General features: G+C 51.5%; 6 protein-coding genes across 7 annotated transcripts; 1 reads left to right on the forward strand and 5 right to left on the reverse strand.

Annotated features, from left to right (window-relative positions):
- Positions 1 to 7,749: 7,749 nt before the first annotated feature.
- Positions 7,750 to 8,876, forward strand: LOC311606730 (protein B-Myc-like). The gene has a single exon (XM_084798102.1). The coding sequence runs from the start codon at positions 8,040 to 8,042 to the stop codon at positions 8,634 to 8,636; it is 597 nt and encodes a 198-aa protein (XP_084654228.1). The 5' UTR covers positions 7,750 to 8,039; the 3' UTR covers positions 8,637 to 8,876.
- A 4,307-nt stretch (positions 8,877 to 13,183) lies between these two features.
- On the reverse strand, positions 13,184 to 15,364 carry LOC311606654 (odorant-binding protein 2a-like). Its single transcript, XM_084798019.1, has 5 exons — positions 15,318 to 15,364; positions 14,803 to 14,913; positions 14,163 to 14,264; positions 13,709 to 13,735; positions 13,184 to 13,305 (listed from the first exon to the last, which is right to left on the reverse strand). The coding sequence occupies exons 1-4, from the start codon at positions 15,352 to 15,354 to the stop codon at positions 13,710 to 13,712; spliced, it is 276 nt and encodes a 91-aa protein (XP_084654145.1). The 5' UTR covers positions 15,355 to 15,364; the 3' UTR covers positions 13,184 to 13,305; position 13,709.
- A 15,308-nt stretch (positions 15,365 to 30,672) lies between these two features.
- Positions 30,673 to 33,773, reverse strand: LCN10 (lipocalin 10; the record flags this gene model as incomplete). Its single annotated transcript, XM_084798962.1, has 6 exons — positions 30,673 to 31,003; positions 31,405 to 31,503; positions 32,154 to 32,261; positions 32,487 to 32,557; positions 32,931 to 33,070; positions 33,690 to 33,773. 6 exons carry the CDS (start codon positions 33,771 to 33,773, stop codon positions 30,975 to 30,977), a joined length of 531 nt encoding a protein of 176 aa, XP_084655088.1. The 3' UTR covers positions 30,673 to 30,974.
- A 3,629-nt stretch (positions 33,774 to 37,402) lies between these two features.
- On the reverse strand, positions 37,403 to 42,386 carry LCN6 (lipocalin 6). Its single transcript, XM_084798940.1, has 7 exons — positions 41,845 to 42,386; positions 41,533 to 41,672; positions 38,817 to 38,887; positions 38,150 to 38,260; positions 37,921 to 38,022; positions 37,663 to 37,688; positions 37,403 to 37,489 (listed from the first exon to the last, which is right to left on the reverse strand). The coding sequence occupies exons 1-7, from the start codon at positions 41,935 to 41,937 to the stop codon at positions 37,487 to 37,489; spliced, it is 546 nt and encodes a 181-aa protein (XP_084655066.1). The 5' UTR covers positions 41,938 to 42,386; the 3' UTR covers positions 37,403 to 37,486.
- Positions 42,387 to 50,202: 7,816 nt separating this feature from the next.
- Positions 50,203 to 52,306, reverse strand: LOC311607288 (epididymal-specific lipocalin-5-like; the record flags this gene model as incomplete). Its single annotated transcript, XM_084798963.1, has 6 exons — positions 50,203 to 50,301; positions 50,947 to 50,975; positions 51,360 to 51,385; positions 51,486 to 51,587; positions 51,739 to 51,843; positions 52,303 to 52,306. The coding sequence occupies 5 exons, from the start codon at positions 52,304 to 52,306 to the stop codon at positions 50,952 to 50,954; spliced, it is 261 nt and encodes an 86-aa protein (XP_084655089.1). The 3' UTR covers positions 50,203 to 50,301; positions 50,947 to 50,951.
- Positions 52,307 to 52,878: 572 nt separating this feature from the next.
- LCN8 (lipocalin 8) lies at positions 52,879 to 59,802 on the reverse strand. Of its 2 annotated transcripts, XM_084798020.1 has the most exons (8): positions 59,675 to 59,802; positions 58,714 to 58,844; positions 58,202 to 58,272; positions 57,790 to 57,894; positions 57,611 to 57,700; positions 57,492 to 57,517; positions 53,207 to 53,343; positions 52,879 to 53,133 (listed from the first exon to the last, which is right to left on the reverse strand). In XM_084798020.1, the coding sequence occupies exons 1-8, from the start codon at positions 59,765 to 59,767 to the stop codon at positions 53,007 to 53,009; spliced, it is 780 nt and encodes a 259-aa protein (XP_084654146.1). In that variant the 5' UTR covers positions 59,768 to 59,802; the 3' UTR covers positions 52,879 to 53,006. The 2 variants fall into 2 exon arrangements, with proteins under 2 accessions (XP_084654146.1, XP_084654147.1); XM_084798021.1 differs by lacking the exons at positions 52,879 to 53,133; positions 53,207 to 53,343 and adding an exon at positions 56,816 to 56,930.
- Positions 59,803 to 60,948: the final 1,146 nt, after the last annotated feature.

A 60,948-nucleotide genomic window follows, 5' to 3' on the forward strand; every position in this document is an offset into this window, starting at 1 on the left:
TCTTTCCACATTACACCCTTCACTATCACTGTTGAGCGGCCCCTCCAAGTCTCCTAAGGAGGACCACCCATCCTAGTCATGTGATCTGTCATCTGTGTCCCTAATTCTCCCTCAGCCTCTTGGGACTCCAAACAGCGGCTGCCACTTTGGAATGGCCTATGGCCTCCTGATGTCTTGCAGTCTTTTTTGGTTTGGGGGTTTTTCCTGATTTTTTGAGACAGGGTTTCTCTGTGTAGCCCTGGCTGTCCTGGATCTCACTCTGTAGAGCAGGCTGGCTCAGAGACCTGCCTGCCTCTCCCTCCCGAGTGCTGGATCTCTTGAAGTCTTTTTTGAGGGTGGGGCGGGGGGGAGGTTTCTGAGATAGGGTCTCTCTATGTAGCTAGCCTTGGCTGTCCTGGAGTCACTTTGTAGACCAGGCTGGCCTCGAACTTACAGCGATCAGCCTGCCTCTGCCTCCCAAGTGCTGGGATTAAAGGCGTGCGTCACCACCACTGCCCAGCGGAACTCTTGAAGTCTTAACAAGCCTTTTTGCAAAACCTGACATTGCCCTTGCCGGCTGGCTACGGACATAACTCAGAAGGACCTGATCCTCTTTTGCCAAGTTCCTGCAGACTCTGCAAGGGGCTGTATAAAAGGCAGCTGAGCACTGAGACAGTGTGGCCTCCCCAGCCCCAGGAGGGCCTGATGGGAAGGAAGAGTAGGCCCGGAAGGAGCTGGAACGTGTGAGGTTCCAGCAGGGAGACCAGGGTTGTGGGTTGAGGGGACATCTCAGGTTGGCACACACTGTGCACCTTCTGCACACACACACACACACACACACACACACACACACACACACACACACAAGCAGAAAGATTTGGCATCAAAGGACTCTCCATCACACACTCTCACCCCTCCTCGGGCACAGGGGTGGAGGCTGAGGGAATGGCTCTGGTACCCTGGGGAGTGAGCAGGTTCCTAGCATGTGAGGCCCCTACATGGTGGGATGGGATGGTCAGGACTGAGTGGCCGTTAGTGTGTCAAGTACACCACAGGGAGGGCAGAGAGGCATCGGGGAGGGAGCAGATTCCTCTTTCGGTTTTCAGGGCACCGTTCTTGATGGCCATGGAAGGAAATGGTGAGTTCCCCAGAGGGTGATTTCCCCCCCCCCTGTAACTGTCTTGGTGCTGAGCAGTGGTGACATTCACGCTCAGGGGTCAAGGTCACTGTCTGGAAGGAACTTTGCATGTTTTAAGCTCCTCTGAGGACAGCAATGTGTAAAACATCCGCCTGTCAATGTCATCAGGGAAAATGGAGGTGTGGCCCCATGGTCACAGCCACCTCCATCCCGTGTTGCTCAGTATTGGATGCTTGGGCAGGAGGATGAGTCGGTACCGGTGGATAGGATAGGTGATGGGTGAGAGAGAGAGAGAGAGAGAGAGAGAGAGAGAGAGAGAGAGAGAGAGAGACAGAGACAGAGAGAGAGACAGAGACAGAGAGAGAGAGAGAGAGAGAGAGAGAGAGAGAGAGAGAGAAGAGAGAGAAGAGAGAGACCAGTAGATGAAAGGTAGAGAGCGAATGAGTCAGTAATGAATGGATGGATAAAAACAGTGAGGGGATGGGAGCGAAGATGAGTGGACGCATATTGGATGAATAGCAGGGCAGACAGATGCCGGGTGTCAGTCACCTCTCCTGCGACTTCCAGGCTCTTCTGCTGATGAAGCAGATGAGGAGGAGAGGACCCTTGTCACTCAGACTCTTGCCACTCAAAGTCTCACACAGAGACAGCCTCAAATCTGCCGCTTTGCATCCTGAGTAATTTTTTTTTTTCGAGATAGGGTTTCTCTGTGTAGCCCTGGCTGTCCTAGACTCACTTTGTAGACCAGGCTGGCCTCGAACTCACAGCGATCCGCCTGCCTCTGCCTCCCGAGTGCTCGGATTAAAGGCATGTGCCGCCACGCCCGGCTAGTAATTTTTTTTTTTATCAGTGGGATTATATACACAAAAACCAGATGGAGCTAGAGTCTGCCCAGCTTCACAGCAGAAACTCACTAAGGGATGAAGACTAGATGGTAGCTTTACACTATCCCAAACCAGGGTTTGCACACGACCCCCACGGTGAGGCCAGGAACAATGGGGACAGCCCACTCTGCAATGATGTCGGAGGAGGTAGTTGACTCATCCTATGGGATCTCAGTGGCTGGAGCCTCTGAAGCTGGGCTGCCCCCTCCACGGGGCACAGTAACCCTCTCTCTGCGAGATGCACCATGAAATTGGAGGGTGCCTTCTTTTTCTCCAGAGACCTGTGATGCAACAGAAGACCGCCAACTTAGCGTCACAGGAGAGCCTGCACCCTATGGACATGGCTGACAGCCCAGGAAGTGCGTGAGCAGTTCCCTAGTGAGGAAGAGGGGTCCAGGAGGAAGAGTGCGTGGCAGAGAGCAGGAGAGCATCTGGCAGTTTGAAGTCTCCCTTGACTGAGCTGCTGGGATTGTCCTGGATGCTTCTAGGCTGTTCTACATGTCAGTTAGAATAAAGCTACTTCTTCCACACACCTCTCCCACTTCCACACACCTCTTCGGGAACTTCCCCTATCATCCCACACCCTGGCCACGCTGTGCTGGGAATGTGGTGTGAGGGTGACTAAAGCTTCCCAGAAGCCCTCTTGTTAAAATGGGGGAGGGGCCAGCACCCCCTGAAAGGAGTCTCATGAGGATGCTCTTCCATCCACAACTGCTCAGCTGACTTTGAGCTCCAGCAGCTTGCGTCCTTTGCTCGTTCTGTCTAATTTTCCAGATTCTTCTGGGAAGCCATTCATAACATCACCCTTTCCTGCCTCCAGGGAGAACCTGTGGCAACAGCAGGGTCATTCCTCTCCTGTGGCAGCGTGCGCTCTCTTCCCTGCCACCCCTGCTCCTCCTCATGGCCTCCCTGTGCCCACTCCCACCTCCTCCCTCCTCTTCCTTTCTTCCTCCCTCTCCCAGCCTTCCCCATCAAGGGAAACCTTTTTGGGTGCAGCATCTCTGCTGGGAGAGCTTCAGGAACCTTCCTACTGTTGAGGGGTTCCAAGATGCTGGCTAGTACCTGGCACCAAGAACTGAAGGACAGTGGGGCAGTCTTGGTTGTCAACACTCAGACAGGACCGGAAACTCAGAGGGCCTCACAATGGCCCAGATGTGTGTGTCCATCCACCACCCACGTGTTGAGACCTGAGCTCAAGGGGCAGGGAAGATCAGGCCTCGAGTGGAGCTGGAGGTTTTAGGGAGCAGAGGGGACCAGGGTTCTTTCCTGCCACCGTGTAAGGCCGCAGTGGTCAAAGCCACCTGAGACCCAGGAAGTAGGCCCTCAGCAAACACCAAGTGTGCCAGCTCCTTGACCTTGGGCTCTCCGGGCTCTGAAACTGAGAAATCAATTTCTGTTTATAAGCCACGTGGCCTATGTTATTTTGTTCTCAGAGCCAAGTCAAACTCTGAGGAGGCCCTCCCAGAATGCCAGGCTGACTGCCCTTAGCCAGAAGCTCACAGGCCACAAGACCAGGGACAAAGCAGACAGGAGCTAGTTACTGACAGACAAGATGGAAAATGTCACAAATGGCTGGATAGCACCTACTGTGAATCTGCACCGTGGTCAGAAGCTGAAGCAGAGACCGGCAGAGAAATAAAGGTGGACAAGCCGCCTTCATGGGCCTGGTGAAGGAGAGGAGCCAGGGTAGGAAAAACAGAGAGAGATGCTATCACAGAGAAAGGAGGCTGGGCGGTGGCGGCGCGCACCTTTAATCCAAACACTTGGGGAGGCAGAGGCAAGCAGAGCTCTGTGAGTTCAAGGCCAGCCTGGTCTACAGAGTGAGTTCCAAGACAGCCAAGGTTACACAGAGAAACCCTGTCTAGAAAAAACAAAACAAAACAAAACAAAAAAAGGAAAAGAAAGAAAGAAAGGAAGGAAGGAAGGAAGGAAGGAAGGAAAGGAGGGAGGACTAGTTTAGAAACCCATGACAATGGTGACAGGACAACTGGGAATTGTTTTGCTTGTTTTGTTTTTCCAGACAGGGTCTCTCTGTGTAGCCTTGGCTGTGCTGGACTCGCTTTGTGGACCAGGCTGGCCTTGGCTGGAAACTATGTAGAAACAGAAAGATAAAATACAACAAAAGGACGAAAGCTGAAGGGTGCTAGCCCAACCGAGCACGGCAAACATGGCTCCCGCAGGCCTCGCCCTGCTCCCCCATTCCCTCTGCTTGCTAAAAAACAAACAAACAGACAGACACAAAACAAGAACCGTTAGATTACATTCCTAAAGCTAGCCACCAAGGTCCATTCCTTTTTTTTTTTTGGCCACTTCCTCCTCCTGAGGAAACTGCCAAGGTCCAGCTATCACAGTACAGAAGCCCAGCACTCAAAGCTCCCTTTGGCTGCCTTCATTAACACACCCAACAAAGATAAAACGCCTCATCCTAACAGGGGGTTTAAGCCGGGTTTGGTAGCACACACCTGTAATCCTAGCACTCGGGAGGCAGAGGCAGGAGGATCACTGTGAGTTCGAGGCCAGCCTAGTCTACAAAGTGAGTCCAGGACAGTCAAGGCGACACAGAGAAACCCTGTCTCAAAAAACCGAAATAACAAAAACAAACAAATGTACTAATGGGAGGTTTTCCCACTTTACCTTCATAACTTACCATTTGCCCATGCACCCCGCCCCTCACAGAGCCCCCCCCCATCCCTCAGACAAAGCTCCCTCCCCCTCTCCCAGGTTTCTTTCTCCTTCCTTCCTAGTCCTAGGCCTCCTCTTGTGTCCTTTTCTCTTATTCCCGCCCTTTGTCTCTCAGGGGAAAATAAATCTCCTTTGAGCTGAGAACATGGTCTTGGGGTGTCAGTGCCAGTCACCTTCAAAAGCCAAGTCAAGCTGGAGCTCCAGAACTGTGGTAGGAACCCCAGCCGAAGATAAGCCGGGTGGTCTACAGAGTGAGTCCAGAGTAGTCAGGGCTACACAGAGAAACCCTGTCTCAAAAAAACAAAAACAAAAACAAAAACAAAAAACAAAAACAAAACCCAAAATCAAACAACAACAACAAAACCAATGTACATAAAATATAAATAAACAAATCATTAAAGATTATTAACCCCTCCCACATACGCATATGTGCAGATCTGCAGCTTGGTCTTCATGTAGGACCCGTAACAACTGGAGCGGGAGCTGTCTCTGACTGTTGCCTGCCTTTGATCCCTTTCCCCTAGCTGGGCTGCCCTGTCTGGCCTCAGTTGGAGAGGATGCACTTGGTCCTGCTGCGACTTAATGTGCCAGGGTGGGTTGGTACCTACCTAAGGGGGAGGGGGCTCCCATTCTCTGAGGAGGGGAGGGGGGAAGGAGGGAGAGGTGTGATTGTGGGATGGGGCGGGGGGAAGAAGGGGAGTGTGATCAGGATGTAAAGTGAATAAATAAATAAGTGAAAAAATATCTTAAACATTACTGTTACACAGAGAAACCCTGTTTCAAACCTCCCCCCACCACCAAAAAAAAAAAATTTTTTTTTAAATTAAAACCTTGAGCAGGGCACAGTGGCACACGCCTTTAATCCCCAGCTCTTGAGAGGCAGAGGCAAGTAGATCTCTGTGAGTTCACGGCCAGCCTGATTTACAAATGGAGGCCAGGACAGCCAAGGCTACACAGAGAAACTCTGTCTCTAAAATCTTAAAAAATAAAAAAATTTAAAAAATTAAATTAAATTAAAACCCTGAAGAATTAATAGCAAATATAAAATATTAAGCTACTGTCGTTTTTTTTTCCAGACAAGGTTTCTCTGTGTAGCCTTGTCTATCCTAGACTTTTTGTAGACTAGGCTAGCCTAGAACTCACAAAGATTTGCATGCTTCTGCCTCCTGTGTGCTGTGATTGTAGGCGTGCACCACTACCGCCTGCCGAAGTGTTGTCTTTTAAGGTTGGTCTTTCTGAACATGTGGGTGCTGGGAACTGAAAGCAGGCCCTCTGGAAGGGTAGACAGTGTTTTCCACCACTGAACCGTCACTGCAGCCCCACTCATTCGCAACTTTAATGTAGACTTCAGATAGCTATAAGAAGATACCATCTGGCTAGAGAGATGATGGCTCAGAGGTTAAGAGCACTGACCTCTCTTCCAGAGGTCCTGAGTTCAATTCCCAGCAGCCATGTGGTTGCTCACAGCCATCTATAATGTGATCTGATGCCCTCTTTTGGCCTGCAGGTGTACTGCATGGCAGAGCACTATGTATATAATAATAAATAAATCTTAGGGGGGAAAAAAAAGATACTATCCTGAAACCAGAAATTATATATGCTTTATCAGTGTTCTTTAAATCATTTCTTTTTCGGGGTGGTGGTGGCGTACGCATTTAATCCCAGCACTTGGGAGGCAGAGGCAAGTGGGTTGCTGTGAGTTCGAAGCTAGCCTGGTCTACAAAGTGAGTCCAGGATAGCCAAGGCTACACAGAGAAAAACTCTGTCTCAAAAAACCAAAATAAATAAATAAATTACTTATTTATTTATTTTTTCCTTTCTAAAAATTTGGTATAGGATAAGGAAAGAAAAAGGAAAAGAAAACTAGATCTTTTGATTTTTAAAAAAATACTTATTTATTATGTATAGAGTTCTGCTTGCATATACGTCTGCATGCATGCCACAAGAGGGCACCAGATCTCATTGTAGATGGTTGTAAGCCACCATGTGGTTGCTGGGAATTGAACTCAGGACCTTTGAAAGAGAAGCCAGCACTCTTAACCTTTGAGCCATCTCTCCAGCCTCAGATCTTTTGATTTTTAAGAATCATGCATTATGTACTTTCTTGTTTGTTTGAGACGAGTTCTCACTATGCAGACCAGGATATCCTAGAACTCACTATGTAGCCCAGTCATGGTAATCCTCCTGCCTTAGCCATCCAATGCATGAGCTGCCCTGACTGCCTGACACTATATAACATTTCATCACAAAGTGTTTTAGAATTTTACTTTACGCCTAAATGTAACATGCAGCACACACATATTTGTATCTGCACAGGTACCATTTTCAGATGCACGTGTCATATACTCATTACGAGTGTGTGAGATGGCGCTGAGGAATTGTCTCTGCAGCGAAGGCCTCCTGCAGAGGTCCTGCGTTTGGTTCCTAGCACTCAAACAGAGGTTCACAGTGTCACGACTCCACCAGTTCCAGGGGATCACTCGTCCTCTTTGGTCTCTGTGGGCACTGGGCAGGCAAATCGCTCATACACATAAAAATAATACAAATAAAGCTGGACGTGGTGGCGCATGCCTTTAATCCCAGCACTTGGGAGGCAGAAGCAGGTGGATCTCTGTGAGTTCAAGGCCAGCCTGGTCTACAAAGCAAGGACAGCCAAGGCTACACAGAGAAATCCTGTATAATAATAATAATAATAATAATAATAATAATAATAACAACAACAACAACAACAACAGCGAGGAGGAGGAGGAGAAGAAGAAGAAGAAGTTGTCAAAAAAAGAGCATAGCTTTAAGAAAACCCTAAGGAGGACATGAAGCAAGTACACCACAGAGACACACACACACACCCCGCACATGTACCTATTGCAGAAGTTTTCACAAATGCTGTTATGGAAAGAAAGTGTCCATCACCAGAGAGAGTGGACAGAGAAGGTGTGGTTCAAATGCAGAAACGGAATATTTTCAGTCATAAATAAGAGCAAAGTATGCCATTTCCAGGAAACGGATGGAATTGGAGATTATCGTATTAAATGAGCTACGTCAGTCTCAGACAATCTGTGGGTACTAGATTTTATAGGTACATAAAAACCATACGTGTTCCAGATGACATGAATGTAAAAGACAAACTAGGCGAACAAAGAAGTAGGTTAGATGCATGCATGAAAAATATATCCTGTGCACGCAGGATGCGGCTTCTGTAGCCCCTCTCCGTAAGGTGGCGCGATACTTTTGAGCTTGGCTTCTGGCGGCCAGTAGACGCCTCCTCCCTCTGCTCCCGACGGAGACGGAGGCCGGGTGAAGGGACTGCCGGGATAGTAGGAAGTGAGGCCCCGGGAAGGGGAGTGGCTCCGGGGCTGATGCGCACCGCGCCAGGTTTCCGCCGCAGCGCCGCTCCGCTCCGTGTGGCTCCGGGACGCGCCGCGGCGACCATGCCCCTCCACGTGAGCCTCGCCAAGGGCAACCGCGACCTGGACTACGACTCGGTGCAGCCGTACTTCATATGCGACGATGAGGAGGAGGACGTGCACCAGCAGCCGCCGCAGCCGCCCGCGCCCAGCGAGGACATCTGGAAGAAATTCGAGCTGCTGTCCACGCTGCGCCCGTCCCCGGGCCACGCCGAGCTCTCCTCGCCTCGCTGCGAAGCGCTCGCCGCATCTCTCTCCACCAGGGACCGCGGCGACGATACCTTCTCCAGCGCAGACCCGAGGGAGACGGTGCCCGAGCAGCCAGGGGGAGACGCGGGAGGGAAGCAGAGCTTCGTCTGCGACCCGGATGACGAGACCTTCGTGAAGAGCATCATCCTGCGGGACTGTATGTGGAACGGCTTCTCGGCCTCCGCCAAGCTGCTCTCCAAGCTGGACCCCTACCAGGCCGTGCGCCGAGAAGGCGCCTGCGCGAGCCCGGCCGCGGACGCCGAGCCTGCTACGCCTCCAGACTGCACCTCCAACACTTGAGCCGCACAGCGTTGGTCTTTGGACTGTAAGCTTCAGCCATGTTAAGTGGTTCAGATTCTGGACCTAAGAGAACCCCTTTTCTTTGATAAAGCTTGCCTTCCTTCCTCACCAACCCCCACCCAACAGATTTGTATTTGTTTAAAAAAAAAAAAAGAAAACTTAAAAGTTTATCAAATTTCCAACGTCTACTGGACCCTTGAATGTAAATAACGCCAATAAAACATTTTATCAATTATACAAGATCTTAAAGATATGAAGTGTAAAGGTATATTTTCCTTGCACGTTGATTCTTTTTAATTGTTTTAAGTAAAACAAAAAATAATTGGCAAGTATGTGGAGCCTACCAAAGAAATAGCCTTATGAAATCTAACAAAATTAAAAACCAACGAGCTACAGAAAATATTACAACTATTACTAAGAGTATGCTAACAGTAAGAAAGAGGGGAAATGTATATAGCCAAAGAGGAAAAGGCAAAAGGCTGCCCAATAAAGAAACAAATGCATAAACAAAGTTAAATAAATAGACGAAGGGGTTTAAAACTAAAATACAGTAAGAGAAAATGGCGTATCACAAGAGGCAAGAAAGGAACACTAAAGAATTGATGTGTCTCCTTTCCGGGTGCTGTACATTTAGACACTGCTGGGTGTGTTGGCGGTTGGGGGGGACAGTCAGCTGAATTTTTGGGCTTCTGTCTCTCCTACAGTTTAGGCTGGTGCTGGTCCTACTTGGACTGTCATCACTTTAATACTTTCCCAGAGTGTGTGCCAGGGCCCTCTGCTGGCCACACTTGGCATTGCAGTCCGTGCTGGGCAGGCCCTCTTACCCCTCACCCTCCTGAACTTCCTCAGTTCCTTCACCCAGGAGAAACTAAAGTTCTAGCTGAGATGAGGGTAGTGTCTCCCAGGTGTGTGGGAGTGGGGACAAGGGGGCCCGTGCTGAGATCTAGGGGGTGGGGGTGGGGTGGGGTAGGGGGGCACTGTCTTCGGACTTTCAAAGCCTCCTATACTGGAGTCTGTGTCTGGGATGCAGAGCAGAACACTGCAGCTTCAGGGACCTCAGACTCCATAGAGTGACACTCAAGCTGGGTGTTGACAGGGTTGCTGGCCCCGGGCACAGTGCGATGCTATCAAACTCCAGAGCGTCCTCAGTTGATGAGGTGGGGTCCTAGCAAAGCCCGGAGTCTCTTTCCCCATGCACCCCACTGCCTGGGCCCAGCTTCCTGCCTCCTGCTCCCCCACAGCTGCCCCCCAAGCTCTCTCCGTGGAGCTGTGTGGCAGGTTAAATCCAGGTCCTTGCCGCATCTGGCACACCTGTCCAGAATGGTGAACTCACAGCGATCCACCTGCCTCTGCATCCTAAGTGCCGGGATTAAAGGTGTGCGCCACAACTGCCCGGCTGTTTCTTTGTTTTGGTTTTGATTTGGGTTATGTTGGGTTGGGTTGGGTTTTGTTTGTTTGTTTGGTTGGTTGGTTGGGTTTTTTCCCCCCTAGATGTATGTCTGTATGAGCCTGTCATATCTGTTAGAACTGGTGTTACAGACAGTTGTGAGTTGCCATGTGGGTTCTGGGCATGGAACCCAGGAGCTCCAAAATAACCCGTGCTCTTAACCACTCAGCCATCTCTCCAGCCCAAAGCTCTAGAATTTGTTTCTGAGACAGTCTCTCTATGTGACCCTGGTTGTCCTGGAACTCATTATGTAGACCAGGCTAGCTCAAACTCACAGAGAATAGCCTGCTTCTACCTCCTAAGTACTAGGATACGACATCACACCCTAGAGCTTTACGTTTAATGAGGATTTATTTAAATTGTGGGAGGTACATCTATACATACAGCTGTAACTAAATAGCGACTCTCAAGCCAGGCATGGTTGCACAGGCCTTTAATCAAATGCTCAGGAGGCAGAGGCAGGCAGATCTCTACAGACTGAGATCCAGGACAGCCAGGGCTACGCAAAGAAAACCCTTTCTCAAAACACCAAAAATAAATAAATAAATAAATAGCGACTCTCCGTTGAGAATCGGGTAAGTTTTATTCTTTGCCTGCGGGTGTCTCCCTTAGCCCCTGTGTTTATAACCTGGCCTTGAGTGTAACCTAGTAAACTGTGGCTCCTGAGAAGGCCCTGACCACGCTCTCAGGCGTACCTGTGTTTCTCCTCTGGAACACCTATCTTTCTGTTAGAGCACATCACCACCTCTGCCTCACAGTGGCTCATCAGGATGGCATAGAGGAATCCCTCAGGCTGCCGAGGTGGCGCTCGGAGCTGCGCTGTGCCCTCTGTCTGCTATGACACTCTCTGTGTGATTCTAACCACCTGTTATGCCTTCTGATCTCTCTCTGAAGCACGTCCAACCAACCTACGAAAAACCTCCATCGCGCACGTACTTTCGAGAAGCTTAGTTCCATTCCACGCTGGTGTTTGCTGCCTGCATGATTTGCACTTTCCTTGGAAGGCTGTGAGCGCTCGCTGTTGACACAAACAGTCTGAGCAGCAGTGCTCAGAGGCTAATCCCCATCCATAAGGCAGAACCAAACTGAGGAGCAGCTCCTGGTGAACTAGCCAGCTGCAGTTGCTTCATTCGGTTGTCAACCAAATGGGCCCCACATGGAAGAGCAACTTCTGAGCATGCCTGTGGGGCGTGTCTTCACTAGGTTAACCGAGGCGCATTTAACTGTCCACTGCGGGGTGGGCCATTGTCTGTTCTGGGATTTAGTAAGTGTGTACCCATCAGCCTATGTTACTTGTTTAAAAAAAAATTTCCCCCAGAGACAAGGTTTCTCTGTATAACAACCCTGGCTGTCCTGGACTCACTTTGTAGACCAGACTGGCCTTGAACTCACAAAGATCCACCTGCCTCTGCCTCCCCAGTGCTGGGATTAAACGCATGTGCCACTTTGCCCAGTTTGTTTTAAGTTTTTAAATTACATTTACAATTTATTTTGTCTGTGTGTATGACATACCAGTGCACACTTGGTCTGTGCCTGAGTAAAAGTGCTAGCCACACACAGCCTGACCACTTGACTCAACCCCCAGCACCCATGTAAAGTTGGAAAAGAGAACTGCCTCCAGGACGTCATGACCTCCACACCTAGGCTGTGGCTTGCGCATTCCTGCATAAACACAGGTGGTCCAATAACATTTTGAAGTGCCCTTGGCTCTGTCTTGCTGTCTGCCCAGCCCCTAACATGTGATCAGATCCACCGAAAGCTCCATCTAAGTCAGAAGGGGGCAAACAAACCTCAGCTAACCAAGAGAAGCTTGGGTTGGTCAGTGATGCCTTTGAAGAGAATGGGGTCAGGGTTCAAGAAGAAGGGAGTCATCCTTGCCAAACTGGGGTCCCTGGTGCTTTTCTTCCAGCAGTAATTGAGCCCAAGGAGTTTCAGAGAAGGCTCCGTGCAGGGCAGCTGGCCGACACACAGGAGGCCTCTTCACTTTGTGTCCTGCTAGGGCTGTGCTCATTGCTCTGGCCACAGTCGTATTCCTGAGCCCTATGCTAGTGCACAGTATCACATCTGCATCCTCCCTACTGCCGCGCAGAACAGGAGAGGGGCATGGGAGACTGTGATATGGTATGGTGTCCCGTTGCAATCTCTGCATAATTTGGTTTGAATTAAAAGTCTTCCTGATGTCCAGATCTGATCACAAAAGAGAACAATATTGAATATTTTAATTTGGGGGGGGGGGTCAGTGCTGGGGCTCACAGTCAAAGGCCATGCATAGTCCCCGATTTAGCAAAAACAAAAAACAAAAACAAAAACCAGAGCCTGGTATTTGGGTTCCAGGCTGGCCCAGACCTGCCCTCCAAAGTGTCCTAGATGCCTCAGGCCCCACCTGCCCTGCAGAGATGCTCCACCTTAGGAACGCCCAATGGCCTCCAGCAAGAACAAGGTCCAGAAGGGAGAGGGCTTCAGAGAGAACAATGGGTCAGCTGGGAGTTAGACTGAGGGTCACCGAGCTGATGGACACCAGCCTGAGTACCACCAACGCCTCAGCAAAGGCAGCTTCCCCTGGGATTTGCACTTTGAGGCTGCATTGGTCATCTGGGGTGGGGGTGGGGCATCTTCTCCCACTCAGTGTGGCCCACCATGTCCTATTGGACAGAGAAAGCCTAAGCCCTGGTCCTTGGACAAACTGTGGGGACGGCTTGAGCAGGGACAGGGCTGGTGGAGACCTGACTGCTTCTGTCCTCCTCAAGGGGAGATGATGCAGGAACTGGCCAGCCTTGTGCCACCCCTGTCACTGAGCCCAGCTTCTCCTAGAAGGGCCTCCGAGTATTCCCCCAAAGTCCTGCTGGAGAAGGAGGCCTGCAGTGACCATTCACATTGTCTGACGCTCTCCCAGCCTGACAGCCAAGGCGGGCTTCTAGGCCCTCACATGGCTCTACAGGAAAGCAGATGCCACACTCCTTGGGCATTGGTTGGGCAGTGTCTCTGCAATTTTCCCCAAGACTCTGCTCCCTGTGGAGTCTGAGAGTCCTCACAGGGCCCTTCACAGATGGACTGAGCCAGAGTACTGCTGAGGGAAGGCCTTTATTTAGAGTCAAGTCAGGTGCGGGAGGCCCAGGCACAGGGGACAGTAGGGAGTTTGGTCCAGGAGAGGTGTGGTACAGGGATGTCCCAGCCGGGTGTGTGAAGCAAATCTGGCTCAGGTGGTGAAGACCTGGCTAGCTGCTGTGGTAGGGAGAGAAAGAGCAGTGAGAGTCCCCTGTTTTGTGGGAGCAGCAGTCAGGGGAGTTATTAACAGGGACGCACAGGACAATATATCGATCAGAGGTCTTTCCCCACCTCTCTGTGTGGTCCTACTAGGAGCTGGGGCCCTCTGAAGTGATCCCTGTACCACTCCCATGAGTAGCCGGGTCTCGGCCTCCGTGGAGAGCACAGAAGGGGAGAGGTCCAGGCAGAGACCAGAAACTAGGAATGACAGTGACAATAAGAAAAGACTTCCTATGTGTCCTGGAAACCGCACTCAGGGTCACCTCCTGAGTGACCACAGGAGAACCCTCCAGTTCCAGAGCCTGGCATCCTAGGTCTTTCCAGTCTAACGGGAGCTATGGGGAGGTGTGAGGAGACTTACCCTAGTCACTTTCAGGCACACACTTATCTGTAGAAACCAAAAGAAGGCCAGGAGTGAGAAGGTCCCTGCAAGAGGAACCCCATCACACCGGCAGCTCAGACCTCCCAGAGCTCAGACCTGAAGCAGAGCCCTGGCAACCTTGTGGGGTGGGGGGGTGGGGGGGTAGGACCTTAAAGGGACAGAACAGAAACCAGGGATACACAGAGACCAGGGGAGACAGAAGCAGAAGAGATTTGGAATTCCACAGGGGCACATTGGGACACGGGGACAGAATGTCCCCTTTGTGACGTTGAGTTATGGGTGACACTGAGGACACACTGGGGAAACCACAGAGTCACACAGGGGACCTGGAAAGATATGAGGACACAGAGGACACATAGACATGGGTTGGGGACATTGACAGTCAAGAATGACACAGGGGACACAGAGAAAGGCGTGGGCACTCCTGTCTCACCTTCCATCTCTGGAACGAAAATGTTTTCCTGTGAGAATCCTTTGGTCTTCAGGAACTCCTTAAATTCTTTCATGGCCTCTGGGTTTTCCCCAGCGTGTCTCCCTATCAGGAGGGGGGCAGGTTTGAGGGGTGGTGGTCAGCTCTGCAGAGAGCCAGAGACTCGCGGGTGGATCCTGGCAGGGAACTTCGGTGTGTGAGCACCCACAGACTCTGAGTGATCCTCCGGCCCATGGATAAATCAGCAGGCCTAGAGGTCACTCCCCAGGCCTGTAAGAGCTCTGGGGCTCAGGGCCATGAGAGTATCCCCTGGCCCTGGAGGGTCTCCACCTACGACAAAATGTCCCTAAGAGGTCATTCCTTTTTAAGCGCTCACCTGTCACTTGGAGATCTTTGGACGTGGTATTTGCTGGCCCAGGGGTGGGGCCCTCTCCTGAGTTCTCAGGCCTCCAAAGGCCATACAAGCCCCATCCATACCCAGTTTTACCGACTTTCCACTCTGGATCTCACACATTTCCTGGGGAGCACCCTGGGTCCAGCCAGAGGCTTCCCAGTCCCCAGGGCCAGACATGTCTGCTGTCTGTCTCATAGCTACCGGAAGCAGAGACTAGAACCAGGACACAGGGCCTCGGTGGTGCCTCACCCGCGAGCTTCGCCACGCTGACTGTCTTCCCATCGTGCAGGCATTCACAGTAGAAGATGTAGTGGCCCTCCGCCTGCAGCTTTTTAATATAAATCGTTTTCTTGCCATTAGCTGCAAGTGAACAAAAGTAGCTCTCAGTGTCTCATTCCTTGACACACCGTTGAAGACCGTATGAAGGGAAGGCCTTGGAACACTTTGGTGATCACCCCAGACCTAGCTAATCTAACCCTGGCCTTTCTATGGTCCCCATAGTTACACGGGAACCATCTCCCAGGAAGCTGCCACGCCCAGCTGGTGAGTTCACAGAAGGTCGGGGCTGAGGTTGGCCCCCACGCCTGACCGCCTCCTGTCTGGCTCTCCCATCTTTGGTTCTTCGTGGGTCAAGAATGTGTCAAGAGTGGGGCCTAGGATTGACACACGGAGAGTAAGTGGACGGCCTGTCCGAGAAGCTGGATCAGGCAGGAGCCCATCCACCCAGCTCTTGCCACTGCAGAGGACCCTGAGGCAGGACTCACAGGAGATATATTTGCCAGGCTCCTCGGTTTTCTTCATCAAAATTTTGAGTTCGTGACACTCACCCTTCTTCCTGTAAAACGCAAGCCCACAGGCGGATGCTCTCAGCAATACAACCGAGGCTGGCCTAGACCCTTACGTGTGTCAGCTCTAGTCAGGTGATCCCCGTAAACTTTATGTCAGTCCTGTTCCAGCTTTTAGTCGCTGCCTAGGACTGTGTCCCCTCAAAGGTGGGGATCTTTTGCTTGCCAAAACTCAAGTAATGGAGAGCTGGGGAGAGAAACTGCAGAGACCCCACAGTATGGAACACGCACCTGAATGTAACTGTGGCCTCCAAGTCGCCCTCTTCCAGGGATGCTATCATCATAGGGAAAGCCTGTTTGGGTAGCAGGTCATAGGGCACGTTCCTGCTGTGTCCCATGCCCTTTGGGATCCAGAGTCCAGAGTACTGCAGGAGACAAAGCTTTGAGCACACCTAAGCCCAGGCTCCAGCACTTGGGCTAACAGCTGATTGGACACCCCAGAACCCAGGCTGCAGCCACTGAGGCGGGCTAACCCCATATGTCCCAAGACCTGGTCAATAGAGAAATACCAGCGCTTGGACTACCCAACCCATGACGGCAGAAAGTGTCTGCTCCACCTCCTTTTATTTTTGGTTTTTCACGGCAGGGTTTCTCTGTGTAGCCTTGGCTGTCCTCAATTCCCTTTGTAGAGAAGGCTGGCCTCGAACTCACGGGGATCTGCCTGCCTCTGCCTCCCCAGTGCTGGGATTAAAGGGGTGCGCCACCACGCCCAGCTTCCACCTCAGTTTATAAACACTTTGAGGTCTACACCTCAGCACTCCGTGAACCCTCCACCCCGAATGTCCTGTTCTATGCAACCTTCTAGCTCTTGGTGTCATGGGAACAGTGACCCCTCACCAGAATTTGATTTCCTATTCTAACCCCATGTCTTAGGGAGACCCCTGTCTTCTGATAGAAGTGGGGAATCCTTGATCTGACTGCTCAGCTGAAGCGTGGGGTGAAACTCAACCTTTGAGGAAACGCCCTACACCTCAGCACAAATCTACCAGCACCAAGTGGAAGGCCGCCTGGACCTTTATCCTACCTCCACCCATCGACCCTCCCCTCCTCACTTCCTCAGTGTCATCTGATGGGAGCTCCTGGGCCCTCAGGACAGCCACCAGCCCCAGAAGCAGGACGGTCAGGCAAAGGCTCTTCATCCTCGGTCACTGGGCTCTCACACAAGGCAGGTCACCTGGGGAGTCTGGACCAGTCTGCTCGGGCTCCTCACAGGGCGCCCTTTAAATCCCCCGTGGACAGGGATGTGTGCCCACTTGGCACCGACCATGTCCCTCCTGCCCTTCTGTCATGGCCAAATCCACATCCATCATGGACGTGGACGGTTGTTGTTGTTGGGATCTGATGAATATCAGTTAACTCAGTGTCACCTCCGGATGAAGGGAGACACACGGTGCCCTGCCACGTCTGTGCCACCCAAGTGCTGAGCTCACAAGGGGCCTGGGGGCAAAGAGTGACTCGGGTGCAGGGAGGGAGGGCCAGCTTCCCTTCACACCCTGCCCTCCACCTGCCCATGGCTGCCCTGACTCTGTCCCCTGAGCCCTGGCTGCTGACCTCCTGCCGCTGAGAAGGGGCCTGAGTTTCACTCACAGACCATCTGCTGGTTCCCACATGGCTTGTCCCCTGCCTGGGGCGGGAGCCCACTTCATTGCCCTGTCCCTGTGCGGATGCCCTACCTGGACTTTCCAGCAAGGGGGGACACAAATTTATTACTCTGGCCAGTTTAAATCTTGTAAAGGGCCTGAAGAAATGGCTCGGCTATTGAGAGCACTCAGTGAGTGCTTTAGCAGATGACCTGGGTTCAATTCCCAACACCAATATGATGGCCCATAACTACCCAAACTTCAGGTCCAGGGTATTTGATGCTCTTTCCTGACCCCTCAGGGCACTAGACACACAACTGGTGCACATATATAACTTCAGGCAAAATATTCATATACATAAAGTAAAATAAATAAATATTGTTTTGTTTTTTGTTTTGTTTTGTTTTGTTTTGTTTTTGTTTTTTGAGACAAGGTCTCTCTGTGTTAGCCTTGGCTGTCCTGGAGTCACTTTGTAGACCAGGCTGGCCTCGAACTCACAGCGATCCGCCTGCCTCTGCCTCCCAAGTGCTGGGATTACAGGTGTGCGCCACCACGTCCAGCTTTGTTTTGTTTTCGAGACACGGTTTCTCTGTGTAGCCTTGACTGTCCTGGACTCACTCTGTAGACCAGGTTGGCCTCGAACTCATAGTGATTCATCTGCTTCTGCCTCCTGAGTGCTGGGAATAAAGGCGTGCACCACCACTCTTGGCTGAAGACCACTTTTTTAAAAAGATTTGTTTATTTATCTATCTATCTATCTATCTATCTATCTATTTATTATGTATACAGTGTTCTGCCTGCATGTACACCTGCACACCAGAAGAGGGCACTAAATCTCATTACAGATGGTAAGACACCATGTGGTTGCCCAGAACTGAACTCAGAACCTTTGGAAGAGCAGCCAGTGCTCTTAACCTCTGAGGCATCTCTCTAGCCCCCTTGTTTTGGTTTTTTGAGACAGGGTTTCTCTGTGTAGCCTTGAAAGTCCTGAATTTGCTTTGTAGACAGGCTGACCTCAAACTCAAGAAGATCTGCCTGCTTCTGCCTCCCCAAGTGCTGGTATTAAAGGCATGTGCCACCACGACCAGCGTTGCAGACCACTTGATACTCTCAGCTGACTTGATCCTTTTCTGCTAACGGGCCAATGCTCATCTGCTCAACCACCTGTTAGGACTCAATTTCCATAGTTCACTATATTAAGTTGGCTGCGTGAAGAATTCCAGCCACACATTGAGGGTCATGAGCAATTGTTCCCTGAAGGAGTCAGTGAAGGGGTTCACCTCTGTGAGCTCAGGGGATTCATCACCAATGAGGGGACTTGACTTTCTGCTGCTCTCGTCTGGGAGCCTGCTGAGAGGCCATTTTCAGAGGCAGGCCTGCCCTGGTACAACTGAGGCCCACGTGTGTTCGTTTGTTGTGCCCTGAGGTGGGATGGAGAACTGGGGTCCATGGCTGCCTGTCAGGAACCCACCCTGTGCCGCTACTGAACTTCACTCCCCTGGATCCACAGCTGCCTTTCTCCTCAGCTTTGGGCGGCCGCGTGCTCTCAGTGGGGCCAGATCTCATCCTCTTTGGATAAGTGGGTGCAGGTGGCACCATAAGCCCGTCTGCCAGCCTCTGTTCTGAGTTCAGTCAGTGACGCCTGCCATGGCTGCCTTGTCTTCTGGCCTTAGCCCAGTTCCCTTCCCAACAGGAGTACTGCCTTCCACTCCCCACTCCACGGAGGAACTGCAGGCTTGGCCACCTGCCCTGAGACCCAGAAGGTCATCTCTGGAGGAAGGTTTCAGGTCCTGAGGGGCTGTCCACACTCCATGGCTCTGGAGACAGCTGCTGGTCCCACAATGGCATCTTTGTGCCTCTCTGGGCCAACGGAGGACAGGCTAAGTTGCCATAAACAATATTACTGAGCACTCTCCGACAAGCCCTGGGCGGTGCTGAGGAGCTGGCGTGGCCCAGGTCCTGACCTCACTATAGAAGGTGCTGAGCAGGAAGCCTGCCAGGCTGGGTGTGACAGGGTGGGGCCAGGGCCCTTTAGGAGCTGAGATTAGGAAGCAGCATGGCATTTCCATACCATGGGGGAGGCCTCTCTACCTGCTAGGCTGTCCCTCACTACCATGCAGGGGTCTTTCCTCTAAACACATCACCACATAGTCACAAGTGTCTCAACCCTTGAACAGGAGAACCATATGCTCACGTGATTAGCAGAGCCAGGGACACGGTCAGTCCACTGCTGACTCGTGCTGTGACCTCACAGTCCCCTGAAGCTATGGTGGACACTTCCTGACATGCTGACAGCCTCACAGACCCCCAGTCTAGTGTTTGCATCTCGCTTTTTTTTTCCCTCCCTAACACACGGCCTTGATGAGCAGAGGCAAAGTAAATTAATACCTTGCCATGTCTGGATCTGAAGTACTCACTGGTCCGTGTGTTGAAGACCTAGTCCCAGCTAGTGACTGCTTTGGGTGTGGTCCGCAGACTGAAGGCTTAAGGCTGGTAGAAGCGAGTCACAGAGAGCTTGTCCTTCAGCTGAATCTCGCCCTGGCTTGCTTGCTTGCTTTCTTTCTTTCTTTCTTTCTTTCTTTTCCGGTTTTCTTTTTTGGTTTTTAGAAACAGGGTTTCTTTGTGTAGCCTTGGCTGACCTGGACTCACTTTGTAGACCAGGCTGGCCTTGAACTCACAGAGATCCCCTTGCCTCTGCCTCTCGAGTGCTGGGATTAAAGGCGTGTGCCACCACCACCCTGCTTTGCATGGTTTCTCTCATTTGTAGAATGTGTGACATAAAAGTACAACGGTGCAAAAAAAAAAAAAAAAGAGCAGGGTGGTGGTGGCACACACCTGTAATCCCAGCACTTGGGAGGCAGAGGCACGTGGATCGCTGTGAGTTTGAGGCCAGCCTGGTCTACAATGAGAGTCCAAGACAGCCAAGGCTACACAGAGAAACCCTGTCTCGAAAAACAAACAAACAAACAAAAAGTACAAGGGTGACCATGTGAAAGAAGGACAAGTGACAATAATAATAGGTGATAGAAAGACAAACCCACAATTTTCTCTCATGGAGAATATATTTTTACCTCACTTGAGCATATTTGTGCAGATCTGCTTCGGAGCTCTGTCGTTTGTCCCTCCCACTGACCTCTAAGCACGTAGGGCATTCAGAGCATCCAGTCACACTGGCCACAGTGGAACCAACTCGCTTTCTATCAAGATGGCGGCCACTAGAGGTTCTGAGTGAATTTGGGAGATTCCCCAGCCAGCCCACTTGCACCTGCAAAGGCAGACTGGCTTCCTGCTTCCTGGGAAGCAAGTGTGCCTCCTCTGTTTGCTATCCCCTGCCCTGACCAACTGGGCTGCGACCATACCTTTTCCCACCAGGTCTGAATGCAGCCTGTGGAGTGCATTCCACCCCCAAACCACCTCCTGCAACCTTAAGCTATTCTTTAGAGTTGCCTTTAGGTCTGTATTGTTAATTGTCCTTTACGTAAACCATCCTGGCTCTGTCTATTGTGCGGTTCTGTCTCCTGATTGAACTCTGATTCCTGCAATTATAAATTATTTCAAAGGTCATAAATGTTATGGGGAAAATCAAAGGGAACAAGTTGTACAGACAGAGTTGACACGGGGCAGGGGCGGGGTGTCTATTCCTTAAATTGAATCATCTGAGCCAACCTCACCAAAGTGACATTTGAACACAGAATTGCCTACAGTGGGGTAAATGGTTCAGGAACAGTGTGGAAGAGAGGACCCAGGGTACAGACCTCGGGGAGAGAGCCGGGCTTGTTCCAGAAACAGACTAGCGGTCAGGGCGTCTCCAGCAGGTGATGCTTGAGAAAACTGGCCAAAGAGCCACTGAGAGGGCAGGGCCAGAAAGGGTAGCTGTGAGCCACTGTAAGGAGAAACAGGGAGATCTGGAAGGCTTTGCCACAGGCAACACGTGATACATTTTTAAAAGTCCTTCCAGATATTACATTGAGAATGAATTGGAGGCAGTAAGTGTAATAGCAGGAAAAAACAGCTGTAAAGACTGCAGGGACTGGCCCAGGCATGGTGGAGCACACCTTTAATCCCAGCACTCCGGAGGCAGAGGCAGGTGGATCACTGTGAGTTCAAGACCAGCCTGGTCTACAAAGCAAATCTAGGACAGCCAGGGCTTTTATACAAAGAAACCCTGTCTTGGGGAAAAAAATAAAGAAATAAAAGACTGCAGTGACCAAGGCAGGAAGGATGGTATGTGCTGTCTGCCTGGTCAAAAGGGAGGGACAAAGAATGGATGTATACGCCCTCCACAAATAAAGAGAAAATGGGAAAGAATCTGCAAAATCACGTTTGTTTGTTTGTTTGTTTTGAGACAGGGTTTCTCTGTGTAGCCTTGGCTGTCCTGGACACACTTTGTAGACCAGGCTGGCCTCGAACTCACAGAGATCCACCTACCTCTGCCTCCCGAGTGCTGGGATTAAAGGTGTGCACCACCACACCTGGGCCGCAAAATCGCTGTTATATATTGGACAGCAAACACTGAAGGCTTTGAGTCCTCAGGGAGACTTAGAACATGTGATCAGCCCTTGTCAGCACGTGTTAAGCCTGCAGGGAGTGTGAACACGAGAGAAAATGTACCCAACGGGCCAGGTGTCTGGCTGAGTGGAGGAGGTGGCAGAGGGGACGTGGGTACAGAAGCAATGATGGCAATGTGTGAGGCTCCTGCAGAGAACCCTCACATGCGTGGAGACCCCTGGAAACATAAGAAATGATCCCGAGCGCTCTAAGGAGAACACCTAGCAACAGGGCAACGAGGTCAAGACAATTCAAGGGGGAAAGAACTGAGATCCGCCCACAGAAGAATAAACTCAGACCTCAGCACAGTCAGGGTGATGTGGATGTCAGGAAGAGGAAGGTGCAGGACAGTGAGGAGTTAGGGGAGAGGTGGAGTTCAGAGCGGCCACCTGCACCATCATGGGCAGGACCACTGCTGACTCCAGCCCTGAGGAAGAAGGAGCCATGACAGGCATCAGGATGCGTCTTTAAAGCTGTAGCAACTGACCTTCCAAACATCAGCCACACTCAGCACACTGCGGAAGTTCTTGCCCCAACAACTGTGTGGGGTGCTTCCCATGAGAGCCAGTCTCGTATCTGTGACACACTGGCTTCAGCTGCCTTGGCCCTTCTACAGGGAAAGTGACTCTCCATGTTATGTTATCTGTACCTGTGGAGAGCCAACCTCAGCTCCGTGCCACGCTGGCTTCAGGTGGCTTTGGCTCCCCCATGGGGAAGTGGCAGACAATGCACTCCATTTTCTGCCTCTATGGAGAGGCATTCACTCTGTCTTCAGCTGGCTTGGTCTTCTTGTGAGGAAGAGAAGCCTGGAGCTGGTTTACAGCCTCCAGTTTGCGTTGCCAGGACATCCCTGTGGCACGCCCATCGGAGAGGTGAAGCTAGAAGCTGTGGCGCCCAGGGACTGCTTTCCCGCCCTGAGCAGAGTGTGTCAGAACCCATGCCTTCCTGTGGTTCACTGAAGCCCTCCCCGAGCCCTGTCAAAACCAAACAGGGGCTGGAGAGATGGCTCAGCGGTTAAGAGCACTGGCTGCTCTTCCAGAGGTCCTGAGTTCAATTCCCAGCAACTGTATGGTGGCTCACAGCCATCTACACTGGGATCTGATGCTTCCTTCTGGTGTGCAGGTGTGCATGCAGATAGAGCACTCATATACATAATATAAATAAAATCTTTTTTAAAACCTAAACAAACTGGGCATGGTGGCACACGCCTTTAATCCCAGCACTTGGGAGGCAGAGGGAGGCTGATCGCTGTGAATTTGAGGCCAGCCTGGTCTACAAAGCGAGTCCAAGACAGCCAGGGCTAACACAGAGAGACCTTGTTTTGAAAAACTAAAACAAAACAAAACAAACACACACACACAAACACAAACAAACAAAAAACAGCATGTATGTTCATCTGCTCTTTAGTTGCAACACACGGATCCCGCCGTGGGATGTTGGGAAAGGTGGTGCTGTGGACCTTCACACTCAGGCCTCATGCGTTCACCCACTCTTCAGTTGACCAGCATCAGCATGGATCCCACCATGCTGTGGACCTGCCTGCTTTCACGAGGACTGACGTCCTCAGTATCCCTGCGCCTAGTTACAGAGCTGCGTGGTTACAGGATCCCTCTCCATCCTGACATCTGGAAAGCTGGAAGGTTGTTTGGCACAGCGGCTGCACCATCTCACGGTCTCATATGTAAAGTCTCAGGGTCCCCATTTTTCCAGGGTCTTGGTAGCACGGTGGATGCCCGCTATGTTGACTGATGTGAACTTGACCATCACCTGTAAATGTTTACAAAGGCAAACCAAAATTAATCTCGCCATGGTGACCCAGCGGATTTACGCATCGATTCAATCTTTGACATTTAAGTATGAGTGGCTGCCAGTGACCGTGGCCCCTGATAACGTGTATACAGGCTTTCCACGGAAGCCGCTCATTGTGAGTGGGGACAGCACAGCAAGCTACAGTGCTGGACAGAGGCTGGTGGGCATTTGTTGAATAGATGGATGGGTAAGAAGATGAAAAGATGAGTGAATGTAGGGATGGAGCAGTGAAGGAAGCCAGAAACAGCTCTAAACAACATGGACCTGTTTTTAAGGAGGGAGTCACTGGTTTTTGGTTTTTTTTTTCAGCTCTGGCCCTGAGCAGTGTCACACAGCCTGTATGTACACTCCAGAAGCCACACACACACACATACACACACACACACACACACACACACACACACACACACACACACACACACCTCCAAGAGGCCCACCCTGCTCTGGAATGCTAGTGATAAAGGTCCCTTTAGGTGCGGCAGACACACCGAATGTCCTTAAAGACTCTTCTTGCTCCACTGAGCAAAGTTGACAGTGATGCCTCCACTGGTCATTTTCAGAACATCACCCAAGGCTTCTACATCAAAACCCTCACCACACTTGGGAGACAGAGGCAGACAGATCTTTGTGAGCTCGAGGCCAGCCAGCCTGGTCTACGGAGCGAGTCCAGGACAGCCAGGGCTACACAGAGAAATCCTGTATTGAAAAACCAAACCAAGCCGGGCATGGTGGCGCACGCCTTTAATCCCAGCACTTGGGAGGCAGAGGCAGGCGGATCGCTGTGAGTTCGAGGCCAGCCTGGTCTACAAAAGTGAGTCCAGGATGGCCAAGGCTACACAGAGAAACCCTGTCTCGAAAAACCAAAAAAAAAAAAAAAGAAAAACCAAACCAAACCAAACCAAAATAGAATCAAACCTCTCAGCTGGGTGTGATTGTCTTCCCGGGCGTGGATTCCCAGGAGGCAAATGAACAAGATCTACCAGCTCCTGAAGTGAGGAAGTGTCGCCAACGCCTTGTTGTCTGCTCCGCTGGCCCCAGGTCATCCAGCAGTCCTCTTCACATGACCCTGGCATGTGGACCCTGCTGACATCACTAAGAGTTTGGAGAAGCCCAAAGGGCCTTCCCTAGAAGCCTCCAAGGGAGCAGGATCTGGGGGCCCCAGCTGCTGCCTCAGCATCTGCGTGTAGAGAGGAGGGTACGCATCTCTTTTGTTTCCTACAGCGCAGATGATGCTCAGGAGCCCTGTGGCGGAGGTTCCCCCAGCAGACAGGACTTGCAGCAGGCTGGACAGTCACTTTGGTTTGTGCTCCTCGTGCCGAGATCTGTGGCCCGCATCACACTTCCTGCTACCATTGCTCCCCTGGAAGGCTCATTAGCCTGCCTCTGGCTCTGTGCAATGGTCAGGTTTCCCCCTTAGCAAAGATGAGGGATATTTCCAGGCAGATAGCATCAAAGTAACTGGACCATCAGAGACTTGGGCCTCCTTGGTGCCTGGGCCCATATAAGGACCTTCTGGGACCAGAGGAAGACTGACCAAACTCGTGGCTTTGGGCCATTTTCGACACTAGACACCGAGATGCTCACCTTTATCCAGTACCCGACCCTAGACCTCCATATCAACAGACTGCTGACTGTCATTTGAAAACAGAACCTTCCAGACATCCCCACCTGCCACTGCAAGCTAGCGTGGCTGGCTCTGCTCTGATGGGGTCATCAGGAGTGTATGTGCACATGTGTGTGCATTTGTAAGCATACATATAATAGTATGGGTGAATATACATGCATGTGAATGAATGGGCGTGTTACATACATATGCATCTATTATGCATGTGTGGATATTGTGTACGTACATGTGCCTGTGTAGGTGTTGAAGTGCCACACATGCATATGGCTGGAGTGTGTAGCAGGTATGTGATCCACTGTGAGTGTGCCCTATGCACAAGATCGGGTATGTGCATTCTGTATGCTGGAGCATGTGTTAGCATGTGGCTCTGCATTCTGTGCCTATACATCATATGTGCTGCTGGAGCTGTTCGTCAGGGTGCAATGCACAGGTGGACGTGGGTGTGCACTGCCGTGCATGTGTGTGTGCCAGTGGCTGTCTGTGGCCTGCTCCTGCGCTGTGGGTTTAACTATGAGAAGCAGTGCAGTAAACCCCAGGCCTGAGAGAAGCAGCCAGGGCTTTCAGGAAACCGAGACTAGCCTGCCTCGTTCCTCACTCAGAATGCAGGCCCGCCAGGAGGCAGGGGTGGGGTTTAGGGGACACATTGATCTAGGAAACAGGAAGAGGTCCCCGGACGCTCTGGACCTGTGGGCAGAGCCCGGAATAAAGCCTGTCTCCTTTGTGGGCTTCACAGGTCATTAGGTGCCTCCTCCATCAGAACACAGCGCGCCGGTTCTGTGAGCCAGGCCCCTCTGTCATCATTCCTGCCTTCCCTCCACCGTCTGACAGGAAGAGCTTTAATCATCTCACACACTGGCCGAGTGGGAAGAAGCTGTCCAGGAGTGTCCTCCTCTCAGAGCCTGAGTGCCCAGGCAAAGCTGAGGGCTTGTGGGTTCACCTATGGCTCAGCCATGTGTACTCAGCAGCTAGGCTACCATAACCAAGGGGCCCAGACAGAGGCCTAAACAGCATTTACGTCTCTCCCACATGATAGAATTCTGAAGAAAAGCTCCTCCCAGATGGCAGGATGAGTCTCACTGTGGCAAGGCACTGATTCCCGTCATAAGAACTCACCTTCTAGGGCCGGGCGGTGGTGGCGCATGCCGTTAATCCCAGCACTCGGGAGGCACAGGCTGGTGGATCGCTGTGAGTTCGAGGCCAGCCTGGTCTACAAAGTGAGTCCAGGACAGCCAGGGCTACACAGAGAAACTCTGTCTCAAAAAACAAAACAAACAAACAAACAAACAAAACACTTTTTAAACCTTATCCAAACACAAATCCCCCAAAAGGTCCCTCTCCCCATAGTATGCCACTGCAGGCCAGAGCTTCACAGGAGGGGACACCTGTGGGCACGTCATGTACATCAAGCATAGGCTCACCTGTGTGTGTTCCTGGACTGCAATAGTCCCCGCTGCCTGTCACTACAAGCTCAACAAGTGGAGTTAGGAATGAATTCTTTTTTGTTTTGTTTTTTCTAGACAGGGTTTCCCTGTGTATCCTTGGCTGTCCTAGACTCACTTTGTAAACCAGGCTGGCCTCGAACTCACAGCGATCCGCCTGCCTCTGCCTCCCAAGTGCTGGAATTAAAGGCGTGCGCCACCACGCCCAGTTTAGGAATGAATTCTTTACATTGTACTTTACTCAGAGAGCTGACAATCAGGGGAGGCTGCCTTGTCTGAGCATGCGCGCGCGCGCGCACACACACACACACACACACACACACACACACACACACACACCACGGGTATATTTTACAGAGAACTGGAACAAAGTCAACAACCATTCTGAAATCTTGTCCCTCTGACCAGGTGGGCAGCTTCGTCTCAGATTTACGTTGGTGTCCCCTTCCCCTTCCATCCCTGTGCCTGCTCACTGGTCCTCATAGTAACTGGGAGCACGTGGTCTGGTGGGACGGTTATACATGCTCTTCTGTGGACCCACCTGTGGCCTGACTGTGAGTAGCCTCTCTCCAACTATTCACACCGAAGGCAGAGAGAAGCCCAGCTTTGCCATGCTGCCTCTGTGAAATGAGGCAGAGAAATAGCATCAAAAATTCTCCAGAGCTAGCTGGCCGTGGTGATGGCACACACCTCTAATCCCAGCACTCAGGAGGCAGAGGTAGGTGGATTGCTGTGAGTTCGAGGCCAGCCTGGTCTACAAAGCGAGTTCAAGACAGCCAAGGCTACACAGAGAAACCCTGTCTTGAAAAACCAACCAACCAAACAACCAAACAAACAACCCAAAAAACAAAACCAAAAATAGCTCCAGAGCCCACAGTGGCTGTGACTCTTCCCTCAGGGCCCTGGGGTAGATCTAACCTTACCAGGGTCATATGAGGTCTAGGTCAGAATGTCACAAACAGCATTAGGATCTGCAAGGCTGGCTCTGTGTGACTTGAGACCAGCTCTGTTCCCACCCAGCTTGCTGCTTCAAGGGCAGAGGGATGGATTCTGTGATTCTCCCCTGTGGGGCACGTGTGGGCATCCTGACCTCCTGATTAACCCATGCTCTGCCCTCTGGGACCTTCTACGTATCCCTCTTCCCAATGTCTTCTCCCTCCTTCTTCCTCCCTCTCCTTCTCCTTCTCCCTCCACGCTTTCTCCTCCTCATCCACCTCAGGTACAGCGCTGCAGGAGAGAGAGCATCCATCCTGAGTGCTTCCAACGGAAGGAGACAGGAAGTCGGAGACCCCTAGAACAGGATGGTCTTATCTACCCTGACGAAACAACAGTCTCGAGGTTGTTAAGGCTAGATAGCTGTCCTTCACTCTGCAGTGACTACCGTCTAGCAAACATTAAGGACCAGGGCTGGAGAGATGGCTCAGAGGCCAAGAGCACTGCTTGCTCTTCCAAAGGTCCCGAGTTCAATTCCCAGCAACCATATGCTAGCTCACAACCATCTATACTGGGATCTGGTGCCCTCTTCTGACATGAAGGTGTACATGCAGGCAAGACATTGTATACTTAATAAATAAATCTTTAAAAAAAAAAAAAAGGACCAAAGATATCAGAGGAAGAGACAGGAAGCCCAGGCTCAGCTCCCCATGACATACCTGGACCTTAAGGCTTAGAAGGGTGCTCAGGTCTCTACCACACTAAATTCTGGGTCCTTCCCAGGAGGGTGTAGGTCCATGCCTGATGCCGGCTGCCATCTTCGCTCCACATTTATCTTTTAAATCATTACCAGAATCTATGCCTGTAGAGCCATGCCTGACATCAACTGCTTTCCTCTGAGTCTGGGCCCCTGGGCTTCTGTTTTCATTCATAAGCCAAAAAATCATGTGGAATTGCCCTGGGCCCAAAAAAGCTGGTGAACAGACCACATACAGGGATGACCTGAAGAGCACAGAGGGCAAATGCCACACAAGGGAAACCTAGTAAACACTACAAACAGCACAAAGAGAGTCCTGTGCCAATCGATGTGATCAGTCACATCAAAAAGGACACAAATCACCCACTAGTGATTCCCTTGCCAAAAATGTTTAGGTAAACCCAATCACTAGCAAAGGAGCCAGCAGAACAGGCCTTGGGACCATTGGAGACAGATGGACTCGCACCCTGATCACCAGAACACCAAAGTGTGGCAGAGAAACCTCCTTATGCCAGGGGTGACAGGATGGTCAGTGCGAACCATCATGTTAAGCAACGGAGTCTACAACAGCTCATTGGAAAATTTGAAAAGACCGACCTGGCTCCATGGGATTTAACCATGTATAAAGGCTACTCACAAAATCCGACCAACTAACAGCCAGCTGTTAGGGCATGGGGGGTGGGCACTGGCCATATGCTCATCAGGATGGGGGTGCCAGAACATTACTGCTAAATTAAAGAGGCCAGACTCAGCCACACATCCCAGAGGGCCTGACACTTGTAAGGAGAGAGGCAGCAAGCCTAGAGACACATCTGAGGACCTCCTGGATGGTGGAACTGGTACTTGCTGCAATTTTTCTCATTCTATGTGCCAGTATTAAAAGGCCAGAGAGATGGCTCAGTAAATAAAGGTGCTTTCTGCTAAGCCTAATGACCTGAGTCCAATCCCTAGGGCCCACACAGTGAAAGGAGAGAGTCTGGGTTTGAAGTCGAGCAACAGACAGACACACGGGCTTTCTCTGGTCCTGGAACCTGCTGTTGGTAAGGAGACTGCAGAGGAAGATGCCCATGCCTGGGACTGGAGGAGACCCATGTAGGGGAGAAAGCAAGTGATGCCGGCCATGGTGGTTACATGGAAAGTAGAAAGTTAACCCAGCAAGCAGGTGAGCTGGCCCCAGCAGCCTCCAGATGAGGGGCTCCTGCTGTCCCTGCTCCTTGTGGCTGTACATGGCTGAGTGCTCAAAGGAGATTCCTAAAGACAGAAGATAGAACTGCCATAGGACCACTCCTGGGAGCGCTCCTGAAGGCCTCTAAGCCAGCACACCACAGCCACACATGCGCATCTCTGTTTATTGATGCACTGTTTGCAGCAGCCAAGATGCAGGCCCATTCTAGATGTCCTTGGAGAGATGAACAGACAGAGAAAACACAACACATGTACACAAAGGTGGTACATACACACAAGAGAATTTTATTCAGCCATAAACAAGAGTAAGTTAATGGTATTTCCAGTAAGAATAGATGGAACTAGAGATCATTATATTAAACTGAATAAACTAAATCAGGAAGAGAAATTCAGCATCTTGACGCCCATAAGCAGAGTCTAGATTTTGTTTGTTTGTTTGTTTGTTTGTTTTTCGAGACAGGGTTTCTCGGTGTAGCCTTGACTGTCCTGGACTCACTTTGTAGACCAGGCTGGCCTCGAACTCACAGTGATCCTCCTGTCTCTGCCTCCCGAGTGCTGGGATTAAAGGCGTGCACCACCACACCCGGCTCAGAGTCTAGATTTTTAAAAAATAATAATTTCTATTATCTGTTGTAGGTCGGTGTGCGCCAGAAGATGGCGTCACCATCCTCCAAAGCTGAGGTTACAGGTGGTTCCGAGCCACCTGACATGGGAGCTGAACTTGGATCCTCTGTGAGAGCAGCAGTTGTTCTTAATAAGTCAACCATCTCCCCAGCCCCAACGTCTAGATTTAAATGTGTGTGTGTGTGTGTGTGTGTGTGTGTGTGTGTGTGTGTGTGTGAGACAGAGAGAGAGAGAGATGGAAGTAGAAAGGAGACCATGAAAACGTAAGCTCTCCAAGATGGAATACACACAACATGAGAGCAGAAGTGGGGACCAGCAGAGGGGATGAAGGGGATGAGCACCAACAGAGTGGAACCAGATGTACAAAGCGCACATCTTTAATCCCAGCACTAGGGAGGCAAAGGCAGGCGGATCTCTATGCATTAGAGACCGGGCTTGTCTATATAGTGAGTTTTCTTTTGTTTTGGTTTTGGTTTTTTGAAACAGCATCTCTCTATGCAGTCTTGAAAAATCACTATGTAGACCAAGCTGGCTTCAAACTCAAAGAGATCTGTAGTGAGAATTTTTATTTCTTTAAAAACCCAGTTAGGTAGCTGGGCATGGTGGCTTAGGTAGCTGGGCATGGTGGCCCATGCCTTTAATCCCAGCACTAGGGGAGGCAGAAGCTGTGGATCTCTGTGAGTTTGAGGCCAGCCTGGTCTACAAATCGAGTCCAGGACAGCCAAGGCTACACACAGAAACCCTGTCTCGAAAAAACAAACAAACAAACAAAAGAAGAAAATGGGAGCGTGGTGAGCCTGTGGTCAGTGTTTAGCCTCACCAGGGTGAAGTGACCAGACCCCAGACCCCACTACCAGGGCAGGTGGACTGAAGAGAAAGCCATGAGTGCAGCCCAGGGCAAGTTTGCTGCGATTGGAAGATACAACCACAGCTCAGGCCCCATGCAGTCAGCCAGTCACCAGCCTCCAGTCACTAAGCATCTCTGAACAAGTCGCTGAATGTCGCAGCCACCACCTGGAACAGCATTCCCAGGGGAAGACTCTCAAGTCAAAGGGAAAAGCAGAGAGTGGCTGGCTCTCACGGCAGGATCGTGTGGGCGCAGGAATCTGTGGGCAAGAACAAAGGTGCTGAGGGGCCTGGCTGCCACCTCCGTCCCAAGTTCACGTGATGGTTTTTACCCTTGTGACCCTGGATTCTAAAGAGGGTAGAGGTGTGTGGCCTCCATTCTGAGTGTCAGCCTATGTGCTCTAGGAGTCATCACTGTCTGCATGGGGCTCTGAACCCCCAATGCTGACAGGAAGCCTACAGGTACAGGGAGAATGAGGACATTTGGGCACCTTCACAGTTGACTTTGCAGACACATGGCTACACACACACACACACACACACACACACACACACATACCTGCGCAAACACACATATGTGCACACACACCTCCTGCATGGACCAGCTGTCTAACAGGACAGAAAGAGGGCAGGAGAAGAAAAGTCTGTGGCCATGAGGTACCATCTTTCGGAAGGATTGTGGCCTGCTTGGTGAGCTGCAGGGTATGGCATGTGTCCAGGAATTTTCGCAGACTCAGGAAGCTAGAGATGTTCTGTCTGTCTGCAGTTGGGGACAAAAAGCACAGCATCCGGGATGCCCATATGACATTTGGAGGACTTCATCCTGACCTCCCGTGCCCCCTTTCACTGTCATCCTGTCCCTGTCCCTCATTTCCAAAGAGGGTGGAAACCTGGGAGCCTCCTCTGCCCCCTACAAACCTCTCCAGCTGTCCCCTGGGCATCACCTGGCCTGCCCCATCCTAAGCACCCCTCTCCTCTGCTCTTTCCACAGCCCCCCCCCGTAGCCCAGCCTTGTGACCCTCCTCCCACCACAGCCCTCCCACCCACCCTCCCCAGTACTCACCCCATCACTGGATCCAGCCACGTGGTCCTGACCCTCCATTTCCCAGAGCTCGGAACTCATGCCACACACCCCATCCTCCTCACAAGCAGTACCCCAACACTCACACATAAGGCGATCTTACGCTGCAGCGCCTGCATCTAGACCCCTGCTGGTGAGGGTCTTCAGTCTACACTCTTGCTGCTCCCTCCGGCTCCACACCCAGCAGACCACCCTTTACCAAGCATCCTCCCCCCCAGCTGGTCAGCCTTACCCGCCAGCACCCTCCTCACCTCTGTGGCCTCTGATCCCCGAGCCCCCCACCAACCATGGCTCTGACACCCAACAGGGACTCTGCGCACAATACTCACGGAGAAGCAGCAGGCTTTTGTAGTTGTTGCCAGCACGCCCCAGGCGGAGGTATACCAGGCCATACCTGTAGTCAGTGGACAGCACGTGGAAGCTCTTTACCCCCTTCACTGCAAGAGAAGCACCGGTGGTCACTAGTGCCTGGACATCCATGCCCACCCACAGTACGGAACCAAGTACCCCGCACGGCCTTTTCTCACTGACTTCACCTCAGAAGCCAAGTCATTCAAAGGAAGCCAGCCAGCTGTGGGACCACAGCCAGCCTGCTCACCCACTCCGGGTGTCTAGCCTGCCAGCCACACGCTCAGTTTCCCATGGCCCCGCATCCCACTCACTGGTGTTCCTAAACACAGGCTTCTTCTTGTCTTTCTTCAGAATCACCTCCCTGGACTGGCATCCCTGAGGCCTAGGAGGAGAGGTGCTGTGAGCTACAACCAAAGGGCCCTTCCCAATTTCTCCAGGTCTACATCCTCTCCCCCTAGAGCCTCGGGATGGGGATGGGGAGGCCAGGTTGGGTGAGCATCTTCTAATCTAGGCAAAAGCCTGCCCAGAGCTGAGAGATCCACTCCTAACACCCGCTCCCTGCTACCATGTTTTTATCCCGAAATCCTTTGGGTTTTAGGGGGAAGAAGACATAGTGAAACCATCGGACAGGGCGGTTTCCTCTCAGGACTGCACTCTGCTTCCTGTGGGCTGCTCCTTCCTCCCAGAAAGCAAGCTGACCCTGGCCAGCCTACAAAAGGTGTACCAGGGCCACGGCCGCATCACACGTGCCTTACCGGCTGAAGGCGATGACTACCCTGAGCTGGCCTGGTTTGTGCACCTTCACCACCGATGCCCCCAGCTTCCTCTTGTCTCTAGCCGGCAGGAATCCCTGGGTGTCTGTGGCGATGGCAAGAATGTACCAGAAGCCTGAAAACTGCAGGGACATCGGGGGAGGACAGTGTCGGAGCTGCCACACCGTGCTGCCTGGCCGAGCTCCCAGACAGTCAGTGGTCCTTTCCTAAGCCCCACACCACATCTTTATCTGCAGGGTGACACCCGCCCCCCCCCCCCGGCCACCGAGGGTGAAGTCTACGCTGCGTCCATCCTACCCACCTCAGAGGCTCTCTATGACAGGAATGCTCAGCCCTTCTGGTTGCCCCTGAGCTGCCACCAGCTCTTCCCTGTTGCATATGCCTTGCTCCTAGTAACTCTGTGCTAGTGCATGCTACTCGCGTTGTCCACCTAAGCCACTGCGGCCACAGCCACCCCAGCTGGAATCTTCCGCTTTGGGATGCTCTGGTGCTAGGCCCCTCCCCTGCTCCTCTTACAAGAACACGGGTCCTTTATAGCGGTATCTTTGAGGGGTCCCGAGGCTGGGGCAGTGGTGGGAGAGGACACGTGACCTGGATGGCTGGGCTCAACAGATGCTGTGTTCTGCCTTCCTGTTGGGGACACTATCCCAGCTGTCCCCAGAGCTATTGTTCTGGTCCTAACGGGCTTATGCACTCTATAACCTAGCAGCTGCTGAAGGTACCAAGGGGCATGTGACTCACCTTGCCCCAGTTGAGGCTGTGGGCCTCCTTAGGGAAAAACTCCTGTGTCCAGGACACCACAGCCAGGGTAGTGGCCAGGGCCATCCCCAGCTTCATCCTTAGCTTGGGCTGCTAGCTCAGTTGAAAACTGTATCTTGCTGTGTCTACCCTGTTGGAGCCACAGGCTGCTGGCGTGGGTGGGGTAAGCGGTGGGCAGGTGTGGCTTCAGGCTTTGCCCCTCCTTCTGGGGGCTACAGCCTGGCCATTGGTGGTTGTAAGCAGACATTGCCTGCCTGGGAGGCCTCTGAAGATGGACATCTCAGTGTTTTCAGAAGCCATGTGGAGTCTGGTTCTCACTGCCAAAGGTCTAGAGCTACACACATCTACATACCACGGCAGCTGGGACTGTGTCACCCAGCACTGGGTGCCTTGGGACTCTCATATAAGCCAAGCCTAGGGGAGAGGCAGAAGCCTAGAGTGTCTGAGACAGGGCAAGAGGGAGGGAAACAGTGGCCTCTAAGCATAAACTTTGGCGCTCCTTACCCAAGGCTACATATGGGGGGGGGGGAGGGTTGCTGATGACCAGGTCAGGAAAGGGAGAGTTAGAGAGAGAAAGAGAGAGACAGAGACAGAGAGAGAGAGAGAAAAACTCTTATGTGCCCAAGCTTTGCCCCCATCCCTTCCACCCTTTGAGAGTTCCAAACCATCACCATCACCCCATGCCCACGCCCAGCCAGCAGCTGGAGCCCTGGCTGCAGCTCTCTGCTCGGAAGCTCACGGATAGTGATCTCCCCTGCTAGACAATCGGAGGCTTCTCTGTCCTCCTGCTAGGCAGCCTGTGGATGCGAATCCCCCTGCTGGGTGACCTGTGGATGCTAGCTGTGCTCTCCTAGTGTGCAACACTCAGTGTGCCCTCCTGCGAGGTAGTGCCCAGAGGGTTTTGGACCAAGCACATGGATTCTGGAATTCCCTGGCTGCTAATTGTGGAGGAATGTCTTGAGTGGATGTAACAACTGCCCATAAAGTGCTGTTTAGCCAATCAGCCGGGCAGGACAGGAAGTGAAAGGCGGGACTTCCTGGAGAGGGGGCAGAGCCGAGATTGACAGTTGAGAGGGAGAAAGAAGACAGTTGATAGTTGATGAGGAAGGAGGAAGAAGCATCCAAGGATCAGATTGGCAAGTGCTTGGAATATATATATATATGTTATGAGGTTTAGAGTAGTTAATCAGGTGCCACAGAGCCTAGAGAAGGACATTAATAACTATACAATCTTGTTTTGATTTCAATTAAATAATGATTGTCTTTCTTTGGTAATGGTCGTATTATACTTCCTCTTTGAAAGAGGTCAAAATAAAACAGACCTGAATGAAAAGGAGACTGCTAACTTAAGTCAGTCTATACATGCATGAATTCAAACTACAGAACCAGCCTCAATTGTTCTGTGCATCCTGCACACCTCATGCATTTATAGTTTTAGAACTGTATAATGCTTGTGAGAAATGATATTTTTTCAGAACAAAATTACCAGATGCTAGATCAGACCTGACAGGATGCATCCTCCAGCATGCTGATACACTGCATGCTGTGTTCCTCATGTTCCATCCACAAGTGCTTCCGTTGCTGTCGTCATCAGAACAGAACAGCTCCCAGGACAGCTTCGGAGAAAGCTCCTGATTCTAATTGGTCTAGCATTTCAGAGCATCCCACACAGGACTTTTATTAAGCCTGAATTTCTCAACATTTAGAGACTGGACTGCAAATGCTATGTCTAGCTTCTTTAACCATTTTCCCAGTTTTACTTGGGCCCCCTACAAAGGTATTATTCATCCCAAATCAGCCTGAAGAAGCCTTAAAAAGAGAATGAAGTCCCTATTTCCCTTAAAAGGAGGATGGGTAAGGTTTTGGGCTATGGATGTTTATTTTTATTGGGAATTGGTTATGTTATTATTGGTCTTATTCAGAGAGAGAATGAGATTGGATTCATGGATTTTTCTCTGAGAATATAGAAATATATAGGGATGATAGGACTAAAGGTAGATTATTGAATCTACTCTTCAACTTAAGGCCTTGTTTGTTACTCACAATGCTATTTTTAACATTGGTATAGAATGGTATATATTAATGTAAAATAAGTTTATTTTTAATTCATTGTACTATTCAATTTTTATCATAAGAATATACATCCTAGGCTCAATAGATAGATAAGGTAAAATATTTAGATAAGGTCTTAGAAAACCTCAGAGACCTACAGAATATGGCATTTAAAGAAATTTTTATTGTTTGAGGATTCTTTGAAAATGAGATAGATTGGCTCCTGGCAACACCCAGCCTGCCTCAAAGAAGGTAATGAGCATCGAGGAACCTCCTTATGGAGATGGCTTCAGATGTGGCAAACCAGCCACAGTTTTCTGCCACAGGAGAATTCTGCCTGAAATGGGCACGCTTGGATGCAGGTAGAGTTGACAGCCAAACTCTGCCAAGACAGGGTAGGCCAGTCCTCAATAGTCCCTGCTTCACAAATATGTCTGTCAGATATACTGGACCAGAAGGCTGCTTCAACATGTTAGAAAGTTTTGGGTGACTGTTCAGACAGCAAGGTGTCTATGTCATTTTTTTTTTTCATTTTGGAAACTGCTAATCTGCACTTCCTATTTGCTCACCTAATTAATTTTATTCCTTCTCAAGTCTCTGATGGGGTTGAAGACAGCGAAATATTATGAGCATAACATGAATATAACAATTGTTTTGTGGTTCTCATGTGTGTGTGTTGTATATTGGTGTAATCAATGTATAGGTGAAAAGATTTTTTTATTATTAGACTAAAAAAGGGAATTGTGGAGGAATGTCTTGAGTGGATGTAAGAACTGCCAATAAAGCGCTGTTCAGCCAATCAGCTGGGCAGAAAGACAAGAAGTGAGGGGTGGGGCTTCCTGGAGAGGGGGCGGAGCCAAGATTTACAGTTGAGAGGGAGAAAGAAGACAATTGACAGTTGATGAGAAAGGAGGAAGAAGCATCCGAGGATCAGATTGGCAAGTGCTTGGGATATATGTATGTTATGAGGCTTAGAGTAGTTAATTTTAGTTTATGAGTAGATTATAATCAGTTTAGAATCTGCCTGGCCATACTGCTTGCAGCTTTAAAGTACGGTTCAGTCTTTCTGTGCCAGTTATCGCCTTCCTAGGCTGAACAGATACAATTTTTTAAAGAATTTATTTATTTTTATTGTATGTGCATTGATGTTTTGCATGCATGTACGTCTGTGTGACATCTTGCAGTTACAGGCAGTTGTGAGCTGCCACATGGGTGCTGGGAATTGAACCCAGGTCCTTTGGAAGAACAGTCCGTGCTCTTAACCACTGAGCCATCTCTCCAGCCCTCTCCAGTCCTGACTTTTTCAACATGACTCTTGCCTAGCCAGGCTCCTTAGCCTTTGCCATTCCAGGGCCTATATCGTGCCCCCGCCCCCAGCAAAAAGCCACCAGCCCTGTCTTCAGGCTCAAGAATCTGCCAAGGGATACGAGTGGAGCGTAGCAAATTCTTTTGTCCTCCATCTGGCTCTGTGGTTCCATGGTCTCATCTCTGGTGACTCCTCTTCCACAGCATAGGGACCATCCCACCCTCAGAGAAGACACATTGTTTCAGGTTTACTTGTGAAATCACTTTATTTTCAACCCAAGCAAGAGCCTGGGGAAGGGGGTGGGGTGGGAGTGGGCAGCTAGCCAACACTACTAGTACCAGTAGCCACTGAACAAACACAGTGCCTGCTCGCCTCCACCAGGATGCCAGGATGCTGTGGTGCTGTCTCCAGGGTGTGGCACTCACTGAAAACCAGGGCAAGCATTGGGGTTGGGCTCATCATAGCCATCGTCCCCACCTTCTGTCACCTTCCACTAGCAGAGCCATGGGGTACACAGGCTTTGGAGATGGTCCACCCAGAGCCCCAGGCTCCTCCTTTCCCCAGGGAGCCAAGAGTATGCAAGAAAAAGTGGCCTACCTGGAGGATCTTGTGTGCACATGTGACTGTAAAAAGAGCCAAGCCAGTTGTGAGAACAGGGCTGTAGCAGCTCACAGGACCCTACCCACAAGCCTCTTTTGAGGAGGCTGTCCATAGAAGCCTGCCTATGGCCGGCTTACATGATGCCCTTAAGCACCACAAACCCGTAAAAGCATGAGATGCACCACCACTACCCTAGTCACTCGCTATGTGTGTCAGAACTGTCCGGGCTCCCCTGTGGTCTGCAGTTACACTCACAGTCCTTCCGCAGCTGGGCCTGCTGCTTGGACAAGAAGCCCAGACCCTGGCTCCATTTGGTGAACAGCTGCGTGGCTTCTCGGCTGGCCATCTCCGTCCGACCTGGGCATGAAGAAACAGCCTCTGAGAGGCCATCAGAGGGTGCTAGGCCCTACTAGAGACTGCGGACAGAGTACCTAGGTCTGGGAAGCACCAGGCACCCCGAGTGACCTTGCCTGACCCCACTTACTGTACAGCTCCACTGTGTTGAAGGCCTCGTCGCCAAATTCCAGCTGTGTGAAGATGACAGCGTAGTCCTTGAAGTTGGTGCCCAGTACCCGATAATCCAGTACACCCAGAGCTGCAAAGCAAATGAAAGATCCAGGCATAGCCAGGGGGACAGGCCATCATGTCATGGTCATTACGATGGAGGCCGATTCAGGAGACCCTACCCAACCTTGGCAGATGTCTCAAGCTCTGTCCCCAGGTCCCTGGCCCCTACATTGTGCCAGCAAGCAGTTCTTGGTTGCTGGTAGACAAATGGACAGGTGAGTGTTTGTCCCAGCTCAGCCTGGGGTGACTAAAGAGCAAATGGGTCACCCTCCCTCCAGTCCTATCCTATGCAGGTAGAAGCCACCAACCAGGCATCCACGAAGGAGCCCAGGTATGGAGGCTAGGACCCCCCACAGGGATGGGGATATGAGGTCTAAGACCTCTGTTCAGGGGCCTCCCTCCCACTGAAGATTGGCCCCCCAAAGATCCTGACTTCCGGATCCTTTAACTGCCCACAGAGCTGTGCCGAGAGCTCCGGAGCAGAGTGGCCTCCCTCCTTCCCGCCAGGCCTGGCCCTGCCACCTGCAGCCTGGGAACACACAGGGGCCTGGCCTTCCTCGCCATCTGATGAGTGTCATACTCACAAGGGTTCTCAAACACCCAGCGGGAATCTTGTTTCAGCAGCTCTATGGTGCTCTGGTGACACCCATGGGGCCTAGGGAGCAATGGGAAAGCTTTGAAGGGAGCTCGCCTCTTTCATGCTGCTGGGTTACCCAGAAAGCCCACCCTGGAGGTCATTCCCTTCATTTCCCCCGGGGGGGGACCCACACTTCTGGATGCTGAGGGCTTAAGGCATATTAGCCTGTGGTTCAAATGAAAAGACACTATCCAGAGCCCCGTCCCCCACCCCCTGCCGCTCCCCAAGGCATCTGTTCCTTTAATCTATTTGTTTGCCCAGGTATTGTTGTGGGTTTAAGGTGGGCCTCCTTATCTGGTGGACCAGCTTACGTTGTTTTAGTGGGTTGGTTTTTTGTTTGTTTGTTTGTTTGTTTTTTGGTTTTTCGAGATAGGGTTTCTCTGTGTAGCCTTGGCTGTCCTGGACTCACTTTGTAGACCAGGCTGGCCCCAAACTCACAGCAATCCGCCTGCCTCTGCCTCCCAAGTGCTGGCATTAAAGGCGTGCGCCACCACTCCCAGCTCAGGGTAAGCCATGATAACCAAGGCTCACCACCTACATATTTCTAACACAGAAGATGGAAGCCACCTATGTGTCCATGTGCAACACTGACTAAGAGAAGGAAGGTACCACACGCTGTAAGGGAGCACAGAGTAGTTCAAGGTTAACTGTGAGATTGCCACGGCACCCAGGATCCCACTCCTGGGTGTGTCCCAAAAGAACTGAAAGCCCAGGCTGGGTTTGTACACTACTCCTAACAGCTACTTCCCTCCATCAGGTTAAAGGAGGAGGACTCGGCCACTCACCAGTGGATAACGGACAGAATGGGCAGGCCTGGAGGATGCGGGCTAAGGAAAGCAACCAATCACAACAGGATGGGCTGTACAGCACCATTTCCTGGGGTCTCCAGTCCTTGGATGGGGAGATGGAAAGCACAGAGGGGGTACCACCGGCTGCGGAGGGGATGGGGATGTCCCCATAGGCCATGTGTTGTAAGCTTGATGCCTCTGCCAAGTCTGGAGGGCAAAGGTTGAGCCTGGTGGGAGGAAATGTGGTCCTTCACAGAGATATTGAGATGACTCTCTTCTTCCTCTTCCTCTTCCTGCTCTTTTCCGTCTCCTCCTCTTCTCTCTGTCTCTTCCGTGCATTCTCCACCATGACGTACCATGGTCTGAAGGCAACCGGCTCAGTGGGTAACCAAGGACTGAGACCGTGAGCTCACGGGCCTAGGCAAACCTCCCCCATCCTTACTAATTGTGTATTTCAGGTATTTTGCTGTAGTGATACAAAGCTGCCATCACCTGGTGACAACGCATCCATTTAGGAAGATGGACAGTGTGATTACTATGACACAGGGTGACAAAGTGTCAATCACAAAGCAAAGCCCTGGCTGGCCGAAACAAGGGGAAAGGGCTTCAGCTGTCTGTCTTCAGAAACTCCGGTTTTCAGTCACCCAAAACATCTCAAAGACCAAAAAAAAAAAAGTACTAAAAACTACAGGGTACCCCTGACTCTCCTGAGACCCACCCCGCCCCGCATAGGCCAGGTGCCTATGAGTGCTTTGTTCTGCTGGCTTCCCAGGGACTCACCCATCCGTTCACGGTTGAGCAACTTGGCCAGGTCTTTGTGGTGTAGTGTTCATAAAAGCTACATCTGAGACCTCTCTGTTCCTGCTCCTCCGTGTCCTGCCAGACCCGTGGGTGAAAGAGGCCTGCCATCTCCTTCAGTCACATCAGGGGGACAGGAAGGCTTTCTCTGGGCCCCAGTCAGCCTCAGCGGCTCAGGTCCTGATGGAGCCTCCAGCCTGCCTGACCAACTGAGCCACACTTAAGAGATGTTAATGCTAGCCGGGCAGCAGTGGTACACACCTCTAATGCCAGAACTCAGGGAGGCAGAGGAAGACAGATCTCTGAGTTTGAGGTCAGCCTGGTCTACAGAGCAAGTTCCAGGACAGCTGAGAGATGGGGGAGGGGAGGCAGGCAGACATTCATTCCACTGCCCCATCACTCTCACCAGGCGCCTCAGGGCCCAGACAAGGCCAGCTTCACCCCACAGGCCTCTTTCCTGAAGAGACTGATTCTGTGGCCAAGCAGGTGGTTCAGAGGACCAAAATGCATGAACCAACTTCCACATGCTCCAAAAGACACAGAGAAAAAAAGGGCTTCATGCTGACCAGGACTGGCCAAGACGCCAAGAAAAAACAAGAGGCCAGCAAGAGAGATTCAAGCCGCTGGCAGAAAGCGAATGAGTCAGAGTCCAGTAGGGAAAAGAAGAAAGTACAACAGGGCTGGGCGGTGGTTTCCCACGCCTTTAATCCCAGCACTTGGGAGGCAGAGGCAAGTGGATCTCCGTGAGTTCGAGGCCAGCCTGGACTACAGAGCAAGTTCCAGGACAGCCAGGGCTGTTACAAAGAGAAACCCTGTCTCGAAAAACCAAAAAAACAAAAAACAAAAGAACTGGCAACAGATGCAGGGAGCATCCCACTGTGGGGAGCTCAGAGAAAAGAGAAAATGGGGGAGCCCAAGGGTGTAGGGAGCCTGCTCCGGAGACCACACCCCAGGGGACTGGGAAGTAGGGCAGTCCGCTGAGTCCAGTCCTCTACCTGAGCCAGGTAGACGCCCTGCAGCCCCTCTGGTGAAGGCACTCACACGGTCAGTCCTGCGACACAGGGACTGCCTACTCACCCATGCCTAGAGGACTGAACTCTCAGTTTGTTATCCGTAGTGAGAGTCACCACGACACCTTCCACGTTCTTCATGTCCTTCTCCATCATGAAGTCCTTTGCCCGGGAGGCCACAGCCAGGATGTACCAGGGCCCAAGGAGCTAGGGGGAGTGTCAACTGAAACACTTGGCTCTTCTCCCTCAACCCCCCCTTCTGTCAAACAACCCCAACGCCTCTCACGCTGCCTAAAACCCTCCCTCCAAATTGACTCTTGGGGACCCAAAAGCTATGTAGCCTCGAAGGTGGGGAGCTGCAGCCCAGGAAGGCTGTTACCTGTTTAGGGTCCAGCCTTCCCAGCCACACTGCCTGTGCCCAGGGTACAGAGACCAAGACAAGAAGAGCCACAGTTAGAAGCATTGGCCTCATTCTCCCAGAGGTCCAGGTGCACCACACGATAGGCCAGAGTGTACCGTCTCCAGCCAGGAAAGAGTTTATATGGCTCTGTGTGCCTCGGTGTGGGTGGCCACCAACTGCCAGGATGCCAGATTACTCAGGGTGGGGGAGGGCACTGTTAAACTGCGGTGGCCTTGGTGCCCAGCTCCATGGCAGAGACGAGAGAGGCCCAGGAGCCTGTACTAGCCAACAGTACAGGGCCAACTCCTCTCTTCGGTTCACACTTCCTTCCCACAGAAGGTTCAGGAGTAAGCCTCCTGAAGGCGATCGACTTGCCGTCTCTCCAGCTGAGTCTGCTTTTCAGGAGCAGGCCAAACAGGCCCGAGCTAAGGTCAAGTCCAAGTGTGGGCTGGGCAAGTACAGACAGTCTGTCTAGAAACTGAGATTACAAACATCTTTTGTCTCAATCATTAAACTATAAAAAGCTGCTGCAAAGACTTCTTTTTTGTTTTGTTTCTTTTCTTTAAAAAAAAATTGGAGAGCCAGGCACGGTGGCGCACGCCTTTAATCCCAGCACTCGGGAGGCAGAGGCAGGCAGATCGCTGTGAGTTCGAGGCCAGCCTAGTTGACCTACACATGAAGGTACAAATGGTCCCTAGAGACCGGTACACCCACCAGAGAGCTGACCTCAAATAAACCTGCCCTTTTCTACTTTAAAAAAAAATTTTTTTAAAATTTTAACTTCTGTGCGTTGGTGTAAGGGTGTGAGATCTTGGAGTTACAGAGAGCTGTGAGCTGCCATGTGGGTGCTGGGAATTGAACCCTGAGTTCTTTGGAAGAGTAGCCAGTGCTCTTAACCTCTGAGCCACCTCTCCAGCCCCTCTTTTCTACTCTTAATTCGGCAGTGAAAACCTACTAAGCGGCCCCCCTCCATGGCCTCTGCATCAGCTCCTGCCTCCAGGTTCAAGGCTGCTTGAGCTCTGGCCCTGACTTCCTCCTATGACAGACTATGATCTGGAAGTGTAGGTCAAATTAAACCTTTCCTCCCCAACTTGCTTTATTTGGTCATGGGTTTTGCAGCAATAGAAGCCCTAAGACACCCGTTTTTTCCTGTAAGTAACCCCAATAAAACTCATTGGTTCACCGAGCTGAACTTTGATGTATCTGTGCTTTGAACTGCGGTGGTTTCCTATCTGGGGTGAGTAGACATGTGTGTGAACTAAGAGGGTTGTTCCTCTGTGGGATGGCCTGGGCCTTATACGTCGTGACTGCCCCTTACTGCGTGCAGACAGCTCAGCAGGAGGTTCAACCCCTCAAGGGTGTGCTTTTAGAGTCAACTCTCTGTAAATTTCTGCAGGGAGTTGCTTGCCCAGGTTCCTTTTTGCTGTGAAAGTGAAGAATTAGTGCAGCTGTGGTTTTTATTTTATTTTATTTTTTGGTTTGGTTTTTTGAGACAGGGTTTCTCTATCTTGGCTGTCCTGGACTCACTTTGTAGACCAGGCTGGCCTTGAACTCACATCACTCTGCCTGCCTCTGCCTCTCAAATGCTGGGATTAAATGCATGTACCACCACACCTGGTTACCAGCTGCATTTTATTTGTTTATTTATTTATTATGTATACAGTGCACGTACCCCTGCAGGCCAGAAGAGGGCATCAGATCACATTATAGATGGTTGTGAGCCACCATGTGGTTGCTGGGAATTGAACTCAGGACCTCTGGAAGAGCAGTCAGTGCTCCTAACCACTGAGCCATCTCTGCAGCCCCACCCCCACTTCCACCCCTAGCTCCTTCCCCACCCACCCCACCCACCCGCACCTGGGCCCGCAGGCCGGGTGCTGCTGGCCTGTTGGGTCTCCTGTCTGTGTGATCTGTTAAAGGACTCCTTCTTGGTAGGCAGAAAAGAAAGAAAGAAGAAAGGCTGAACAGGCTGTGGAGGCAAGCCACTAAGCAGTGTTCCTGCACCAGGTTCCTGCCTTGAGTTCCTGCTCTGACTTCTCTCAGGGATAGGGTGTGGCCTGACATTTATAAACCTAATAAACCCTTTTTCTCCCCAAACCAAAGTCATGGTGATTTATCACAGGAAAGAAATCATAACTAAGCTGGGCGTGGTGGCGCATGCCTTTAATCCCAGCACTCAGGAGGCAGAGGCAGGTGGATCGCTGTGAGTTCGAGGCCAGCCTGGTCTACAAAGTGAGTCCAGGACAGCCAGGGCTACAGAGAAACCCCATCTCAAAAAAACAAAAACAAAAACAAGAAAACAACCATAACTAAGACAAGTGTTAAAGAAACAGGGGCTGGAGAGATTGCTAAGTGGTTAAGAGCACTAACTGCGCTTTCAGAGGACCCGGCTTCCATTTCCAGCCCCCACATCTGGCAGCTCCCAAATCCTTTAAGTCCAGTTCCAGGGATCTGACATGCTCCAGCTTCTGTGGATGCCTGCCAACACAAACTCATGCAGCCACACACACATGCACAAATAAAAATAAATAACGTCTTTAAAAAATAAAGTAAAGGGGGCTGGAGAGATGGCTCAGCGGTTAAGGGCACTGACTGCTCCTCCAGAGGTCCTGAGTTCGATTCCCAGCAACCACATGGTGGTTCACAACTATCTGCAATGTGATCTGATGCCCTCTTCTGGCCTGCAGGTGTACATGTAGGCAGAGCACTGTATACATAATAAATAAAAATTAAAAAATAAAATAAAATAAATAAAGTAAAGGGAAATCTCACAGAGTCTCCAAGTAAAATGAACAAATTAGTCTCAAGAGTGAGAGACACAGCCCTGCGGTGGTGGCGCACGCCTTTAATGCCAGCACTCAGGAGGCAGAGGCAGGTGGATCTCTGTGAGTTCGAGGCCAGCCTGGTTTAGAGAGTGATTCCAAGATAGCCAGAGCTACACCAAGAGAAACCTTGTCTTGAAAAACTAAAAAAAAAAAAAAAAAGAAAGAAAGAAAGAAAAGAAAAAGAAAAGAAAAGAAAAGAAAAGAAAAAGTGAGAGACACAAGTATAAAAGAGGTCAGCAAGCCAGTGGGCTGCAGAGATGCAGGAACAGATTGTATTTACAAGGGGCGAAGGTTGTTGTTAGTTGTGGTGGTGATGATGGTGACCATGGAGGTGATGATGGTGATGATGGTGGTGGTGATGTCTTGAGACAAGATCTCCCTGACCTAAAACTCCAGATCTTCCTGCCTCAGCCTCTCGAGCTAGGATACAGACATGTGCCACCACTGCTGGCTCAGTTCGGGACTGTAAGACCCCCGACACGGCGGTCTTAACGTGGAGACCCCCACCAAGAACCAACGAGACCAAGGCTTCGGCTGCAACAAGCAAGAGGCTTTATTATTAAGGGGACGGGTACCCGGGCGTTTCAGTCTCCGGAGAGGCTGGCGCGCGCAGCGAGTTTTTAGGGGGTCCTTTTATAGGGATTTTGGCGGGAAGCTCGGTTACAGAAGCGAAAAAGCATAGTTACAGGGCTCTGATTGGTAAATTTAAATGAGGCGAGGTTATAGCCCGGTCATCGGATGGGAACAGGGGAGTTTGCCCACTCCCTGGGCCAGATGGCCGACTATAAATATCTTGTTTGACAAGGACAAGCACGCTTTCATCTGAGCCCCAGGCCTTATCTTACCCCGGGAACCTATTATTCTAGTCTTGCCTTGCAAGATAGCGTTACTGCTGCTATGCTTGCTATGTCGGGTGCACAGGGGAGGGGGTCTTACAGGGACATGTTTTATAGGGTCCAAATGTTATCTTTAACAGGGAGAAGATTTGTACGGGCCTCAGATGTTCTTAGCTTTAGGGCTGGAGTCTGTCAAACTTAACTCCCACTCCAACAGTGTTATCTAGTCACAAGACTGCTGGGTCAGACGCAGAAGTTAACAGTAAATGGCTATTAAAAGGAACAAGATAGCCCGAGATAAGTGTGTGTGTGTGTGTGTGTGTGTGTGTGTGTGTGTGAGTGTGTGATATACATGCGGAGGTTAGAAGTTAGTTTTCCAGAGTCGGTTCCCTCCTGAAGGGACTCTGGCCAGCTGGCCCTTCATCTATTCCCTCAGTTTGCTAAAACCATTAGATTACAAGGCTAAGGCTAGCGCCACCAAGGTCCCTTCCCTTATTTGGCCACTTCCTCCTCCTGAGGCTGACTGCCAAGGTCCAGCTATCACAGTCTTGAAGTCCAGCAATCAAAGCCCCCTGTTGCCCTAACTAAAGCATGCCCAGTTAAAATGAAACACCTCGTCCTAACAGCATGGTTCCCCCTGGATCTTTATAAACTGCTGTTTTGTCTATGGGTCACACCGTTTCCCTCTCTATCCAGTCAGCCCTTGTTGCTGCCCTCCCCCACAAGCACCCCTCCCCCTCTCCCCTGTTTTCTTCCCATTCTCCCTTGTCCGGCTTTACCTTTTGCCCTCCCCCCACCCCCACCCCAGTGCTTTGTCCCTCTGGGGGCAAATCAATTCCCTTTGTGCTGAGAACTTGGCCTTGGGAGTCCTGATACTGCTGCCTCCACCGGAAGTTCTGGGGTCAGATTCGGGTCACCAGGGTTTTGCAACAAACAACTTTGCCCTCTGAGCCATCTTACTGGCCAAGTCTGCAAGTTCCCCAGCTGAGCTTTGACTTCTTAGAGATTTTCAGTTCACAAAGAACATTCTAGCCTGTATTAATTGAACTAATGAGGTGAATTCCAATTTTACTATCTAAAGTATATTTTTGAAGATTGTTTTCCCTAAAGATTGGAATCTAAGCTGTATGTCTGTCTTTCTTTCTTATTTACTTACTTTATTTTATTTTATTTGTTTGTTTGTTTGTTTGTTTGTTTTATGTATATGAGAGCTCTATCTGCATGTACCCTGCATGCCAGAAAAGGGCATCAGATCATATTATAGATGGTTGTGAGCCACCAAGTAGTTGCTGGGAATTGAACTCAGGACCTTGGGATGATGCTCTGAACCTCTGAGCCATCTTTCTTACTTTCAACCATGTAGAAATGTCCTGTCCTGAATTGTGCTGCCTGTCATGGGAAGGAAGGCATCTGCATTCCTGTTTCCTGTGAGTTCTTGACTTTTAATATTGCCTCCAAAGCATTGGCTTTGTTATGCAGAATGTGATATCCATGCATGGGATTTTTAAAAATGAGTTTGCTTCTTTATTTTATTCTGCTTTCTCTCTTCTCTCTCTCTCTCTCTCTCTCTCTCTCTCTCTCTCTCTCTCTCTCTCTCTCTCCCCCCCCCCTCCTTCCCTCCCTCTCTCTCTTTCTCTTTTTCCAGGCAGGGTTTCTCTGTGTAGTCTTATCTGTCCCAGACCAGGCTGGCCATGAATTCACATAGATCTGCCTGCATCTGGCTCCCTGAGTGCTGGGATTAAAGACAGGCATCACCACGCCTGGCTGCAATTTTGGGACTCTCTACATTGATGTTTTCAAGTTTAGGAATAACTTGATATTTTATAACTTTATAAAATATTTTTATACTCTTATCTATATAAAATTTACATACTAAACTTTAGGATACTGTGGCACAACTTTGTCAACATATGTAGATTAATAAGTGCCTTTGGCCTTGGTGAGGCACCCCTTTGGGTGTGTCTCTGAGGGTGTTACCTAAAGAGAAATGACCTACCTTAGATGTAGGTCATGGGGCTGGAGAGATGGCTCAGAGGTTAAGAGCCCTGGCTGCTCTTCCAGAGGTCCTGAGTTCAATTCCCAGCAACCACATGGTGGCTCACAACCATCTATAATGAGATCTTGTGTCCTCTTCTGGCCTGCAGGTGTACATGCAAGGAAAAAAAAAAAGATTTGAAGAGTCTCATTGCCATGAACTCTGCATGCCTTCCTTTGTTTGATGCAGGGCCCTCATAAGCAGGGAGTTGCTTTTCTTCAGGTATTTGGTCACAGTGAGAAAAGTAACTAATATAGACGCCGTTGATTCGAATATGTTTCTACACGTTTCTTGCTCTTCTATTTCTATGACCACTTTGCTAGTGTGCATGCATGTAGAGGCCAGAGGCTGGCATCAGGGGTGGGAGGTGTCCCTCATTACACCTGGAGCTCAACAATGTGTCTAAAGAACTTGGCCAGCTCTTGCCCAGGGGACCACAGACATAACCTCAGTCCTCTCTCCTCTCGTCTCAGACTGGGACATTGAATTTGTTTGTGCAATCTGATGCTAAGTCCTCCAGTGACCTTTCAGCTCTGAGGTTTCCCTTTACTCTGTTTATTTGCTTTTCGAGACAGGGTTTCTCTGTGTAGCCTTGGCTGTCCTGGACTTTGTAGACCAGGCTGGCCCCAACTCAGATATCTGCCTGCTGGGATTACAGGCATGTGCCGCCACACCTGGCCACACCCCTCTCTTTAACTCTTGTTATAGCCGGCTTTGTGCTGATTTCTCTATCTGCTTATTGGTTTGTTTATTTATTCATTCATTCGTGAATCCTTTCTTTTTCCCGTGCTAATCATTCTTTTTTTTTTTCCTCCCAGAAATCTTGTGTGTAACTTTCTAGTAACTTTCCTATGAAGCCTGGTTACCAATTCACTAGGAGAGATGGCTCCATGGTTCAAAGCATTGGTTGTTCTTCCAAAGGACCCAGGTTCAAGCCCAAGAATGCACACTGCAGCTCACAATCACCTATAGCTCCACTTCCGGAGACCCAACCCCCTCTTCTGGGCACTGAGTGCATGTGGCGCCCAGACAGACATGCAGGCAAAGCACCCACGCACATAAACATACATTAAAATAAGCAAAAGCCCTGCGTTCTGTGCCCTCTGCAAGGCAAACTTTGTTAGGGCCCGGAATGTATGCTTGGAAGTTAGGCACCAGTGGAACCAATCACTGTGGCTCTCTGCGAGGGGAGCCGGACCACACAAAGCACCCCCTCCCCAACTTCCATGGCCAGGAGCCAGGAAGTGAGTCCTTACCTGAAAGTGGACTTCCCTGTGTTTGCCTATGAGTGTGTTAGTGCGTGTGTGCACTTGTGTGTGTCCATTCATATAGAGGCCAAAGAGCAACACTAGAAGTCTCCCTCACTCACACTCCGCCTCGTGTTTTTGATTCAGGGCCTGTAATTGAACCGGAAGCCCAACAACTTGACTACACAGTTTGGCCGGCAAGCCCCAGGGACCCTTCTGCATCCCCCTCCTCGGCGCTGGCATCACAGGTACCTACCACAGTGCCTGGCACGGTTTTACATGGTTGTATGGAATGGAGTTCAGATCAGACCGTTTGCACGGTAAGCGCTTCGCTGACTGCGCCCCGTCCCCCAGCCCTGATAATGAGCTCGTTGGCCCATGACTGTGGACTCCAGTCCCATGCAATGATAGACTGTGGCTGGGGCCACTCTGGTGCATCTGTTATGGGTCAGAGCAGGCTAAACCTAGCAGGAAGTCCAGTCAGGGGCTAAGCTCCTGGGCTTTGGTGTGGGACCAGAAGATCTGAGGGAAATCACGGTGCCCCCAAGTACCCTTAGCACTTCAGAGCTTCACCCCCAAATGCCTTCCCCGGGTGTTCTGTCCCTGGCACTTGGCTCAGGGTTGAGGAGTGTACTGGTTTCCCTCTGTGGGCCTCTCTGGATACCTGGGGGGTCGACATCATCTCTGCACTCTAGCGGGCCTGGCTCTCCATAACGCCACAGCACTGTCCCCACCCCAGGTACCACTTTCCTGCTTCTGTCTTGGGGCTGCTGCTCTTGGGAGACTCCAGTTGCTTTACTCTGCAAACAGAAACCCATCTGCATGGGGGGGGGTGTGCTCAGATCACCCCCACATCTCTGTCCTTTTTGGCCCCTCACTGCAGTGGCGGTGAAAGAGGCGGGGCAAGCAGACAGCGGTGGCTTTAGACACAGCTAGGCAGAAGACACAGGGCCAGATAGGAGGGGCGGGAGTCGGGAACCAGAGACCAGGGACGTCCAGGAAGGCCTTGGAAACAATAGCTGAGGATTGGAACTCTACACGGTAGGGAGCCTTAGGAAAATACAGGAAGTATTCCCCTTCCATTTGAGAGACCGACTGAATCCAGAAGAGGAGGCCTGCTTGGCTCTGCTCCTGCCCTGCTAGGGATGTTTCCAGACTGTAAGAGAACAAGAGACCTACGGAGTGAGGATGGGGCCTGAGTCAGCCCATCAGTCAGCAGAGCCTCATCCAGCTGTGTGAGGTGTGTCCATTACAGCATATTTACAGACACATGCGATGTGTTCACATTCACACGGGTCACTGCGGACAGACACCAAGCAGTGGCGCACATGTGTGTCCCTGCCACCCACTGATCGTTGCTCACTCTACCCTCAGGAAAGACGCTAGGCAACATGTGGCAGCAAGGTTTATTTGGCACAGGTGCAAGGGACCCCTTGGGGAGCAGCTGGAGAGGCCGGGTAGGCAGAGCTATTGCTTCCGCCTCGGATGGGTGCCTGTAAGCAGAACAGCAGAGCTCAGAGCCACGTGTGGCCTCCAGGGCCCCTGAGGCATTCACTGATCAGGCTCACAGGCTAGAGTCCTGGCTTTGACAAAGCACTGGTTCCCTGAGCCTCAATTTCTCTACCGGTGAGTCTTACTGCCAATATCTAGGGAATAGGTTGTGGATATGTGAGGTCATGAGGTCATGCTGGCGGTGGATGAGCAGAGCACTGGATGTAGGGAACCCTAAGACTTCCAATAGGGTGTATATATCTCCTCTTGACCCAACCCCCCCTCCCTTCCCTGGCATCACCGGAACAGATAGAGTCAACCAGTAGTCCTGAGCATCTGTGCTGGGCAGAGCAGTGGGGACAAGGGGCCTACCACCCAGCTCCATCCCAACACACACACACACACACACACACACACACACACACACATCTATCCACCCATTTCCCGCCTAGAACTTGGCCTGACATCTTGGTCTCACATTGCAGACTACATCTCTTCCCAGACCACAAAACGGATGCCTCTCTGGAAGTGTCAAGCAATGCGGTCGGGTGTCCTGATCAGAGGAGGGGGTGTCCACGCCACCGGGGCCAGGATCTAGTGTCAGAACCCCGGGGGGTTGTGGTGTAGAACGGAGGATGTGAGCTCACCTTCCTCAGGAGGACTTTGGTTCAACCGCCTGTAGGACAGGGCAGCATGAGATGGAGGCAGGAGAGCATCAGACCCCACCATGGAGCCCTCACCCCAGCTGCTGTGCCCAGAGGAGAACAAGCCCAGGGAGGACAACTGAGTCCGCTTGATCCTCCAGCAGCCCATGTTCTGGAACTTGGGTGGGCCTGCACCATCAGTGTAATCCGACTCCCTACCCAGCTTGCCCGCAGATACCAGACTAATGTACACCGCACCCTTCCCGAAGTGATGGAGCGAACGTAGGAGCCCCCCCCACCGACCCCACCACCCACCCTTACCCCACCCCAACCCCCACCCCCACCCCCAACCCCTCACCCCTGCAAACCCCCAACCCTCATGCCCAGCACAGTCCCAGCTTAGTTCGGGGACTCACCAATTGCAACTTCTTCACACAGGTTACTGTGGACAAAAGCGGGGTGATTAATCCAAGGAAGAGAGAGGGCAGGCCCAGGTCTCTGCCCATCCCTGGGAGGCCCTGACCCCAGTGAGGCTTACTCACAGTCATGCTTGAGAACGTTTATGTCTCTTGCCGAAAACCCATGCTCCAAGGCTTTCTTCTGGAACTTGCTCAGGGCTTCTTCGGTGTGGTCTAAGCTCCGGCCTGCGGGTGATTGTGGGTCTAGCACCACAGACATTTCCCCCTCCCCAGTGTAGCCCTGGGATTCTCTCCTAACCCCTACCCCGGGTAATGAGAGCAGGCAATAGGAGGGGCGGCGCCCACCCCCCCCCAAATGAGACCAGGCTGGACTTACTGTACAGGTTCATGGCCCGCTGGACTTCGCCAGCCACCGGAAAAGTAATGTCCATGATGGCGTAGGTCTTGTAGTCAGTGTCCACAACGACAACTTCTTTGATTCCTGGGAATGGAACAGAAGTCTAAGCACCCTCTCACCTGCCTGGCCAGGGCTCTCGGTTCCCAGCTGTGCGTCTGCCTGGCACATAGGCACACACAAGCATGTGCCCACAACACTGGGACAGCCTGGAATGGGCCTTGAGAGTCTGAGGGACTCTCTGAAAGGAGGGCAGGGATCCCCACAGACCCAGATAAATGACTGCTGAGTCACACTTGGGACGTTAGAGAGGACGCTGCCGAAGCCCTGGCAGAAGCAGAGGATGACAGTGGCTACAGGGACAGCCACTCAGGTTCCTGACATCTGGGCATGGCAGCCTGGCACTGAGAGCTACAGTCAGGATACACCAAACCACACCCCCCTTGCCCCCCCCCTCCCGCAGTGAAGCAGGGCCCTCAGCCACACGGAACAGTGGTAGGTATGCACTGAGAGTAAACCAAAGTGCCCCCAGATACACTACCATACCCATCAAACTTGGGACGGTGTCCTTGCCTGATATTCTGGTGACCTTGAACTTCCCTGGATGGTCTGCCTGAGCAGCCCCGACCTTCTCCAGCACACAGTGGTCCTCACTACAAAAGACAAGTGAGGCGAGCCAGTCGGGAAATCCCAACACAGGGAGGTGAGGACTACTGAGCCGAAAGGATTGCCATTTGAAGCCAAGGTGGGCTATATACCAGACAGAGAACCCAGGACATACCGTACAGGGAGAGAAACCACACCTGAGGTTACATTCAGAGAAACATGGTTCCGTACATCTGAGCACACACTACATGCATGGCTGAAGGAGACCCATCTCTGAGGAGACACATGCATAACTGAGGGCCACCCTGTGATGAAATGACACACTTTCAAGGGACACTCTGAGAACAGGGACAGGCACATGTCTTTGCGGGAGCAGTCTGGCTCCGCACAGCTGGCCAGTGGATATGCGTGAACCTTGATGCTGCCTGATTGAGTGCCAAGATGGAGAGATGACGCAGGCCAGCCTTGCCTCACTTCTCCTCAGGCCTGTCAGTCTGTCAGTCAGAAGTTGGCACGTCCCACGACCCTAGAGCTAGGAAATTGGACCTTAAAACTGCTTTGTCAGTTACTCGCTTTGCTCGGAGTCCAGGGTGGCGGTCTGGAGGTCAGACTCCTGACAGGATCATAGAGTTGTAAGTCACGCCCTAAACTGTCTTGGTAGACAATGGGACACCCAGGATGCCAAAGATGTCCGGTCTCATCTGAAATAGTTGCCTCCTCATCCCCTCCTCTACAGCTGGGGCTGAGGCACAGGCATGGGCAGACGTATCTCTAGAGAAAACAGAGAGCACTGTACAGGCTACCCCAGCTTTCCTCTACGGCTATAGGCAAGGCCTTAACTCACTTGTAGTAGGTGGTGGTCAGAGCCAGAAGGGTCTCTTCCATGTTGGCCACCATGGCTCCCATCTTCACCTCCCTGGGTGCCGAGTCATAGGCAGTCGTCTTGGAGGCAAAGGCAATTTCATACCAGAAGCCTAAAAACTGGAAGATGGGGACGGAGAAGGAATGGCCAGGTGTGCCATCATTCCGGATCTGGGACCCCCGAGAGCCATTCTGTGTCCCTCCCTTCCAAGGGGGTGTAACCGCCTGGAGAGTTCAGGAGTAAAGGGTGCCCCTCACGGTAGAGTCTTGAAGGCCGAGTCTGGGCAGGGCCCAACCCCCACGGGAAAGCACTGAGCTTGGCTCACTGTGGCCGTGTCTACCTTGTTTACGTCAAAGTTCTTCAGCCCTGCCTCCTGGGTGCCGGCTGCCAGCCCCACACACAGACCCAGCAGGGTGAAAAACATGGTGCTCTCCATAGGCCTAGCAGTTGGGCACTAGGGTTCAGTTCTCCAACCACAGGAAGCCACAGCCTTTGGGTCAGACCCCACTGAGCTTTATATCCTTTCCCGTGGGTGCCTGGACTAGGCATGGAAGGTTCTGGTTAACTGGCTTGGAAGCACACCATAAACCAGCCAGGTGGCTCACCCACCTACTGGATGGCAGGGCCTCAGGAAACCATCTTGTGGAGACACAGATCTTGCCTCTGGGTGTCCACTCATGTATGCCTCTGCCCACTCAATGACTGAGCTGAGTCTTTCCAGATGTGTGTGGGTGGCAGGGCAGGCTCCACCAAGGCCCCTTGGCAGGCTCTGGTCATGGGTACAGAGCAGCTGAAGACCGCCCGGAGATGGCGGGGGCAGGACTGCGGACACTGGAGCCAGGCATGCCTGAATCTGTGCGGCTTTATGCTCAATGGGCTGAGAATGTTAAGGAGTGGGCTAGAACACTGTGACCCCTCCAGCGCTATAACTGTTTTACTGAGTGCTTTGAAGAAGTCACGGCAGTCGAGCAGCCAACATGCCTGGGCTGAAGTCAGCACTGCTACCCTGGCATTATCTTTACACGTAAATTTGTCTTTATGGACAGAGACTACGATCTCCAGCCTCCAGGTGATGCACTGGGTACAGAGGGCCGGGCCACCTGTGGAGGCTCCACAGCAGCAAAGAGACAGCCACTTGCAACATCACCACCTAGGGATATCCCAGACCCTGACCCTGCAGGGCACAGACAATGGTAGAGGAATATTGCCAACTACAACCAGTGTTCAAATGATAAGGAGTGAGAAAAGGGGGATGGGGAGAAGGCAGGGAAAACAGTTAATAAATATAAAAATGGGGGCTGGAGAGATGGCTCAGCTGTTAAGAGCACCGACTGCTCTTCCAGAGGTCCTGAGTTCACTGCCCAGCAACCACATGGTGTGGCTCACAATCATCAGTAATGTGATCTGATGCCCTTTTCTGGCCTACAGGTGTACATGTAGGCAGAGCACTGTATACATAATAAATAAATAAATACATAAATAAATAAATATTTAAAAAAAAGAAATATAAAAATGAGTGGGCATGGTGGCACACGCCTTTAATCCCAGTACTGGGGACACAGAGGCAGGTGGATCACTGTGAGTTCAAGGCCAGCCTGGTCTACAAAGTGAATCCAGGACAGCCAAGGCTACACAGAGAAACCCTGTCTCAAAAAACAAACAAAGAAAACCAAAACTAAACAAACAAACAAACAAAAAGAAAAAGAAAGAAAGAAAGAAAGAAAGAAAGAAAGAAAGAAAGAAAGAAAAAGAAATATAAAAATGATGCAGGGGTAGGACCCAGGCACTGGCCAGTTGGATTTTCTGGTGGCCCAGTACACCGTCTTTTCTTCTGACAAAAAAACACAAGCCAGTTTCCCAGCATATCTCTCTCTCTCTCTCTCTCTAAGTTTTCTTTTTCTTTAAGATTTATTTATTTATTAAGTAGAAAGTGTTTTGCCTGCATGTACACCTGCACACCACAAGAGGGCACCAGATCTCACTATAGATGGTCGTGAGCCACCATGTGGTTGCTGGGAATTGAACTCAGGACCTTTGGGAGAACAGGCTGCGTTCTTAGCCTCTGAGCCATCTCTCCAGCACACACACCCCTCACCCCAGCATATCTCTTGAAAATCAGTCCCCAGCCACTCTGAAAGAGCCCAGATAAAGTCAGGCAACCCCTGCTGCTCTGCCTGAGCCCCTTCTCATCTCAGCCAGGCTTCCAATCCTCCTTGACTCCTCCAACCTCAAAAGAGTGTTGGGTCTGCTCAGAGATGAGCTGTCGTGATGACGTAAAAATCTCGTGCCAGAATTTGTGATTTGTAAGTCATCACCGAAGGCCAATGAAGTAAGCTCAGGGCACCCCCAGCGGCAGGAGTTTGGGTGGGGCTGCACGCTCACCGGTAAGGAGCTGGATTCTTAGAAAATCTCTGCTCAAACGAAATGTTCAGGAGAAATGGAAAGTGGGTTTTTTTTTCTGTCTTTTGTTTGTTTGTTTTGTCTCGTCTTTTTTCAAGATGTGTAGCCTTGGCTGTCCTGGACCCACTTTGTAGACCAGGCTGGCCTCGAACTCCTATCGATCCACCTGCCTCTGCTTCCCTAGTGCTGAGATTAAAGGCGTGCGCCACAAATAAAGGAGCCCCTCAGGATCCTGCTAACTGCATGTCGCCACACCCATCCTCCGACAAGATACATTCAGTGGCCACTGCTGTACCGCTGCCGTCTCCAGAGTGTAGCACCATCCTGGCCTCAGGCAAGGGGCCCTGGTACCGATTCTATTTTGTCTTTTGGTTATCAGCTGCCCGCATGTGTCCAGTGGAGACGAGGTACCGCAGAGGGATGTGTCAAAAGAGAGAGGTACAGAGATAGGGAGCCAAGAAGGTGGATTAGGAGCCCTGCATTTCTGCATACCTTTACTAGAGGCTGTGTCTCCAGCATGGTCTTGATCTTGAGGAAGCCTCCCCCCTCCCTCCTGCCCCCTTCCCCCCATCCCCTGCCCCTCCCTCCTGCCCCCTTTCCCACCCACCCGGTCCCCTACCCCCTGCCCCCTGCCCCTTGTCCCATCCCCCATCCCCTACCCCTCCCCCCTTCCCCCTGCCCCCAAAACAGGGTTTCTCTGTGTAGTCTTGACTGTCCTGGGCTCACTTTGTAGACCAGGCTGGCCTCAAACTCACAGTGATCCACCTGCCTTTGCCTCCCAGAGTGCTGGGATTAAAGGCGTGCCCAGCAGAGGCAGGCTTTTTTTTTTTTAAAAGCCCCTCTCTGCTTCTCCACTACCCAGATGACCACAGAGCTCGAGATCTGCTCTCATTTTTGTGTGTAGCCTCCTAGGGCGCTCATGAGCAGGATGGACACGGTTACAGAATGTCAAGGGGACCATGGGGTCCACTGCCAGGGCAGCATGAGTTGGGCAGGGCAGGGCAGGGCAGGGCAGGGCAGCGCAGGGCAGGGCAGCTCAGAGCAGGGCAGGGCGAAGCAGGACCCTGTCCAGTGAGAGTCCAGGACAGGCTGCCCTGTGTGGGAGGCACGTTCACAAGCACTCAAATGCAGAGGAGCGGTCCTGCCACCCCTCTCCCTGTCCCCAGGAAAGATGCTGGGCGGCGGGCGGTGTTTGGCAGTGGGCTTTATTTGGAGCAAGTGCAGGAGATCCAAGGGCAGGAGCAGGAGAGGCCAGGTAGGTGGGGCTGCAGATGCAGGCCTGGACAGAAGCTACTCAGACCAGTCCCTGTAAGCAGAACAGCAGAGCTCAGGGCCACCCATGTGGCTTACAGGGACCCTGAGGCACTGGTCAAATGTCACAAGCTAGGTTCCTGGTGCCCCAGATGCCTGGCTTTAGCAAAGCCCTGCTTCCCTGAGCCTTGGAGACTCTATCTGTAAACTGGGTCATAAGGTCAACCTCTGGGGCCTGGGCTGTGACAGTGAGGTTGTGTAGGCCGTGGGTTAGCATGGTATTAGACACACACCCCACTGGCAGGGCACGGAAGGGGAGAGCTAGCCCGGAACTCTGCCCAGCTTTGCAGGACAGAACAGGACAAACAAGGGACCTCTCTTCCCCAACCTAGTTCTGTCCTACACCCAAGGGTCCGGCCTGACAGCTTAGGGTCACATGGCAGACTGCTCTTTCCAAACTACAAACAGCTACATCTGAAGCTGCCAATCAGGGCTGTTGGCTGTCCTGACTGGAGGAGGGATGGGTGACCCCGCCTTTCCAGGACTAGGATCTAGCAGCAGCAGCAGAGTTTCATGAGAGCCAGGCTGCGATGTAGGCCAAGGGTAGCGGGCTCACCTCCTTCAAGAGCTCAGCACACCTCCCTGCAGGATGGGACAGCGTTGGCACAGTCAGGAGGGCTGCAGACCCCATCCCCGGGGTCTGGTCCAGCATCCTCCCCCAGGGGCTGCGCTCACCATGCCGGGCCGGCATGTAGAGGCCTTGCTCTGCTGTCATGTCCCGGAACCTCCAGAAGCCCGGCTCATCCTCATTCTCAAGGCTCCGAGCTGTGGGCCACAGCAGAGTTAGGCTGGCCACCCAAGGGGGCAGCCTCAGAGCAGAGCCACCCCCACCCCCCACTCCAGACTGAACTTACTGAAATACTTGAGGACCTGGAAGGTCCTGCCCTGCCAGAGCAGGGACAACTTCAGGATGGCGTAATGCTCATAGTCCGTGTCCAGCACGCAGATCTCCCTGTGGCCTTCAGGAGCCAGGGAGGGTTAGGGAGCCTTGCTCAGACCTGAACACTCCAGGGGGCCGACCTTGAAGGCAGGATCTGCAGGCTCTAACTGCCTTCTGCTTCTGTCTAGTGCTGGGACCTGCCTGTGGCATCTGGGAAGACTACCTCTGAAGGTCAGCTCAGTACACACCAGTAGAGATGAGGGGCCTGAGACCAGGGCCTAAGAATCACACCAAGGATGGACGGGCGGGCGCAGAGAGCCTCAAGGCAGAGGGAGCTGTCCAGGCTCAGGCACCTGCAACTTCAGCAACAAGGCAATAGCACTTACCAGGAAAACTGAATTCCCTTACAGTGTCTCTTTGTGACCCCGCTGATGTCTCTGTCACACAGCTTCCTGAGCTGAAAAACAACACGGTGTGTGTTAGGAACCAGCCAGCCTGTATTCCACCTGCCTGACTTCAGAAAGGATGCAGGCAAGCTGGGGAATGTGCTAGAGTGAGCCCAGGGGGCCATAGGGAAGGGGCCATGCATGGGGCAGGCTGCCTCAGCCTCTCACTTTCAGAGAGCTAGCCAGCTTCTACCACCTACATTTTCTTATAAAGCAACGGGGCTTTTTTTTTCTAAAGCCCTTATTTCTATTTTGGCAGAGAGGTAGACCTCAGAGCCTGAGATCCAGCTTCCTCTGGGGTTGAAGGGCCCACGCAGGTGGGCGTGGAGAAGGCTAGTCCACAAAGCGATGGTCCCACCACTCTAAGAAGTATAGCCTCGTCTGCGTTCCAACCACGTATATGGCTGTCCCTTCCCAGCAGGCCACATCCCCATGTGTCGCAGGCCTCTCACCTGTTGTACACAGCCTTTACAGTGAGGCTCCTCCCACTGACTGTAAGGAACAAACCTTCTACCCTCTTTTGAGCCTTCAGCATCAGGTTTTGGTCAGAAGCCACAGCCACTTCCTTCCAGAATCCTGCGATCTAGAGAACAGAACTAGAGCTAGCCCCGTGCAGCCAAGCCCAACTGGGTTTCCAGCGTCTGGCTAGAGAGGGCAGGAGTGGGTGGGCTCTGAGAGGCAATCGATAGTCACGAGACTGAAAAGCCACCTGTCCTTGGCCGAGTTTTCCTTCCCAGGGGAACTTTCAGGACACTAGCCAGAAATATCCCTTCCAGAAGATGCTGACACAAGGCTTACTTCTGGTGTGCCAGGAGACCTTTCCAACACGCGTGTGGGGAGCAAGCACCCAGGCCTCCAGCCCGCACGCTGAACGACGCATGGTTCTACCAACCTCAACCTCCCTAGGGTCATGCTTTCCTATAGTGCCAGTGTTCCCAGAGCACAGGACATCAGCTGAGACTTGTAGAATCTGTGTCCCGCCCCCCCCCCCCAAAGCCTGACTCCTTTGAGTTTAAAGTGTGAGTCTGGCAGTCTCAGGAAGGATGTGGGGCAAGAGAGGGAGAAATACTCTTCTGGCTCCACGGTGCCCAGAGATAGGGTCATAGGAACCTTATGAACCAGGAAGCAGGAAGGGACCCCAAATCTGTAAATCGCCAAGGACCCAGAGGTGACAGGCCTGAGGGCACCAGGTACTGCCTCGACACAGGTGGCACATGAGAGAACTCAGGGAATAGGGAGGGCCACAGAGCTCAGAGCCTTAACAGGGCCTTACGCTGCCTGCCTGCTATGCTGCAACCAACTGGGAGTTGGACAGAAGGGGACAGACTGACAATGGCTATGTGCTGTGTTCCCACCCAGTCCGACTCCCCTTTAAGCCCCACTAGCGCCTCCAAGCCAAGAAGAAAGAGGCACCTTCTCTGGGACCAGCTCCACCGCTGTAGACTCTGCCTGCAGCAGGAGCGCCAGGAAGAGACCGCAGGTGATGCTGAGCAGCCTGGCTTCCATCTCAGGGCCTGGCTTGCAGCTTCTGCTTACAGGGAGCGCAGGCTTATATGTGGAGAGCTTGTGAGCGTTGCGCAACCACCCAGAGACTGCCTTTGGGCACAGCTGGCCGCCAGCTGCTCAGAGACCCGACGTCTGCCCAAATGCTATCAGCCCACATGCAGAGAGGAATGGAGCAAGCTAAGACAGGGGTCTCTCCCACCCCCCGCCCAGTGTGTGGACAGTAATGGACCATGCAGTGTGACGGCACCAACCAACACCAGCCCCACGCTCTGTGTGGCAACCTGGGCAAGCCTTCTCATCTCAGTTTCTCCATTTGTAATAATACGTTTTAAAACAATCACAAGATATTGAAGTGGGCATGGAGGCCTGGGTCACCTCCCGGGGAAGCTCACTTCCTGCAACATTCCACACTCTCAAGACCACACTCCGCTCTATGACCCCTCGTCCAAGAAGTCCTGGAGAGTGACACCCTTGAGCATGAGCATGTGCGTATTATGTATGTATGTTTGTATGTAGTATTTGTGTGTGATATGTATGTATGTTTGTATGTGGTCTTCGTGTATGTGTGGTATGTTTATATGTGGTATTTGTGTGTGTGGTATGTACCTATGTTTATATATGGTATTTGTGTATGTCCTATGTATCTTTATCTGTGGTATTTGTGTGTGTATGTGACATGTGTTTGTATGTTGTATTTGTGTATGTGTGTCTTGTATGTGGTATGTATGGGATACATGTGGTATTTGTGGGAGTGGTGGCATATGGCATTTTGGGGGCTTGGCATGTAAGTTTGTATATGGTATGTGTGTGTCTATGTGTAGTATGCATGTATGTTTGTATATGGTATTTGCGTGTGTCATATATGTATGTTTACATGTGGATTTGTGTGTGTGGTTAGTATGTGGTATTTGTGTACATATGTGGCATGTACATTTGTATGTTGTATTTGTGTGTAAGGTTTGTATATTGTATTTGTGTGTAAGGTTTGTATGTTTATATGTGGTATATGTGTGTGGTATATATGTTTGTATGTGGTATTTGTGTATTGTGGTACGTATTCTATATGTGGTATGTGTGTGGGAATGAGTGTGGGGGGTGTCTGTCTTTGTTCTTGTGGGGGAAAGTGCTCATATAATCACATGGATGTGCTGTTCTTCAGGTACAATTCACGTTATGTTTTG

This window comes from Acomys minous (assembly GCF_964271855.1).
Source record: "Acomys minous genome assembly, chromosome: 10".
Lineage (NCBI taxonomy): Eukaryota > Metazoa > Chordata > Mammalia > Rodentia > Muridae > Acomys > Acomys minous.

Coding starts and splice junctions, on each gene's coding strand:
- LCN8 (XM_084798020.1), bottom strand. CDS start 59,767: ATGGAAGCCAGGCTGCTCAGCATCACCTGCGGTCTCTTCCTGGCGCTC. Junction 58,273..58,713: donor GTAAAGGCTGTGTACAACAG/GTGAGAGGCCTG, acceptor GTTGTTTTTCAG/CTCAGGAAGCTGTGTGACAG. Junction 53,134..53,206: donor CTGACCACCACCTACTACAA/GTGAGTTAAGGC, acceptor TGTTTTCTCTAG/AGATACGTCTGCCCATGCCT.
- LOC311606654 (XM_084798019.1), bottom strand. CDS start 15,354: ATGAAGAAAACCGAGGAGCCTGGCAAATATATCTCCT. Junction 14,914..15,317: donor GCCTGGCAAATATATCTCCT/GTGAGTCCTGCC, acceptor GTTCACTTGCAG/CTAATGGCAAGAAAACGATT. Junction 14,265..14,802: donor CAGCGTGGCGAAGCTCGCGG/GTGAGGCACCAC, acceptor CCCTCCTGATAG/GGAGACACGCTGGGGAAAAC.
- LCN6 (XM_084798940.1), bottom strand. CDS start 41,937: ATGAGGCCAATGCTTCTAACTGTGGCTCTTCTTGTCTTGGTCTCTGTA. Junction 38,888..41,532: donor GTTCAGTCCTCTAGGCATGG/GTGAGTAGGCAG, acceptor ATTGCTCCCTAG/GCCCCATGGGTGTCACCAGA. Junction 37,689..37,920: donor GGCCCAGCTGCGGAAGGACT/GTGAGTGTAACT, acceptor CTCTTTTTACAG/TCACATGTGCACACAAGATC.
- LOC311606730 (XM_084798102.1), top strand. CDS start 8,040: ATGCGCACCGCGCCAGGTTTCCGCCGCAGCGCCGCTCCGCTCCGTGTG.